Here is a 61259-nt window from a genome sequence, read left to right on the forward strand (position 1 = left end):
ACAAAATAAGACAAAGCTACCTTAACAGTGGGCAGGTCCTATGTGACACATTCTGATGTGGTTTTTTGTTTTTAGTTTTTTGTTTTGGTTTTTCGAGACAGGGTTTCTCTGTGTAGCCCTGGCTGTCCTGGAACTCACTCAGTAGACCAGGCTAGCCTCGAACTCTCAAACTCAGAAATCCGCCTGCCTCTGCCTCCGAAGTGCTGGGATTAAAGGCGTGCGCCACCACTGCCTGGCTCTAAAATAAATTATTAAAGTAATCATTTTGGGGCTGGAGACATGGCTCAGCCATTAAGAATACTGACTGTTCTTCTAGAGGACCCCGGTTCAACCCCCAACACTCATATGGGAGCTCGAAGCTGTCTGTAACTCCAGAGGATCTGACATCCTCATACAGACATACAGACATGTAGGTAACACATCAGTGCACATTTAAATAAAAGTAACCACCTTGAACCAGGCAGTGGTGGCACACACCTGTAATCCCAGGACTTGAAGCTGGAGACTGGTGAATCTCTGAGTTCGGAGCCAGTCTGGTCTACAGAGAAAGTTCCAGGACAGCCAGGGCTACACAGAGAAACCCTGTCTAGGAAAACAAAGAAAACAAAACAAACAAAGTAATCCAACTTAAGCAAAATCATTAAAGTTGGTGCCTGCCTGTCACATGAGCAAATGAAGATACGACATTTAATAAATCCCAAGTAATATTTACAATAGGGGCTGTAAATTATCTTGTTACCTACAAGGCTGAGACAACTTTGCACATTAACCCTTTAATTGCTGGTTACTGTTAGAATTTGAAAACAACTGCTTGAGTCAAACTATGTGATTCAAATAAAAGCCCAGGACATAAGTGTTATATATATATATATCACTAATTTATATTTAGGTGTCTTATCAGTTAGGAGTGGCAGGTCTTATTTAACTTACCTTTTCTTTTTTTTTTAATGTATATGAGTGTTTTGCCTGTATGTATGTCTCTGTACCACCTGACTCTGGTAGAAGTCAGAAGAAGGTGTCAGATGCCCTAGAACTGGAGTCACAGATGGTTGTCAGCTGCCATGTGGGTGCTGGGAACCTAATCCGGGTTCTCTGCATGAGTGCTCAATGCTCTAACTCATTTGAGCCACCTCTCCCGTCCCTTAAACTAACCTTTAAAAACAAAGTTAAACAACAGGTAAGAAGATGGACTACATATCATGCGACAGTTGCTGGCCAGGAAACAAGTTTTCCACATGCTAACAGCATGAAACTGCTTTAAATCCTTGGCATGAATTGTGTGGCTTGGATGAAAGCAGCAGGCACCGGCAGGGGCTTTAGTGTGCGGCCCCTCGAGGTGGAGAACCGGGAGGAGAGGGCACGCTGACCAGAGCCACGATGCCACTGGTGCCTGACCAGAGCCACGATGAACCGATGCCGGGAAGGTGCAGTGGGAGAGTCTAACCCAGAAAGCTGATGAGGGCTGGCCTCGTTGTCGAGGGAGGATAGCGTGACTAGAGCAGAGGAACCCAAGGCAGTCAGAAAGCAAGGCTGTGGTGAGTGGAGGCAAAGCGACAGGAGCTTGCTAATCTGGGCGTGATTTCTGAGCTGCTTTGTACCCTGAAAACAGTTTCAGAGAGGCTCAGGCTGGTCCTTGAGCCTCCTGATAGGCGCCTGCATGGAGAAGGGTGCACTCCAGGGAGTTAGTATCGGTTGGCACAGAGAGAGATGGGGCAGAGGCAACTGGCAATGGCAGAATTTTTTTTTTTAAATGGGAAAAGCAGCCTGAGGCTGGCAAAGGGATGAGCAGCTTAATGAAAGGTTTTGGGAGTGGGGAGTAGGGAGGGGAGGCTGGAAAAGGTAAGGAAATACCATTTGCTGCTACTGTGTATCTGTTTTGAGTACTTACGGATTTACGTGACAGCCTTTGAAGAGCACCAAGACTCTGACTAGACACTGTTTCCCGGGACAAAGCATTCTGAGATTATATAAAAGGCGTGTAAGAGAAGTGGCCTAGGGAGTTGAGACTGAATGACACCCATAAGGTGCACTGATGAACAAATAGAAAAGAGCAAGAGGGACAAGGACCCTCGAGCCCCAAGGCCAAAGATAAAGTTGTGTGCCCTCCAACGTGTAAGATCTAGGTTGGTCCTGAACCAAGCCGTGTGACCCAGTGCTGAGATGGTCCAGAGACCGGGAGGTATCGTGGAAACTTGAACTAAAGAGACAGCTCCTGGAAGAGGGGACGTATCCAAAGTGAAGGGGGAGCCTGATCCCAGTCGCCAGGTTGTTATGTTAGCGGTGGGTATGAGAGGGGACACCGCGACAATAACTGAGGACTAAGGAGTTTCTTGGAAGAGTCATTAACACTATGGACATATAGAGAGAGGGACATCAGCAAGGTGGACGCTCCGAACAGTTTAGGCCCCTAGAGGCAGACGGCATGATGGGGTCTCAAGAGCGTCAGAGCCCGTGTGGCAGAAACGGAAGTCTGGTGTAGCTGGGATGATGAGGGGTTTACAGAGAGCCTGCAGCCAGGCTCTCCGATTCCCAGGTAGGATGCAGGTAAGGATGCGGAGAGCATGATGTGGCACTTCTTTGGTGTAAACTCACTATGCAGGTGAGCGACCCTGGTTAGGTAGGGAGTCACAGTCTCAGTAGGTATTTGTGTCTGTCAAAGGAGCAGAGCTGCTGCAGAGCAGTAGCTAGATTCTCACATAGGACAACAATCTATCTACTTGCGGTATTCCATGAGACCCATTAGCAATAAGGAATTGTCTCTACGTCTTAGCCAGTGTTCTGTTACTGTGCAGAGAAACCATGGCAACAACTTATAAAAGAAAGCATTTATGGGGCTGGAGAGATGGCTCAGCAGTTAAGAGCACTGACTGCTCTTCCAAGAGGTCCTGAGTTGAATTCCCAGCAACCACATCGTGGTTCACAACCATCTGTAATGAGGTCCGATTACAGATGTGTGAATCTGTAATCTTCTGGTGTGTCTGAAGACAGCTACAGTGTACTCGTCATATACATAAAATAAATAAATAGAACATTTTTTTTTAAAAAAGCATTTAATTGAGGCTTACAATTTCTGAGGTTTAGTCTATTAGAAACATGAAGGGCATTATCTTAGTAGCAGTTAAGTTCTGGCTTAGAAACAACATTATGTCTGCATTAGTTCATAAATCTGCCAAAATTTGACATGCTTCAAAATACGTTCAGAATCATCAGAAAATGTACCTAAAATCTGTTTTGAGTTCTGTTTTGTTTTGCATTTATTTATTTATTTATTTATTTATTTATTTATTTATTTATTTATTAGTTTTCATTTTGCCAAGTGAGAGGGCACATGCCTTTAGTCCCAGCATTAGGGAGACGGAAGCAGGCTGATATTCCTGAGTTTGCAGCCAGTCTGGTCTACAATGGGGTTCCAGGCCAGCCAAAGCTACATAATGAGAGCTTTTTCTCAAAAATAAAACATTTTATTCTATCTGTATGAGTATTTTGCCCTGGTGTATATTAAGTGCATCATATGCATGCAGTGCTCACAGAGACCAGAAGAGGGAGCCAAATTCCCCAGGAACTGGAGTTAGCAGTTCCTGATTCACTGTGGGTGCTGAGGACTGACCCTGGCTCTGCTGCAAGAGCAACAAGTACTCTATCTTAGGGTTCTATTGCTGTGAAGAGACACCGTGACCATGGCAACTCTTATAAGGAAAACATTTAACCTGCTTACAGTTTTAGAAGTTTAGTCCATTATCATCATGGAAGGAAGCATGGCAGTGCGCAGGCAGACATGGTGCTGGAGGAGGCAAGAATTCTACCTCTTGAATCACAGGCAGCAGAAGGAGACTGTGTACCACACTGGGAGTAGCTTGAGCATAGGAGACCTCAAAGCCCATAGTGACACACTTCCTCCAACAACCTCCTAATAGTGCCACTCCCTGTAGCCAAGATTTTGTTTGTTTGTTTTGTTTTTTGAGTCGTTGTCAGCCATACCTATTCACACCAACATGTGCTCTTAAGGACAGACTCACAAAAATGTCTTCTTGTTTAGACTTATTTTGGGAGTTGGGGAGATGGCTCAGCAGTAAAAAGTACTTGCTGTTCTTACACACGTCCTGGTTTCAGTTCTCAGGGCCCATGTGGTACTTTATACCAGTCTGTAACTGTTAACTGCCTGTAACTCCAGCCCCAGGGGATTCCACACCCCCTTGTATCCCCTGTGGGTATCAGGCACACATGGTGCCTTACACACGCGAAGGTGAAGCACTCATACACATAAACTCTTTTAAGAATGTTTATTTTTAATTGTGTGTATATGGGTAGAGGTGGTAGGTGAAGTTCAGAGGCACTGAATCTCCCTGGACTGATATTACAGGCAGTTATGAACCACTTGATTTAAGTGCTAAGAACCAAACTCAAGTCTTCTGGAAAAGCAACACACTCCTAACCATTGAGGAATCTCTAGCCCCAACTCTATTTTGTTTGTTTGTTTGTTTTTCAAGACAGCATCTTTCTGTGTAGTGCTGGCTGTCTTGAAACTCACTCTGTAGACTATGCTGGCCTCAAAGTCAAAGATCCACTTGCCTCTGCTTTCCAAATGTTCGGATTAAAGGCCTGTGCTACCCAGTGCCTGAATGTATTTTACTGTGCCTAAGATCCTGCAGTAGAAATGAGACAAGGAGCAAGGGCTGCGGATGATCAATGCTCTCCCACTGTTTCTTGGAGGGCTACACAGGGGTGGGCAAACTCTAGAAATGGACGGGGTGACACACTGCTAAAGCTGAGGGGTGACAGACACACTGCCACAGCTGGGGGGTGACAGACACACTGCTGCAGCTCTGAGAGGTGACAGACACACTGCAACAGCTCTGAGGGGTGACAGACACACTGCCACAGCTGAGGGGTGACAGACACACTGTTGTAGTTCTGAGGGTTGACAGACACACTGCTGTAGCTCTGAGGGGTGATAGACACACTGCCACAGCTATGAAACTCTCTTTTACAGTCCATTCCCTTGGTGATGTTTAAAATAATTTCATTTATTTTATGTTTATGAGTGTTTTGCCTGCTCGTACTATCTGTGTACCATGTGCATTCAGTACCTGAGGAAGCCAGAAGACAGGACCCTATCCCCAGAAACTGGAGTTACAGATGTTGTGAGTGGCCACATGTGCTGGAACCTGAACTGGGAGAGCAGCCAAGGTTGGGAAGTGCTGAACCGTCTCCTCAGTTCCCAGCCATAGGGCTTTTGTCCCTTGAGGGAGATTCTCACACTGCGCAGTCACAACTGCAAGCCAGATGGAGTCCACCTTACATGTTTTAGCAAAAATCTGAATGTTCCTCAATTGCAAAAAGGGCTGTGTAAGGGACTAATGGACTAATACTTCCGTCAGTCGGTAGCATCTCCCCATCTTCTAATTTTAGGCTAAGCACCAGAACAGAGAAAGACTAGTCGCTATTTTCTTAGGCTTCCGGGGGAGGGCGGGTATGATATCAAAGAAGCCACGGGTTTGTGGAGATGCAGTTTCATGTGGTGGCTATTCCTGGTTGTCAACTTGACTACATCTGGAATTAATAAAATGCCAGCAGCTGTGTACAATGATGACCCACTTTTAATCTTTTCAGATGGGAAGAGCCCATCTTAAATCTGGGCCACACCTTCTGCTGGCAGCCTTTATAAAGGACACAGAAGGAGGAGGCTTGGTCTCTTTGCCTTCTTGCCTTCACTCTCACTGGCAAGTCCATTCCTTCACTGGCTTTAGAGCCAACTTCTTCAGAATTCTGGTGTACACTGAAGACCAGCAGAGACAGCCAGCCTCACAAACTGAAAAACTATTGTATTCTTGGACCTTCTGTTGGTAGAACACCATTTTTTGGACTAGCTGAACTACAGCCTGTAAGCCATTCTAATAAATCTCATTCATTTTATGGGTGCAGTTTCTTTCGAGAACCCTGACTACTATTAGACTTTGGTACCACGAGCAGTATTGCAGTGATGGACCTGACGTCCTTGGTTTGGGGAGGATTGGGGAAGGACTTTAGAACTTGGGGCTAGAAGAGCCATTGAGTGTTCAAAGCTTAGTGAGCTTTCCTGTGGGAGCTTGGAAGATAAGAATGTTGAGGGCAGAGCTTGGCATAGTGGCACATGCTTTCAACCCCACACTCAGGAGGCAGACACAGTGTAGAAAATGGAGGCCTGCCTTGTGAAGTTCTAGAGGGAAGTTTGAGAGTCCCTTAAAGACTCCGTCAGAAGGGCCATTTGCTATTTTGAATTGAGAATCTGTGGTTCTAGTCAGCTGAGGCTGAAGAATCAGCTGTGATTAACAAGAGACAAGCACTACTGAAGCAAAACCTCTGCTTTCCAAGAAACAACTGATGCTGGTCAGCTGGGGCTACGAAATTAGCAGTGATTAAGAAGAGACCACAGCGAATGGGCCATGGTGGTCCACACCTTTAATCCCAGCACTTGGGAAGCAGAGGCAGGCTGCTCTGTGTTTGAGACCAGCCTGGTCTACAGAGTGAGTTCCAGGACAGCCAGGGCTACACAGAGAAACCGTCTTTTAAAAAAAAAAAAAAAAAAAAAGATGAATGTTGCCTGTGCCCTAGAGAGCCCTCCACCCGACCCTACCTGCTCTTGGGGGTTGGGGGTGAGTTGGCACAGAGTCAATGACACCGACTCCAGGAGCAGGTGAGAAATGCTGCAGCAAGCTCATCTGAGCACTGCTGCTGGCTCCTTTAATAGCCTCCACCCACACCCCCATTGGTCCCAAGAAAGTATCTATTCTAAACATAGTTCCTAATTGGTTGACACTATTTGCACCAGCAATCCTTGCTCTCTCAGGCAGTCCTCAATCAGGTCCTCCTGCAGGAGATGCTTCTGCAGCTGCACGGCCCCCAACATTTACATAGAGGCAGCCTGCTGTTCCTGCTACAGATGAAGAAGGAGGAGGAGAAAGAGGAAAAGGAAGAGGAGGAAGGAAAGGAGGAAGAAGAGAAGAGGAGGAAGACGAGAAGGAAGAGGAGGAGGACATCAGCATCACTGAGGTGAAATCTTCTGGGAAGTGTTTCCTGAGAGTCAGCACACAGAAGCTGTGTTCCAGAGGTAGCCAAGGTTGTACCCCAAGCTGGCAGCAAAACTTTCTTGGTCATGCGTAAGAGTCATCCAGATGGTACTGGTTTTGAAGGCTTGAAGGGGGCACCTGAGGCTTGGCACTGTGAGAGGACAGGAAAGGCCATTGGTGGAGGGGCTCTTGGTGACAGTTGAAGGTCCAGCATTGAGGGAGTCATGCAGAGAAGTTGAGCTTTGGCACCATGAAGAGAACCCTGAAGAGGCTGTTGGTAAAGGTGCTTCCCAGTTGCAGCAGAGACCCCAGCCTTTTGGAGATCCCAGTGTAGTGGGATGACCACCAAGAACAGCAGTAGTCACTACATGGAGGCAGCTGGAGCATAGAAAACAAGCCATGTGTGTTGCAGAGCTGAGCCAAACAAGTTACCCAAACCCTTTGGAAGAGACCAGAAGACTGAGTAGATTCCAGACAGTAGACATTGAGTTATTTACACAGGTGTGCAGCCCCAGCTGTTACTTTTTCTTGTTTGTTCTTCATGTGGCAGTGGAGGGAGAAAGCGTTGTTGGGATAAGGCTTAGTCTTACTGGCTATTTAGGGTTGCTGTTAATAATTTAAAAACCTACCTGAGTCTGAGTCACTTTGCTTCTATAGCTGACCTGCTTGTCTGGGTTGCTCTGAGGTGAGAAACTGTTAACACCTCATTTAAAAACAGCAGAGGATTAAGTAAACAGTGTAGGGGGAATATTTAAAAAATGGAGCTCAGTCTGGCTTGTTGAGCAGCCGCCATGTTCCTGCTGCTCCTCGGCTCTGACCCATGCTCCAGCTAGCTAGATGGGCAGGCCCTGACACCCAAGAGATGCCAAAGTGGAGGATAGCTCTTCCAATCCCCCACACTGCATCCACAAAGCTCGGCTGAACCCCAGACAATCTCTGCCATCCTCGCAGTACCCGGTAGAAATGAGACTCTTAAAGCTTAGTGATTATCTAAAGGATTTATATATTTAGAACTGCTCAATCAACAAGATGCCCAAACAATTAGAGTTGTTACCCAATATCTAACCTTTTGATAGAAGTTGCTACCCAGGACAGCTTTCAACTCATCCATGGTTCTCCATGGCTGATAGCTTCCTTCTTCTCCCCCCCTTCCTCTATTTCTTCCTTCCCCTTCCTCTATTTCTCCCCTCCCTTTCCTCTTTCTTTCCCAGCTCCACCTCCTCTTCTACTGCCTAATCACTGAGCTCCACTGCGAATACAATGTAACAGAATAAGTATCCTGCTACAAAACAGCCTTTGTTCTGTCTCAGCAGGAACTGCAAGGCTCTAACTTCCAACCGGCTAGTTGAAGTCCCAGGAAGAAAAAGGGACACTTTGAAAGTGATTTTAGCTTTTATTTTTAAGTTCTAAATTCTCCAAAAAGTTTCTATAAAAGTTCTCCTCCAAAAAGTTCTCTCTAAAAAGTTTTCTCACTGTCTTCTAATCTTCTTCTTTTCTCCTGCTTTGATGTCACAATGCCTTACACTCAATACCATTACTCCCAATGCTAACTATGTCTTTACTTCTAAGTTCTTGAGTTCTGTCTAAAAAGTTCTCAGTTCTGTCTCTCTTTGTTCTCAGCACTTATACATCTTTCAGAATACATGATGACATGGTAAAAGTTCACCACAAGTTTACACATAAATCATACATTGAACACAAAGTTTACAACAGAGAATGTTTACATGCATATCCATTGAGAGTAATTAGCTGGCAAAACATTCATCATCTGTCATCGTCCTTACAGGTTCATGGAGAGTTAAGAACCATAACTTTTGTGACTAAGTAATTAGTAAAGTTTTGTATAGATAAACCCAGTCAATATTTTATCTTCTATCCTTGCACCTATAGTAATCCTTAGTTCCCTTCTTATGACCTTTGGTTAATGGTTTTACAACTTCTTGGAATGTTCTCTGAGTAGATGATGCCTGCTTGCTATCTCAGAAGCAATTAACTTATGACACTTGAAGACTTGGTAGAGTTCTCATTGCAGTTTTGACATCAGAAAGGATTTAACAGCAGTCCTATTATAAAAGAACTTAATAATTACTAATATAATTTTAGGAATTCTTATAGGACCATCATTGAGAATAAGTCATCTAGCTGGGCAGTGGTGGCACACGCCTTTAATCCCAGCACTTGGGAGGCAGAGGCAGGCAGATCTCTGAGTTTGAGGCCAGCCTGGTCTACAGAGTGAGTTCCAGGACAGCCAGGACTACACAGAGAAACCCTGTCTTGAAAAACCAAAAAAAAAAAAAGAAAGAAAGAATAAGTCATCTATTTGTCTATATAGCATCACTACAAAACAGTCTATCTTCATTTTTCTGCAGAAATCTGCTCAAAAGGGTGGGCTAATACATAGTGACTATTATATATATTTAATAATAACAGAAAAAGAATATTAATAGCAGAAATCTTCCCTAAAATGAAATTCTCCTCAGTCTTGCCTAAAAGAGCAAATATGTCATTTTAACCCATGGTGGACCCATCTCAGGAAGATCACCTGCTAGTTTTTAGCTTCTCGATGACTCCTGGCATTTCTGTCTGGTTTGGCCTGTGACCCTGATGAGCTGCCTCATACCTCATCACTGTCAATATGATCTTGAACCAACACTATTAATCATTTATGTCTGGCTCCACATAGTAATTAAAACAAGTAAATAGCTTAAAAAATGAAGTAGAGCTGGACATTGGTGTTGCACATCTGTAATCACAGTACTTGAGAAGGCAGGAGGATTGCTGTGGAGAGCCGCGTAGTGCCATGCCCTTAAGATGGCGCCAGTCTCTGTCTTCCACCACCTGTTGACGAGTACTCTTAGGAGTAAACAGGTCCTTATTTGGATGTGGCTAGTGATCTGGCTTGCTTCCTTGTATGTGGGCCTATCTGCTGTTGCCACATGGCAGACGGGGGTAGGCTATTCCTAGAGTACTTAAGCCTGGGAGCCGCTTCCCCCGGGGTCAGAGAGAAGCTTATTCAAGGTCCTGAATAAACTGCTTGGAGAAGAGCTCATGTGTCGTCATCCTTGCTGGACGAGGGTGGGCGTGACAGATTGCCAGTTCTAGGCAAACCTGAGCTACAGAGACCCAAAAAACCTTGTCCTAAAACAAACAAACAAACGAATGAATGAATGTATGAATGAATGTGTGTGTGTGTTGTAGGGCTGGGGATGGAGCTGGAAGATGGCTCGGCAGTAAAATCTGTACTGATCTTACAGAGGACCTGAGTTGGGTTCCTAGTGCCGGGTCTTAGGTAGACTCCCAGGAAGTCAGATGTGCATGCTTACCTTCTGCACCCCAAGCAGGCACACGTTATTGAGCTATACTCCTGTCCCGTGTCTCCAATGTATGCAACTGATTTCTTTTAATCTCACAACTTTGCTAATTTCTTAGCCTCTTAGCCTTATCCTTTTTGGTTTTTCTCTTAAAAAGATTTTTATCAAACTATGTGTAGACGTTCGCATCTGTGCACGTAAGTGTCTGTGAATGTGAGCACCGTCGAGCTGGAGTTACAGACGTGATCTGCCCAACAGTGTGCTAGGAACTGAACTCGGAAGAGCAGCAAGGATTCCTTTAAAAAAAAATTATGTAAGTACATGGTTGCTGTCTCCAGACACAGCAGAAAAGGGCATCAGATTCCATTGCAGATGGTTGCGGGTTGCTGGGGATTGAACTCAGGACCTCTGGAGGAAGTCAGTGCTCTTAACTGCTGAGCCATCTCTCCAGCCCTACAGCAAGGATTCTTAACTGCTGAACTATCTCCCTAGCACCCCTCCTCAGGATTTTTTTTCACACAAACACATGGTAGTTATATATAATCGGATTGAGTCATCTGAAAATTACCCTACTTTGTTTCTTGTTTAGATGTATTTGAATCAGGCTACTAGACACCCTTAGCGTAGAAACTTGGTGTTCCTGGTCTTATTTGGTCAGGGTGTACAGTACTTTTAATAAGCTGACAGGTTTCATTTGCTAGAATTCTGTTGCTGTTGAAAGAACTACCTTCTCTTTCAAGTATGTTTATCTTTATTTCATGGAGTATTGTTCTACAGGTTGCTCTAGGATATTCTGAATTCTCCATGGCTAGATTCTGTTAAAATTGTGTGGTGATACACACATTTAACCCAGCACTTGGGAGGCAAAAAGCAGGTAGATCTCTGAGAGTTCAAGAGCAGGCTAGTCTACATAGTGAGTTCCAGGACAGCCAGGACTCCATCTCAAACAAACAAACATGCGACAAAATAAAAAACAGCGCTCAATTATTCACATCTGTGGACAGCTGACATCTGCCAGAGGGCAGAGTTGTTTGAAAGTTTTTGACACCTCTGCCACAACTACAGTTACAACCGTAAGCTAAACTAGGACAGAAAAGACAAGCAGGCACATTTCTAGTTGCCAGAGCCCGGCTCCCACAGCCTCTCTGACACATACACTTAGAGAAGGGAACGGACTCACCGACCACATTTCCTAACTTGCAGAGTCCTTTGAATTCAAAGGTTAAAACAGCCTCAAAAAAAGAAAAATACCAGGATGTAGTGTGGACTGCTTCAAGTTCTGAGGGTCCGTCTGCTTTTTCATCTGCAAAGTTCACAGTTCTTCCTGTATGTTTTCTCATTTCTACCTATCCTCAGTGAGAAACAAGGTGCAGGCTGGAAGACAGTTCCTCAGTCCCACACAGGTAAATTCTTATTCTGAGATGTTTTCACGGTTGCTGTTGGACTAGACTTGTGCAAACTCAACCTGGAAAGCCACCTTTCACCTACATTTTCTTAGACTTGATTGAGAAACTAATTTTAAGAATTTCACACTGAGGAAAATTCCTCTAAACTTCCATTGCTGGCCTTGCCTCTTCTTTCTATTCATGTATCGAGCCCTCAAACATGGTGACTATTCCTAAGACCTGCTGGAAATTCTGCCAGAAACCAACCCACAAAGTTACACAGTGCAAGGACAAGAATTTTTCCTATGCCCAGGGAAAGCACCATTAGGACAGGAGACAGAGTTGCTATCATGTGCGGACTAAACCTATTTTATGCAGACAGGCTAACATGATGATTGTGCTGAGGCTGCTGTGGGTTGAGCCGAACTGCAACTCTAAGAGAGCACTGGCTATTAGGATGCAAGCATTTTGAACTGTGAGGTACAGAGAAAGGGCCATGTGATCCAGTTCTAAGTGGATTTTGTTATGATGACAATAAAACCATGAGCTTTTACTCACCTCAAAAAAGAAAAATAATTTGCATATCCTTTTTTAAAGACTTATTTTTACTTATGTGTGCATGTGCACAATCGCTTATGCACGTGCCTGCACAGACCAGAGATGTTGGATGTCCCTGGAGCTGTGTTGGGAGTCAACTCTTAGCCAAAAGCGGCTATCATCTTTACAGCCATCTCAGGCCATATACCCTGACAAGAGATTTGTTTTCAACAGCCCACAACAGCTGAGCACACTCTGATAAACATCTTGTTATGCTGTTTAGTGCCCCTAGCTGCAAGGTGCACGTGGTATCCATGGCTACAAGGCACATGACGTAGTGCCTTCAGTTGAGCTTGTCCATGAGGGCGAGTCATGTGGTAAAGGGTATAAGAGAGACTTGACCAGACTCTGTTTTGTATCCATCTTTTGCGTCTCTCGCCTCTCTGTCCCCACTCTCTCTCTCTTGCTAGACCGTGACCTGTGGACTGGAGCAGCAGAACGGGCTGTTACCAAGGAACAGGCCATTACAGAGCTGGAATTAAAGGTAGTTGCAGGTTGTCCGAATGGGTGCTGGGAACTGAACTCTAGAAGAGCAGTAATTGATCACTTCATCTTACAAGTGCTCAAGTTCACATTTGGAAGTTTCTTTTGAAGATAATTTGTGAAGTCATGGTTGTCTTATAAAAACTCATGTGATTTTTTTTCTCCAAATTGATGAATACAAGTGAGCTTTTTATAAAAACTGAAGTCTGCGTTGGAAGGGATCCCCTCCCCCCACCCCACCCCCAAGTGTGTCCCTAAGGCTTAGCAGATGCTATGAAGTAGAATTCCAGGAGTTGGCCAATCACAATCCATGGGCCATATCTGGTCCAGACATTTTGGGTTTCTCTGTGTAGCCCCCAGCTGTTCTTGAACTCAGAGATCTATCTCTTTGCCTCTGCCATCCAAGTGCTAGGATTAAAGGTGTGAGCCATTGCTTAGTTGTTTTGTTCTTTACCATAATTAGCCAAGAATGAATTTTACATTTTGTTTATACAGTTGTTTAAAAAGTAGAGAGTACAAGGAAGTCAGTATGTCGTCCACAAAATGTAAATGTCTACCAACAGGATCAGCTGACCTCCCGTGGCCACTACTCCATCCTTCCCTTCCTATGGCTTAAACAGGGACCTTCCAAGTACCTCATGCAACACCTGTCGCCCAACCTCCAAGTCTCGACCCACCTATGACTCAGTTTCAGTTTGCTAGACACCTCAGAGCTGACCAGTACACAGGCAAACTCATCTCCTACTGCTATACTTCTCCCAAAGATGCTCAAACTCCTGCTCCAATACCTCCTCGGATGTGCCTGAGTAGCAGCCACCCCGACTACTGTAATGGTAACAGCCTTAGTGTCTAACAGGAGCATCTGTCATCCTTGCTTCCTTCTACTCCTGGGTCCAGTGTGTCACACATACCTCCTCAACCTTTCCCCAACTTCTTACCCAGTCACCCTGGCTGCAGCTACTACTGCTTTCTGTGCTGGCTGGTTCTCTGCCTCCAATGTCACAATCTATAATGCTGCATCACTATCTTTTAAGAAAATTGATCCAAGGACTGGTAAGAGCACTCAGCAGGTAAAAGCACTTGCCACTAAGCTGGCTGCTCAGTTCAATCCCTCGGACCTGACCACCACAACCTGCCCCCTGACATCTACTACTGCATGTGTACGTGCACACACAACGAGATAAAGTAGTCAAGGCCAGGTAGTGGTGGTACACACCTTTAACTTCAGCACTCAGAAAAACTACACAGAGAAATGTCTCAAAAACCAACCCAAAAGGTAAGTATCTTAAAAATTGATTCAAGGCTAACCACACTGGCTCACACCCATATTTCCAGCACTTAGAAAGCAAAGCAAAAGGTTTAAAGCTAGGCTTAAAAGTTCAAAAGTAGCTTGAGTTATATAGAAAGTTCCATGACAGCTAAGGCCACACAGTACATTTTTTTTGACCCATTCCCATTATTTTGCCTGTAAAAGTCTAAAGCATTAAAAGCCTTTCCCCAATCCTCCTTTACTTTCTCCATTCCTCTCCCAATAACCATACTTCTCAAACTTGATTAAATACTCATCTGCAGAGAAAGGGATGCAGTTCACTTAGCAGGTACAAGGACCTAGTTTTGATCCCAGCATCATATAAAATAGGCATGGTGGGACACACATGTAATCTGAGCACTGGGGAGGTGAAGGCAAAAGGATCAGAAATCTGGTTTGAGGCCAGCCTGTGATACATGAGACACCATTTCAATAATTATATTGATAACAATCATCTGTAAGAAGAAAAAGGCTTCTAAGCAGGCAAGATGGCACATGCCTATAATCCCAGCACTCGGGAAGTGGAAGCAGAAGGGGTCAGGAGGAGTTCAAGGCTAGCCTGGGGAACATAAGACCCAATCTTAAAAAACAAACAAACAAAACCAATAAAACTTCCTATCTATGGAAACTGAAATTTATAAAATACAACAGGAGTCATACAAATTATTAGAAAAATAGTAACAGGGTCAGATATTTCAGTAATAGTTTCTCAATGCTTACTTGTGGTTATGGTACTTGGTCTACACTAGTTAACAGTGAATCTGATACACAGTGGTTTGGACTAACTCTTCCTGCCTGACAAATCACTACCTACCCAACTCCAGGCCCATTACACCTTCCGTACACTACACCTGCAATCACATTCTGTTCAATATACCTAACGCCTCCTTCATATTTTTGTTGTAACATGTTAGGACATTTTCCTGCTGATGTCAAAGAGTAGCAAGCCTTTGAAGTGAGGGGCGTGTCCAGGTCACCTTGCATCTGTAGTGATGGAGACTGGGACAGCTATGTGGCACAAGCAGACAACAAGCAGCTACATCAACTCAACAGACCTTTAATGACCGGGATGAGTTTAGGAACAAAAAGGTAGACAGTCTGGTCACAGGGACAACAGACGTGGAGAACTTAGTAGGCTGTCTGAGACTGCTGCTGGCGGTAGCCACCACGGCGCATATAGCCTTCATTTTTCCGGTAACCATCCTTTTGGTCTGCAGGTAAAAAAATGGATAGGAAAGAGTGGGAGTGAGCGCCTGGAGACAGACACAGGTGCAAGGATGGTGGGAGAATGGAGCGATGGGACCACTCACTCACCTCGGAAATAGCCACCATAGGTTCCCTGCTTATGGTCAAACACTCGTTCATTATTCTCCACTAGGCTGCCAAGCTTCTCGGCCAGCTGCAGAGCCAGGTTCTGCTGGGCAGTGGGCTCTGTCCGGTGCATCACGACCGTCTGTGTGGGCTGGTCCAGGGAAGCCTGGTGGGAGTGAGAGGGACAGTCAGGTCAGTCTATACTGGCTTCTCTGAAGCTATACCTCCTCAATCTACCAGCTCTGGCCCTCACCATCAACTCTTCATTAATGATCATCTTGCTGATGATGGAGTGAACAGTGGGTAGATCCAGCTCGAACATATCTGATAGTGTCTCCATACTGAGGAAAAAAAGCAGGAAATGGGGCCGTTAGGAACAGTACTCACAAAGCTGGGCCCCTTTGTGCCTCTGAGCCCATCTTACCTGATTGAGTCATAGACACTGCTGTAGGTAAAAAGGTAGGTCCTCAGAGACTCTTCCTGGATCTTCCTGTGAGGAGAGGACAAAAAAATCGTGAGGTCCCAAAGGAAGGAGACTGGCCAATCTTTTCCTCTCCACCCATCCTGGCTCCCTTTAGTGCTCACCGAACCAGCATGGTGCGGACTTTGTCTGCCTCAGGGAAAAGGTCCCACACTTTCCCATTCATCTTCTCATTAATGATGAAACTGTGGCAGGTCTTCCAGTCACCCATCTTCATGGCCTTGGAGGCAGCAACCACATGCTCCCTCATTGACTCAGGAGGACCTGAAAGGGTGAGAATAAGGCAGGATGGAAACAAACTCAAGGCTCTGCCCTCGTGAGTATTGTTTAAGGAGAAGCAGAGGCCAGAAGAGCAAACAACTAGGCTAGAGACTTTCCTAGCTCTCCACTGAGTAGCCACAGGACTATAAGTCACTTAATAGCTGAAGACACTTTGGATTGAACTAAACCAGTCCATAAACACACTTCAAGGGACAGCTGAAATCTGTGAAACTGTTGACAAATGGTTAAGTGTACATCCTCATGTGTATTTTCCTAGAAAAAAGGTCTACAACTTTAATCAGATTATCTTAAAGTTCCTTGACCTTAAAAAAGTCATTGAACAGCAGTGGAACAAGCCTTTAATTCCATCAGAGGCTGGCAGATTTCTGTGAGTTCAAGGCCAGCCTGATCTACAGACTGAATTCCAGGTCAGAGCTACACAGAAAAACCCTCTCTCAAAACCAAACAAAAAAACAAACAAGAAAACAACAGCAAAAAGGCTAGGGACTGGAGAAATGGCACCGTGGTTAAGGGCAATTGGTACTTTTCAAGAGAACCTGGGTTCAATTTCAAGTACCTAACAGGTGGCTCACAACCCTCTGTACTCCAGTTCTAACAGACTTTTTGCTCCTGTGGGCACACAGGGCTGGAGATGGCTCTACAGCAGCTAAAGAGCCCCTACTGCTCTTGACAGGGACCTAGGTTTGGTTGTCAGCATCCACAAGCATTTATAACTGTAGTTCTGGAAAATCTGATGCACTAGTCTGGCCTTGCCAGCACCTACACCATATGCGGTACTAAACACACAGGGCAAGTACACAGATTTTCAAAGTTTGAGCCAGTTATGGTGGCATAAACCTTTAATCCCAGAACTCAGGAGAAGCAGGCTGATCTGAGTTTGAAGCCAGTCTCATTTACATAACAAGTTTCAGGACAGCCAGGGATACTCAAGAGAAACCCTGCTTCCAAAAAAATAAAAAAAAATAAATAAATTTACCAAATTTCACTTGAAAGTGGCTCATTTATTCTCCTTAAAAAGTTTAGTCTTGGACTGAAGAGATGGCTCAGTGTTTAGGCATCCTCTGATTGCTACAGGTATTTATGGTAAACATGTGATCACCAACTCCCAACAGTAAGTAAGTAAGTAAGTAAGTAATAAATAAATAAATGTAAAAAGAACTTCAAGACAAATATATTTAGTCTCAACCTAAAATGATGTCTATGAAACCACAGGGTTTTATGTATTGATTAGGAACTCAGGCTCCCAAATACTATCTTGCGGGACAAGCCAAAATATAACTGGCATTTAGGAAAAAGCACACAAGTTTCAAGTCTGGGAATGGGTAGCTTATACGAATACGGCAAACACTAGGGCAAGCATGCGCTAGGACCAGACCCACTTTACCACTTTAAAAAGACAGTGTTAGCCAGGCATGGTGACAACACGCCTTTCAACACAGCACCAGGGAGGCAGAGGCAGGCAGATTTCTGAGTTCTGTAGGCCAGCCTGGTCTACAGAGTGAGTTCCAGGACAGCCAGGGCTATACAGAGAAACTCTGTCTCGAAAAACCACAAAAAAAAAATAAAATGAAATAAATAAATAAATATAAAAAATCAACCTGTTCTATACATGGCAACCTGTCAGAACTCATTCCTACAAGTTGTCCTATGAATCCCATATGTATGTGCACACAAACAATATATAAACCAGTGTAAAGTATTTAAACAAGATTAGAGACTCAAAGAGTATCTCTATAAGTCAAGCAAGAGTTCAAAGCTAAAAAAGATACTGTTTTGTTTTGTTTTTTCCTGAAGCAGTCTGGTTATGTAGCCAAGGAGAGCCTCAAGAGGTCTTCCTGTCTAAGTTTCCCAAGCACTAAGATTAATAGTGTGTATAATTGGGCTGGTGAGATGGCTCAGCGGTTAAGAGCACTGACTGCTTTTCCAGAGGCCCTGAGTTCAAATCCCAGCAACCACATGGTGGCTCACAACCATCCGTAATGAGACAGGATGCCCTCTTCTGGTGTGTCTGAAGACAGCGACAGTGTACTCATAAATAAAATAAATAAATAAATCTTTAAAAAAAAAAAAAAAAAAGAGCACTGACTGCTCTACTGGAGGTCATAAGTTCAAATCCCAGCAACCACATGGTGGCTCGCAACCATACGTAATGAGATCTGATGCCCTCTTCTGGTGTGTTTGAAGACAGCTACAGTGTACTCATATAAATAAAAATGAATAAATCTTAAAAAAAATAAAAATAAAAAAGATGATTACTAAGTAGCCCTGGCTAGCCTGGAACTTTCTTGGTAGAGTAGGCTGACCTCAAACTCAGCATGACTTGAATAATGAATTATTATTTCCGAGAGACTGTGCCAGGCAGACGCATCAATATAAAATATAAATCAAAAGCAGTGAGGAAAGTTATTCCATTAATTTCTCTTAATGCTTATGGGCAAGCAAAGATCCAAGAAGTGTACAGGACCACAGAGGCCCACACTCACCTAGCAGGGGCTGCCGCTCGCCCACCCGCAGTTGGTGATGGAACTGTTTGCTGATCATGCGTCGGCGGGCGTCACTCTCATGGGCAGCCATGTAGGGGATCTCCAGGAGCATAGCAGACACCAGATAGACACACTCCAGCAGTTCCAGGTTGATGTGTAGGTGAAAGGGCACCTGTCGGCGTCGCTCTACCTTTTCCTGTTCCTGATTGCGCTCCTGCAGGCTGCGCAGCAGCAGACCCTGACCCAGAAGCTCCTTGGCACGACCACTGGACTGAATATCCAGAAGTGCATTGTGTGCATCTTTTGTTAGGCCTTGGCGGAAAGCGCAGATCCCCAGTTGCACCATGGTCCGGTTATACAGGATCTAGGCACAAAGGACAGAAGTGACAGCCTCAGGTAAACTGTTTACTAAGGCCTATCTTCCATTCTAGGCGTGGAGTGTGCAGGACAAAATTACTATGAGAACAGAGAAAAAAATAAACAAAATGAGAGGAAAATTTAGAAAGTATGTATGTATGTATGTATGTATGTATGTATGTATGTCAGTCAGTCAGTCAATGGAGGCTTGGTAAAGGCTTCATTATGAAGAATAGCTACGCATTAAAGAAGCCATACAGATAAATAGGGACAAGGTCCACATAGGAAAAGGGAGTGTGGTAGTTCAGATGAATAACACCTAAGTATACTTGAAAAACGAGAGTGATGTGGCTGAGACTGGTCAAAGAGCTTCCCATAAACCAGGAGTAGGCACACATAAAGCAGGATGGAAAGACGAGAAACCATGGCAAAGTTCTGAGCAAGCAGGTAATAAAACTTGACTTAACAGGGTTACTCTGCCTATCACACTAAGAAATGCACAGAAAGACAAAGGGGACGTGAAGTGAAAACAGAGAGGAAGGGCCGAGCAGTGGTGGGCACGCCTTTAATCCCAGCACCAAGACTAAGAGGCCAGCCTGGTCTACAGAGTGAGTTGCAGGACAGCTATGACTACACAGAGAAACCCTGTATCAAAAAACCACATACACACACACACACACACACACAAAAGGCAAGATCAGGAGGAAGGTGATGGGTTGATGATCTCTTAGGAAAAGGCAAAGGATAGTCTGTTAAGAAGCGATCAGACATAGACTACAAAGAAAAATGGCTTCAGAATCAGATGTAACATGAAAAAAAGAACCAGGCGTGGGCCAGGCAAGGTGGCACACACCTGCAATCTTAGAATTCAGGAAGTACAGGCGGGTGGGTCTGAGTGACCCGGAATAAAAAAGAACCAGCAATGCCAAACATGGCACTGGGATTTCTGGGCTTACTAGATGAAGAACATGCAGATTTGCAAGACACACAAGATTATGAACAGAAGAAATCTGGGAGGCAGAGATTAAGGTTTCTTATTTGAGTGAGGGTTTTGCTATGCAGTGTCATACTGGCAAGTTTTCTATTACCAACCTCTGGGACACACAGCTCAAGACTAAGTTTATTATATACAATATTTAGTGTATATTATAATCTCATATAAATACTACATATAGTAAATTGTATCCAGTAATAAAAATATTAGAGATCAAGAATATAAATTCAGGGGTTGGAGAGATGGCTCAGCAGTTAAAAGCACTGACTGCTGTCGGGCAGTGGTGGCGCACACCTTTAATCCCAGCACTTGGGAGGTAGAGACAGGCAGATCTCTGAGTTCGAGGCCAGCCTGGTCTACAGAGTGAGTTCCAGGACAGCTAGGGCTATACAGAGAAACCCTGTCTAGAAAAGCCAAAAACAAACAAAACAAAAAACAAAAAACAAAAAAAAAAAAAACCTGCCAGTTATCTTAAATATACACAAGAGGGATCTATACCTCAGATACAGCTTTTAGTATTTTTTTTTCTATATAAAAAGGTCCTCAAGATGTTGCTGGCTCCCCTACTGCCATGAATCCTGCTAATTTCTCTCTAGTATATCCTAATACAGCCCAGTTACCTAGGACCCCTTTTCTCCTAATTTAACAACTGCTTCAAAGATTTTTTTTTTTAATCTTTCTAGAAAAGTAAGATGAGCTCCTAATGTTTTGAACCAGATACTAGGTAGTTAGGTAGGAAAATAAACAAATAAGCAAGCAAACAGATTTGGGAAAGACTAAGCCCTATCTGGGTCTACACTAGTTGACCACGTGGTAATTGTTGTTGAGTCTGTCTACCTTCCCTGCATACCTGCACCGGCGGGTCTGCGTGCTGGATGTTGTCCTGCAGGTGGCTCATGAGCATGAGGTCCCGGGCCTGATACCAGCGGGAGTGGAGCGCATGATGGTAGATATGGCAGAGGATGGCACAGGTACGGATCCGGTCTGTACGGTCCTTGGCATAGATGTATTTGCACAGTCGTTCCATTAGCACAGCTGAGTCCTCACCCTCATTTTCTGCCTGGTCTTGCTCAGACTAGAGGAATGGGAAGTTGTTAGCAATGGCTATCCAGCAAAGACCACAGCTTTAAATGGCTTAGGCCCTAGCATCAAAACAAGGCACTCTTTCCAACTGCAGTCCATCTGACACCCAACCCCCACCCCTTCTACTTCAAACGTCCCTTGGGGATAGAAGACTTATCATCAAGGCCTAATAGACAAGGAAGATAAATTTACACTCTCTTGTTCCTCATGATCACCAAATAATCTCACCTTTGAGGACCCTTCAGGAGGAGTAAGCTGACGCTGATGGGCCTTGTAATCAAACTTGTAGTAAGTGTGCAGGATGCGCCTCAAGTAGATCTGGCAGATCTCCTCAGTGGTACCTTTCTCCTCCAGGTAGCGCTGCACACGCTCAATGATGGCACATACTTGTGCCTCATCCTTCAGGTGCTCCACATACTCTGGTAAGGAGGACACCCACCCTCATCTCAGACATGGGTACCGCCTTTCCCAACCATCCATCTCCAGCAATCCAAACATTTTGGTTTCCCCTCTACACTTACACCCCCAAAACAGCATCCTCTTCCATGAGCTTACCATCTCACTGCTTAGCCAAGTATCTGAATTACCAACTTGGTCAACAGGGCCTATAAATCTAGCACTTGTCTCTGACTTTATATAATGCTAACAATTAGTATTATTTCCTATACTTTACTGTCACCAAAGTCCCCGCTTGCTTAGGTTTACCTTGGGAGTGAGGATCAGTATTTTGCATTATTTTGGTAAATTCTTCGTCCATTCGCTCCACCAAAGTTAGGATGCAGCCTCGTACACGCAGTGGCTAAAGAATTATGCAAAGAAGGAACACAGTTAATGCAGGTTTGTATCTTAACCTCAATTCCTGTCTCTACCGCTTTCCCAGGTAGCCTGCCAATCCCTCTCTTTACCTGATCAAAATTGTGTAAGTTCTCACTCTCTTCCAAAATGTTCTCTCCAACAAAGATGTTGGAATGTGCAACCAAGGTATCCATCAGTTCATTGATGCAATCCAGGCACATCTGCCACATCTCTGGCTGTCAAGAGATGAAGTGACAAAGTTAGAGGGATGCAGTAAGTGATGTTTCTAAAGAACCCTTTCACCAAGAATCACAGGGCCTTCAACACACAAGGCTGCTGTAGGCCGCAGGCGTTCAAACAGTAAGTACCTTCTCTTGACCACCCCCAACTCAACCCCAGTACTTTTCTGTTGTCCTCACCTTCATATACGTGGCCAGGTTAGGGTTGTAATCGTAGAGAGAGGCAATGATATTGAACTTGATCTTGACAATGACACCCACCCCCAGGTTGTTTTCAGAAGCAATCTGAACCAGCAGCTGGAGCAATTCAATCTGGGTGGCACTGGAGGGACACAGAACTAGGTAAGGCTTTGGAGATAAATCAGCCAGTCCCATCCTGTTATGCAGGATATCCTCTTTAGATCAGCAAAGCACCTGATTGCACGTCTTCACCATCTGCATATATGTTTCTTTCTTATTTGTGTATTCTCTTGAGACAAGTTTCCATGTAGTTCAGGCAGGCCTTGAGCATGTTATGCAGCTAAGGAGGCCCTATAATTTCTGATTCTCTTACCTTCACCACCCAAGTGCTGGGATTACAGCTGTGTATCACATCTGGTTTTATGTGATGCCAGGACTCTAACCCAGGGTTTCACAAATGCTAGGCAAGCACTCTACAATAGAATTATATCCCCAACCCTTGCTTCTCTTTTAAACTCCCAACAGAAACAATAGTAAAGCTAGCCATCCTTAGGTGCTATTTATAAAAGGTCTTCATTCTGTCCATCCTATCTGATTACCTAATCAACTGCAGACATACATCATTTCCATGTAACAGACTGCACTAGAAATTCTGTAGTTCAAAGTTATAAGAGTATACAAAAGGAAAAAGACAGGTAGGTCCCCAGTGTACAAGCACAGATAATATTCTCTCAAAATGGAGTGATGTCCACTCACATCAATGTTTAACTGTGCTATGAAGAAAGCTTTCAAACTATAACGAAGTAGCCACGCCCAAGCCTGCACATCTTACCGGTCTGTCCCCTTCTTGCCTCTGACCTGCAGAATCTCATTCAGTTTCTTGATGACAACAGCATGAGTGATCTCAGTGCCCTTGGCAAACATTTTTGGTTTCTCCTGGTTAAAAACATATTGTTACATGAATGTCAACAGGAACCTGTTCTTGCTTTAGGCTCCTCCCACTGCAGCCAGGTGGGCACCCTCTATACTGACTCCTTTAAATGCTCACCTTAACAAGTGGCACGCCACCTCGGACCCGCTCCCACTCCCCGCCCTCATTGTCCTCCTCCTCCTCATCCAGGCGCTTAGACTTCCTGTCGTGCTTCTTCTTTGCTTTGTCTTCTCGTTTTTTTTCAGCTGCTTTTTTGTCCTCCTCTGTGGTGGGTGCCCTGACAGAAGATAAGGGAGAAAATGAACAAGTCCTTTCCTCACCTCTGAGGCACCCTCTTCCCAAATGCTGGGGTTACAGGTATATACCACCAATACTTAATTTACACAGAGCTTAGGGATCAAACCCAGGACCTCATGCATTCTAGGCAAGCATTCTATCAACTGAGTTACATCCCTAGGCCCAAACTCACTTCTCAGATTTTACAAATACACCAACTATGCTCAGTAAGTTGAACTCTTTTGGTCTATAGAGAATATCCACCATGCCCGCGGTTCTGAGACTGAAGGAGGAGCTTGAGCTTCTCATCATCAGTGCTTCCAATCAACCTCGTTCTTCTGGTACTGAAGTTTTACTTAGTGCTAAGGATATTGTGATTCATACTTTATATATATTTTTAAATTTATTTATTGTATGTAAATACACTGTAGCTGTCTTCAGACACCCCAGAGGAGGGCATCAGATCTCATTACGGATGGTTGAAAGCCACCATGTGGTTGCTGGGATTTGAACTCATGACCTCTGGAAGACCAGTCAGTGCTCTTAACCACTGAGCCATCTCACCAGCCCGTGATTCATACTTTAAAAAAGTAGAAATAATTCACCCTACAAATTCAAAGTCAAAAGATCTATAATTTGGGTTTGACATTTCTTAAGACACATTGCATCTCAGTATAGTTATATCTTTTCTGTTCTAAAATTATTTTATATATCTAAATGTCTTGCCTCCACACATGTATGTACATCATATGCATGGCTACCTACTACCTGCTGAAGCCAGGATGAAGACATCAGACACTCCTGGGACTGGAGTTACATATGGTTGTGAGCTATTACGTGGGAATTGAACCTATGTCCTCTACAATAGCAACAAGTGTTCTGAACCAGCAAGTGAACTTTCCAGTGCTTTTGGCTTATTTTATGGATAGGCTGGAACTCTTTATGTAGACCTGGCTGATCTTGAACTCAGAGATACAAACACCCCCTCCCCAAACGTGTGTGTGTGTGTATACATACACACACACACACACACACACACACACACACACACACACACACAATTATACCCAATTAAAGCTATTAAAAACTTCAAAGATGTCAAGAGTGGAGAAACATCCTATAATCCAAGTATGGAAGGTGAAAAGAATTTCAAGGGTTCAAGGCCAACCTAGATACAGGTAATCTCGTCCCAACAAGACAAAACAAGGTCAAACAGAAAATACAATTAATAAACAAACAGTAATAAGCCCAAATACATTAATAACTACAATAACTATAAGTAAATCTGCCAAATGAAAAATAGAGACAAAGACCAGGCGGTGGCGGCACACACCAGAGGTGGGCAAATCTCTGAATTCAAGGCCTAGTTTACAAACAAAAACCTTGTCTCGAAAAACCAAAGAGGCTTGGCAGTGGTGGCGCACGACTTTACTCCCAGCACTTGGGAGGCAGAGGCAGGCAGATTTCTGAGTTCGAGGCCAGCCTGGTCTACAGAGTGAGTTCCAGGACAGCCAGGGCTACACAGAGAAACCCTGTCTTGAAAAAACCAAAAAAAAAAAAAAAAAAAAAAATGGGGGGGGAAGAAAGAAAAAGAAAAATAGAAGGGGCTGGTGAGATGGCTCAGGGATTAAGAGCACTGACTGCTCTTCCAGAGGTCCTGAGTTCAATTCCCAGCAACCACAAGGTGGCTCACAACCATCTGTAATGGGATCTGATGCTTCTTCTGGGGTGTGTCTGAAGACAGCAACAGTGTACTCATATAAATAAAATAAGTAAATCTTAAAAAAAAAAAAAAGCCGGGCTGTGGTGGCTCACGCCTTTAATCCCAGCACTTGGGAGGCAAGAGGCAGTGGATTTCTGAGTTCAAGGCCAGCCTGGTCCACAGAATGAGTTCTAGGACAGCCAGGACCACACAGAGAAACCCTGTCTAGAAAAACAAAAAAACAAGAAAGAAAAAATAGAGATTAAGTTCTGGAGACAGGGGTGATGGTTGAACAATCACGAAAATGTAATTAATGGCAAAATAAATACTTAATGTTTAAAGTGGTAAATCTTATGTTAAAAACACAGCCAAAGGAAAAACTCAAAGACATAGTTGCACATGATTTATAGTCAAATCATGTTTATGATGTCCTACACTTAATTTTTCTCTAATTTTAAAGTACTTTTTAAGGATTGGAGAAATACAAATAACTCAGTAACACACTTGTGGTGTAAATGAGATCTGGGTTTGATTCCCGACATAAGCACAGATACACGCACCCCTATACCCATGTATGTAACAATTAATGGGAAAAAAGTAAGACTCTGAAAGAGCATGGATGACACAGGAGGGTTTGGAAGGAAAGGAAGGAGGAAATAATACATCATAAATCCACACCCCTGCCCCATTCACAAAACAGCCAGGTGTCGTAGCACCTGCTTGTGATCTCAGTTGTCAGGGACAGGTGATCCCTGGAGCTCACACCTCAGGCAGTAAGCTACAGGACAACAGAAGAACTCTGTCATAAAAAATAAGGCCAGGTTAGGCATGGTGTCACAGACGTTGTTAGCCTTCAATCACAGTACTTAGGAGGCAGCTACAGACAGATTTCCAAGTTCCAGGCTACCTTGACCTGTACAGTGAGATTCTGTCTCAAAACAAAACAAAAAATTTACCAAGCTGGATGGCTCCTGAGGAATACCACCCAAATGCACCCCGACTTCCACATACACACATGTACCCACTCGAACACACACTACATATACACACAAAAATAAAATTATGAAGGGCTGGAGAGATGGCTCAGTGATTAAGAGCACTGGCTGCTCTTCCAGAGGACCCAAGTTTAATCCCCAGCACTCATGCGGAGGTTCAGAAGAGCCTGTAATTCCAGTCTCAGGGATCCAAAACCACTTTCTGGCTTGTAGAGGCATGCCACAAATGTGGTACACAGCCATATATGAAAACAAAATAATAAGATCAAGTAAACTTGAAAGTTAATTACAGAACATTAAATATGTCTATTTTGGTAAAACTTCAGATTCTAATGCACTAGTAGTGTAAGTCTGTAAACTCTGCAAAGAGACGTAACAACGTGCCCAAACTTTGATCAGTCTTGTCTCTCTGAGGCTCTTGAAAATGCTTCTGAACAAAATGACTACCAACGTTCATTATCTTCTGTCTAGCCCTTTCTAGTATCAAGGAATTTACTGTTCCCTGTAGCAATGCAACTCAAATTTCTAAACCCAGTAGAGCAACCCAATGAGCCAATAGTGCAGTGTTCCTTTGAAGGCACTGCTCTGAGCCCTCTTACTCCTGCTTCCCTAATCCCACAGCTACCAAAGCTGAGACTGGGGACAGAGCCCCATCCGGTCCTTTCAGCGTCTGACCACTGCAGTTAAGTTTATGAAGGCTTGCTGCACTGCACATACCATGTACTGAGAAGCGGATTATCAGGAAGGGCAAACATAACAGCAGCTCTTACTGAGTGCCCACCACATGCTGGTCCTGAACAGAGCTGCTTCCCTATGCTACTGCTCACAGCTCACCTGGGGGTAATGCCCCTGCCCACTTCAGCTGCAAGAAACTGAAGACTGAAAGGTACAGCTTGCTGACTATCACATAACCAACAGACGCCACGGTGAGATTTTTATTGAGAGTATGGTTAAATATTTGAACTCTGGATCCTTCAAATCCTATATTCAAGCCACACTAGCTTGGCAACTTTGTACTTGGTTCTAAAATCCTGAGTAAAAGGAGATCAGTGGGCTTCTACCTACAGACTCTATGAAAGCAAAGGGCAACAGTGTTCTGAATGATTTTAGGCTTTAAAGCCCTTCTATCGTATATCCCAAAGCCATTACTTCCTTACTTTTTAAGGAACTTTGAGGCCAGAACAGTTTGTTTTCCTTCTCCTTCTTCTTCAGAGTCTGAATCAGAAGATGTGGAACTAGTGTCCCATTCTTCATCTTCAGAATCTTCAGAGTCTTCATCATCATCCTTTGAGGGAAGAGAGGATCAGGAGGAAGACAAAGCACTCTCTCCGCTCCTCCCACTGACACACATTCCAGGCATTTCCATAGACAGAACATGGAATCAGGGTATCACATGAAACAGTCCACTAAAACTCTGGAGATTACAAATTACTCAGGGGAATACCCACAACTCCCCAGCACAGTGGGGGCCTGGCAGTTGGATCTCAGTTCACCTAGTGTCCAACACAACAGGAAGCCTGTCCTTAAGTCAAATCCCACTAAGTCACTCTCTGAACCTCAGGATCCCATTAGATTACATTTCTTCTTCCCAAGACCTATATATCCTGAGAGGAAATCACCCCGAGGATATCCCTGGAAAATCTTACTTCCATCTTTTTGTGGAACTTTCGACTCTCCCCAGAAGATTCTGGTTTCTTCTTCAAGAAAGCTGCAGCACTGACTCCATCCTCATCTTCATCCTCATCTGAAGAGCCTGGTAGAAAGTGGGAGGGGAAAAAAGCCAGAACACTGAAGACCAAGATTGAAAACAGAAACCAGATCCAACTCTCTTCCATCAAGGTCTTCTCTCACCTTCTGAGTCTTCCTCATTCTTTTCTGCATCTTCATCCGCAGACTGTTCAGGGTTCTGCATTGAGGAAATCAGAGAACTAAGATGCCTACCATAAGCCAAGCATGGTGGCCCATGCCTTTAATCCTACCACTCAGGAGGCTCAGGCAGGCAGAGTCCAACACCAGCCTAGTCTACACAGTGAGTTCCAGAGGACTCAGAGCTACACAGTGAGACCTCCAACTCAACAACAAAAAAACAAAATGTCTGCCAAATATAAGCCATCCTTCTGAACCCCAGTCGGCTTGTGACGCTCTCTCCTTCGCCGTGTGTCATCCACTCAAGATCTGGAGCTTTGTCACAGGATCAAACTTCTCCTAGTTCAAAATCTTAGCCTCTGGCTGACTCACCTGCTTGTAGTTGGTGATGTGTGACTCAAAATCTCGGTTGTATTTTCGGATCTTCTGGCGCAAGGTACTCAGAGCCTTAGCGTTGTTTTTATTCATCTTCTTTTTTCCTTCTTTATCTTCCCAAAGCTAAAGAAAGGAAGAGTCAAAGGAAGAACACGGACCTGAGACTAAGTGGCATTTTCAAAATGCAGGCTTTAAATCACCTCTCAGGACCTTGCTATCTACACACCTTCTGCACCATTATTAACCAAGACTGTTAACCAAGCAACGCTGGGGACTCAGTGGAGACAAGCAGCCTACAGCTGACCTACATTCCAACCCTAAGTTATTTCCTGAAGACCTTTATAAATTTCTACTACGAATACAAAAGCAAAAGGTGATTTAAAACATAATACTAAGCCAGGTGGTGGGGGTGCATGCCTTCAATCCCAGCAATAGGGAGATCGTGGCAGGGAGGCAGAGGTGGGCAGATCTCTGAGTGTGAGGTCAGCCTGCTCTACAGAGTGAGTTCTAGGATGGCTGAGACTACACAGAAAAACCCTGCCCTGGGGCGGGGGGTTGGGGGGGAGAGGGGAGAGGAGAGAACAAAAATAACAAAAACAAAACAAAGCAAAACCCCAATAAATATAATTAAGCTCTTGTCCAAGAATAGGTTTCTCTCCTTGCTTTATCTCATTTTCTACTTTCTAGGAAGCACTGTACATAAGAAGGCAAAGACCCCCAGGAGACCCCTGGGAGCAGGAAAGCAGCACAGCCAGGCCCACAACCTCCTCTGTATCCTCAGAGTCACACCTCATTAAGATAGTCCTCCAGGTCAGCCAATATTCGGATATAGAACCGGGGGACACCTTCCTTGTCCACAATGCTCTTGGCTTTCCCATACGCTTTTCCCAGGAGCTCAAACTCTTCCAGACACTTGGTGACATCTCGAATCTTCATGGCATTACGGATGGTTCGTATAAGGTTGGTCAACTCCTCAAACCTGGGTAGGGAGTTCAAAGCCAGATTAGCCGTGTCTATCATGGAGAAAGCAACATCATCACTCCCTGTGTCCCCCCCCCCCCCCCGCCTCATATGGCCTCACCTCTTGTCCTTGGCACTTCGGACAACTCTCTTTGTATCCTCCTCATCCTCACTCAGTAACAAAGGCCTGTGTGGAAGGAACAGAGACCATTAACCTCCAGTCTCAGCTAGTATAATTTCTCCTCTAGGATGAGAACTGAAGCATGCACGACATCTTCTTTCCTGACCTTTATTCTTCATGCTCATCTTAAACAGCTGCAACTCTAAATGAGGTCTTTGTCAAACCCTGACAGTATCTACAGAAATGTCCCCAAGAACAAATAACTGAAGAGCTTATTTACTGTACGTGACAACTGTCTAAAGGCACATATGGCTACAGAAGCACCTAAGAAAGCAGCAGACAAAAGGCTCCTTAACAAATGGGAAGAGCTTCAAGGAGCTGGTACCTAGCCAGGTTCTAAAAAAGAAACATTTCCCAAAATAGGAGAGGCCACTAGTGAAGAAAAGTTTCAGTGAATTTTAACACGCTCTTTGCTTATATTTCTTTTCAATGAGATGGGTCAAAGCACTCAGTTTGCCACAGTGTCTCTATTCTTTTCTTTCCATGGTGTTAATTTTTCCTGATAATTTTTATGTGACAAGTGATAGTTTTTCACTTTGGACAGTTATGGAATTGTATTTACATGGATAAGAATGTGTGTATGTATATTTATCTACAATAATTCTCTACAAGATCTGGTGGAAGTAGGTATAAATGTCTTAAAGCACTACAGGCACACAGCAAAAACAATATTGTTTTGAGAACTGTTTCAAAATTCAAAAAATTTTAATTTGTAGAGATGGAGAAAAGACAGTAAAATAAAAGTGAACACAGCAGTGTTTAACATTTGCGCACAAAGCCAAATGACAGGATTTCAGCGCCAAACTAACCAAGCACTGAGGGTTTTTCTTCCATGAATACAAGTCACCAAGGACTAAGCTTCGTGGGAAGAGCTACAATATGGGGCGTTTTCGAAGGCCAGTGCGACACAGCCAGGGGCAAGAAGGGATATGAGAGATGGAATGTGAGCAAGAATTACGAGGATGCCGACTTCGAGCCCTTGAGAGCTGATGCAATAATAAGCAACGGGAAACCTCTGCTCCAGTACCGAGGATGTCGAGGACTCCCAAAGTTTACAGCGGGAGAGCTACCATTCTCAGACGTGTCCCATCCCACTCGCTCCCCCTCGCCCACACGAGCCCCGCAGCCCGCCAAACCCGTCCTCTCCGCGCCCCCAGCTCACTGTTTGCCGTAGTTCCCGGAGACGGGTTTGGTGACGAGCTCCTCCCCGGACAGGGACGACTCCGACTCACTGTCCGAGCCGGTGGTGAAAAATCGCGACATGGCGACGGCGCTGAAGAGCTGAGGCGCTCGCGGCCGGAACCTGAGGAAAACCGCGGCGTAAGGGTTTGGGGACAACCGCGGCTACCATCTCCCGACCTGGAACCCCGTTCCCGGCTGCACGCCCTCCCCCTTACCCTCAATCAAGCACGAGGCCCAAGAGACACAAACCAGCTGAGCTCGGGAGTCCTAGAGAGCAGGCGAGACAGGCGCAACGCCGGAAGAGGAAAAGGTTGGGGGCGTCACTTCCCAGAAGCACCAAAGAATGCGCCAAATAACTACAATTCCCAGCGGCCTTTGCGCTATACACGGCCTGGGACGAATTAGTTGCATAGGTTCTAAATCTTAAAAGTTTAAACTAGGCCGGGCGGTGGTGGCGCACCTTTAATCCCAGCACTTGGGAGGCAGAGGCAGGTGGATTTCTGAGTTCGAGGCCAGCCTGGTCTACAGAGTGAGTTCCAGGACAGCCAGGGCTACACAGAGAAAGTCTAAACTAAGACTAGCTGCTTACTAGGACCGCCGGGACTAGACTGCAAGACTGAAACTAAGACCACCTGATGGTGCACGTCTGTAATCCCTACACTAGGAAGGGTGAAGGAGGAGGATCATGGGTTCAAGGCCAGACTGGACCAAAAAAAAAACAAACCCCAAAAAACCAAAAAACTCTGAAGCCTGCGGAGGTGGCTTACCCCTTTAATCCTAGCACTCAGGTAGAGGCAAGTGGATCTCCAAATTTCCAAATTTGAGGCCAGCCTGGTATCCAGAGCGTGTCCCAGGACTGCCAAGAGAAACCCTATCTCGAAAACAAAAAGTGCTCTGGTCGCGCATCTGAACTTCAGAGTAAGAATCTAAGAGCTGGTGTCAGCGTGATGCTGATGGCCTGCTAGGTTTTAGAGGGGTGTCATTGGTGTTGTTGTTATTTTGTTTTGTTTTTTAGAAAAGGGTTTTAAAAATACGGAACACTTCACAAATTTACATATCATCTTTGCTCAGGGGCCATGCTAATCTTAACTTGTATCTTTCCAATTTTATTACATGGGCTGAAGAAGGGAGCATGATTTTACAGCTTTAAGCAAACTTACTACATCTTCAGTGTTGGAATCCTAGCTTTACCGTTTTCTTAGGCAAACTTTCTAACTTCTAACCTCTATCTGTTCTTCTCCCTGTGCTACAAACAAAGGGGAATAATAGCACTTGTTCATTTGATATTAGAAGAATGAAGTGACAACATATGAAGTGTGTAGGACAGTACCTTGTGCAAAATGAGCACATACTAGCCACAGGACCCACGAGATGGTTCAGATGAAAAAGCACATGTCACCAAACATAAGAACTTGAGTTAGTTCCCTGTGGCCACAGAATAGAAAAAACAACTCCTGATGTTGTCTTCTAACCACCTCCCCTCACACACACACATACACACACACACACACACACACACACACACACACGCAATTCCCAGTGGCCTTTGCACCATACAAGGCCTGGGACCAATTAGTTGTGGAGGCTCTAAGTCTTAGAGTCTAAGACTGACTGGCTGCTTCCCAGGACTGTGTGTACACTCGCGCGCACACACACACTCTCTCTCTCTAAATGTAATTTTAAAAATAATAAAAACACTCTGTCATTCAGTCATTTTAGGAGTATTTACTAATTTGTGTGTGTGTGTGTGTGTGTGTGTATGAACAATGGCACAGGCACAGGATACAGCTGTGAGTAAAAGTGGGCAAAATGTAAAGGAATTCACATCCATATTTGTTTGTTTGTTTGTTTGTTTCTGAGACTAGATCTCAAGTAGCCCAGGCTGGCCTCAGACAGCAGAAGATGAATATGACATTCTAATGTTCCGGCTCCCACCTTCTAAGTGCTGAAGTTAAAGGGTACATCTCCATACCAAGGTTTCTGCAGTGCTTGGGATGAACCCATGGTCTAGATCCATACTAGACAAGCACTTCACCAACTGATGTCTGGGGTGCCCAAAAATAAACAGTGAAGTATAATTCTAGCAAGATGCCAGTGTTGGGTGGGTTTTATAGAAAGATGGCCTTAAGGTCAGAGGCCTAAAGGTTCTACTTTGCCTGCTGGCAGTGTATGTATGTCTACATCTACCTCAATGTGGTCTGAGTTAAGTCATTTTTTTGTTGATATGAAGAAACCATGCAAAAGCAAAGCAACTAATAGAAGAAAGAGTTAGTTCACTAGGGCTTATAGTTTTAGAGGGTGAGTCCATGATCAAGTGGACAGGGGGCATAGCAACAGGAATGGTGCTGGAGCAGGAGCTGAGGGATGACACCACAAAGAGGCTGAGGGGAAGACAGAGATAGAGAGAGAACTGGGAAGAATGTGAGCCTTTGAAACTTCAAAGCCCATATCCAGAGATACACCTCCTTCAAGGCCACACCTATTTTTTTCTTTTTTTTTTTTCAAACAAGGTTTCTCTTTATAACCTCAGCTGTCCTGGTGGAACTTGCCCTATAACTAGGTTAGCTTTGAACTCTGAAATCCTCCAACTTCTCCCTCTGGGGTGCTGGGGTTAAAGGCATGCACCATCAAGCCTGACAAGGCCATACCTCTAAATCCTTCAGATGTGTGATTATGTTGTGAACTACACACAACAACAACAACAACAACAGTTTTAAATGTCAGACATCTTTACTAATAGAGGAAATGCAAATCAAAACCAGAGGGAGATGCCACACTCATTAGAATGGCTTACTAAGACAAAACCAAACACACACATACACACACACACACACACACACACACACACACACACGCCACCATCACCACCACCACACACACACCACCACCACCACCACCACCACCACCACCACCACCACCACCACTGCCACACACAGGGAATAGACAGTACTGTGAGCTGCTATGAGCCCTACTTAGTTGATTCTGTGGGCTGTTTTCTTATGGTATCCTTAACCCTTTGGCTCCTACAATCCTTCCACCCTGTCTTTTGTAGGATTCCTTGAGCGTCTTCCAATGTTTGTCTGTAGGACTCTGCATCTGCTTCTATCAGTTGGATAAAGCCTCTCAGATGATGGTTATGCTGGGATCCTGTCTACAAGTATAGCAGAATATCATTAGGAATAATTTCGTTGACATTTTTTTCTTCCAATCATGTTTGGTTCTATCCTAGGTCTCTGGCTTTCCAGCCCCTGGTTCCTGGCCTTCTGGGCAGTATCAGGTGTGGGCTTCCTCTCATGGCATGGGTCTCAAGTTGGACCAGTCATTGGTTGGTCACTTCCATGAGTTCTGTGTCCCCTTTACCCCAGCACATATTGCTGGCAGGACTGTCTGGTGCTGCTATGTATGCAAATGCTAAATTTTGGCCCTCAGGTGGCAGGATGAGCACATTCTCACATACACCAAATGATGCTGTATGAACTTTGCTGACCAATCTTCTCTGACTGGTTAAATAAAAGTGGCTACAGCCAGTTCCTAGGAAGACTAGAGATAGGCAGGATTTCTGTTTCCATGCTGGGAGTCCCAGGTAGGGGCCACCAGGGGAGGAAGAAGGAAGGAGAAAGAAGACACAGAGAGCGGGAGGTCTCCATTAGACTGGATGGACCAGGAGCAGCACACAGCTGAGAGAAGTGCACCGTCAGACAGACTGAAGGAGCAAAAATGAATGACACCTGGAGAGACCCAAACAGCGAGTCCTTGTCGAGCGCAGCTGGGAAATAGCTAGTGAAGAAAAATAGTTTAGGGATAATCACCCAGTAATTGTGGTAAAGCTGATTAAATAAACCGATAGGACTCTATCTTGATTATTGGGAGACTGGCTGAGTCATATTAAGAACTAAAAGAGCTAATTAATAGCATTTACAACAACACAGGACAAGTTGTAGGTTGAAGGTTTTGTGGCTGGGTTGGTGTTCCATTTCCTTGACCAGAGGTCTTGCCTGCTTACAGAAGATGGCTGGTTAAAGCTCCGTATCCCCAGTTACTAGGAATCTTCACTAGAGTCACCATCATAGATTTCTGGGAGTTTCCATTGCACTAAGGTTCTACTTCATCCCTGAAGTGCCCCCACCCCGTTCGTTATCTCTCCCAGTACTCTCTCCCTCCATCCTGTCCCCACCTGATCCCTCTCGTTCCCATCCCTACCTGCCCCCAGTCCACCCTCTTCTATTTCCTCTTCCCAGAGAGATCCATGAGTCTCCCTTGAGCCCTCCTTGTTACTTGGCTTCTCTGAGTTTGTGGATTATAGCATGATTATTCTTTACAGCTAATAGCCACTTATGAGTACACACCATATTTGTCTTTCCGGGCCTGGGTTACTTGACTCAGGATGATTTTTTTTTTTCTAAAAAAATTTGCCCGCAAATTTCATGATATTATTTTTTAACAGTTGAGTAAAACTCCATATGTAAATGTACATTTTTTTATCCATTCTTTAGTTGAGCAACATCTGGGTTGTTTCCAGTTTCTGGCTATTATGAATAAAGCTGCCATGGACATAGTTGAGCAAGTGTCCCTGTGGTAGGATGGAACATCCTTTGGATATATGCTCAGGAGGCATAGTTGGGTCTTGAGGTAGATCGAGTCCCAATTTTCTGAGAATTCGCCATATTTATTTCCATAGTAGCTGTACAAGTTTGCATTCCCACTAGCAATGCAAGAGTGCTTCCCTTGCTCCACATCCTCGCCAGCATGAGCTGTCACTTGTGGTTTTGATCCTAGCCATTCTGACAGGTGTAAGATGGAATCGCAAAGTTGTTTTGATTTGCATTTCCCTGATGGCTAAGGAAGTTGAACATTTAAGTGGTTTTTGGCCATTTAAGATTCCTCTGTTGAAGCCGAGCAATGGTGGCGCACAACTTTAATCCTAGCACTTGGGAGGCAGAGGCAGGTGGATTTCTGAGTTCGAGGCCAGCCTGGTCTACAGAGTGAGTTCCAGGACAGCCAGGGCTACACAGAGAAACCCTGTCTCGAAACAAAACAAAACAAGATTCCTCTGTTGAGAATTCTGTTTAGCTCTGTACCCCATTTTTTATTTGCGTTATTTGGCTTATTGATGTCTAGCTTCTTGAGTTCTTTATATGTTTTGGATACTAGCCTTCTATTAGATATGGAGTTGGTGAAAATCTTTTCCGATTCTGTAGGCTGTCATTTTGTCCTATTGACAATATCATTTGCCTTACAGAAGCTTTTCAGTTTCTTGAGGTCCTGTTTATTGTCAGTCTTAGTGCCTGAGCTATTGGTGTTCTGTTCAGGAAACTGTCTCCTGTGACATGTCTCAGGGCTACTTATTACTCACTTTCTCTTCTATGAATATCTTAGTCAATCTAACCAAGCAAGTGAAAGACTTATATAATAAAAACTTTAAAGACACTGAAGAAAGAAATTGAAGAAGATATCAGAAGATGGAAAGATCTCCCATGCTCATGGATAGGTAAGATTAACATAGTAAAAATATTAAACAAACAAACCGGCCATCTTAGGAAAAGCAATCTACAGATTCAACACAATCTCCATCAAAATTCCAACATAATTCTTTACAGATCTTGAAAGAATAATACTCAATTTCATATGGAAAAACAAGAAACTCAGAATAGCTAAAACAACTCTGTACAATAATAGAACTTCTGGAGGTATTGCCATCCTTATTTCAAGCTACTACAGAGTTATACTAATAAAACCTACATGGTACTGGCATAAAAACAGACAAGTTGATGAATGGAATTGAAGACCCAGATATAAATCTACACACCTATGGATACTTGATTTTTGATAAAGAAGCCAGAAATATACAATGGAATTATTATTTTATTATTATTTTTTTTGGTTTGGTTTTTCGAGACAGGGTTTCTCCGTGTAGCCCTAGCTGTCCTGGAACTCACTCTGTAGACCAGGCTAGCCTCGAACTCTTGGACTCAGAAATCTGCCTGCCTCTGCCTCCCAAGTGCTGGGATTAAAGGTGTGCGCCACCACCGCCCGGCGGAATGGAATTATTTTTAAACAAGATCTCACGTAGGCTAGGCTGACTTTGGCTTTCTATGTAGCTGAGGACTATGAACTCCTGATCCTTCTGTCTCTACCTCCCCAATACTGGGAGTAGAGGCTTTATCAGTATAAACTGCTTTTGAATTAATTGTTTTCCAGGGATAAAAAATGAGAGTCTAGAATATCATAGGCAAGTATTCTACTGGACTATATCCCTAGTCCTCGGGGTCTCACTATATATCCCAGGTCAGACATGAACTTGTATTCTCCAGCCTGCTGAGTGCTGGAATTACTGGTGTGATGTACACCTTGTCTGAAATACTTATACATTCATAAGTACATATATTTCACAATGGACTTATTTAAGCGTTCAGTTTCAGAGACTACACAGAAAGTAAACATAAAATAAGCATTTATTAGAAGGGCAGAGGATGGGAGAAAACTCCCTGAGGCCAGCTCGGGAGTGGGAAACAATGGGAGCTCCTTGCTGAAGTAGGGCAGGACTGTGGCTCTTCCCACTCAGGAGTCTCACAGGGAAGGCCTGTGGCAGAGCCGCAGAAGTGTGATCTGTTCATGTGCCTGCAGTCAGTGTGTGTCCAGCAACTCATGTCAGGGCAGGTGGCAGAGGAAGTCATGTAGCGGCAAGGCCAGGATCCCTGACAGGGAGATTCCCAAGGTGTCAGAGATACAGGCAGCTTCCATGGCAAACTCTCGGTGCTTGTCACTGGTCTGGGAGAGCAAAGAACAAGGGTTAGGCTTCCATCCACAAGGCTCCTAAGGCCAGCCACAGCCCTCGTCCAACTGACACAGACCTCCAGAGCAATGTTGTGGAAGGTATTCACATAAGCGGCCCCACCCAGAAGCCCTTCGTACAGAATGATGACGAAGATGAGGTAGATGCTGGGCAGGAAGCTCAAGCATACGTCTGCCAGCAGGAAGGCCAGGTTGAGACACTGTGGGCAGAGGGAAGGGAGGCTTGAGATGGGGCATCAGCACAGCAGGGAGGCAGCAGGGCTCAGAGCTGCCAGGTCACAGGAGATGCTGGTGAAGCAGAGGGCTGTGTAGGATCCCAGTGCTCGGCTGGGACCCTGACATCTTGGTGGGCCTTTGCTGGCCCCATCCTCATCCTCACATGCCTTGTCGGTTCCTCCCCTTCCTTTGTTCCCGTCACTCTTAGTCTAGAATGTTCCTCAGCTTCCCATCACTGGTGATCACTCAGTCGGACCACGGTCATTCATTCCCACTGTGGTCATCAGTCACCTCTCCTTCTTGTCTTTTTGTTTCATTTTAATGGCATAAATCATCACACCTAGACACTCCTACTGTGCATATGTGCGCACACGTGCACACACACACAGCAGATTTAACACAGTCATCTGTGCTTCACAGGCAAATACTCTACCAGAGTCCTATCCTCAGCACCCAAGGGACCCCACCCCCGAAAAGCACCTATTCTCCCCTAATTACTGCGCTGAGATCAATGGGTCATCTGACAATGTCTCACCAGCATCTAGCTAGGAACACTGCTAAACGCCCACAACACACAAGACAGCAAGTTACATATTAGAATTATTTAGCTGCAAATGTCAAGAGTACAAAATTTTGGACTGGAAAGACGGCTCGGTAGTTAACGGCGCTTGTTGTTCTCCCACAGCACCCACATGGCGGTTCACAGCGATCTGGAGCTCCAGTCCCAGGGGCTCTGACACCTTTTCCGGCCTCCATGGGTACCAGGCACACAGGTGGTTCACATATATACATGTAGACAAAGGTTCGTGTATATGTAAATTAAAAAACGTTCAAGGCTTATGTGGGCTTCAGACGTAGGTTCACGGCCAGCTTTAGTATGGTGACTTGGGCTGATAAGATGGCTCAGCTACGGACACTCACGTCCACACCTGGTGACCTGAGTTTCATCCCTAGAATCCACATGTGGAAGAAGAGAACCAATCCTGCAAGCTGTCCTCTGACTTCCATACACACGACTTGGCAAGTACCTCCCTCCCACCAATAAATAAATATAAATCTAATTATAATTATTTAAATCGTAAAAAAAAATAAATAAGTCTGAGGGCTTAAGACGTTCAGGAACAAACAGCACTGACCTAGCATGAACAGGGCCTAGGTTCAGTCAGGATGACTACAAGAACAAAGAACAAAGGCCAGACAGGACAGCACAGGCCTTCAATGGCAGCATTCATGAAGCGGATCTGTGAGCTCCAGGCCAGCCTGGTCTATATATCGGATTCCAGGCCAGCCATGGCTACACAGTGAGACCCTGTCTCAAAAACAAACAAACAAACAAAGGAAAAAAAATAAAGCAGAAAAGAACAAAACCAAAATAAATCAAAACAATATTTTGTTCTTCCTTTTTTTCTCAATATTGTTATACAAACACTGAGAAATAGGCATTGTCCGTGGCTATTAAATATTTTAAATTCTGCAATACTAGGGATGGCACCCACAGCCTCAGACAGGCTAGGCAAATATTCTACCACTGAGGTACACATCCTGCTCCACCACATCTCATTTCTTGATAGGAAAACTGAGGCTCATTAGAGGTTCCGAGACCTACTCCAAGTCACACAGCTAGTGAGTACAGAAACTGGTATTTACCCACAAGTATGACTGGCTCCTCCTGATGCCATGACACATTTTATATGGAGCCCTACTGGCGTTTAGTGCTGTACTTAGGAACACTGGAGTACACTAATGTCTTCTGCTGAGTAAGGTACTCGGGGAGCCGAGGTGGGCGTGAACAAACAGAGCAGGGACTCAGTACCTGGAGCAGGGCTAGGACCCAGGTGAACCGGATTCGGCAACATTGGAGAGAAGAGCGGGAGGCGAACACACCAGCCTGGTATAGCATCTGGTACCTAAGGTGGGGGCAGGGAGGAGGAAGAAGCTCTCAGGGCACCTTTGGGGTCAACCCCAGGACCCCAACAAAAGGGACCCTCCCAGCCCACTGCCCACTTCTCTCACCATCGGTACTGCTGGGCATGACTTAGGGATGTATTCCGGAAAAACAGGAGCTCAAACTGCAGCAATGACCAGACAAATGGAGACAGTGGAACCTCAGTCCTATTTCTCCTCCCACTCTCCCTCCCCAGCACTCCTGACTCACAAGTCCCTGGTTGATAAAGTATTCTGCAAAGTAGACCAGCACCAGAGGGATGATGTACCGCAAGAGGCCCTGGAAGAGTCAGGAGATGTAAGTGAAAGGCAGGAGGCAGAGGATCCTCACAGGGCACCCGCAGCCACCATCCAGACCTTGAACACTGTCCACCTTTCCTGGAGGGAGAGGTCCCAGCTGGCACCTACAGAGCAGGGAGGAGGGGAAGAAGTTGCACACTCAACGCTTAGCTAGACGCCAGCATGCAGCAAGCAACCAGCTAGCACAGCATGTGTGGATTTAAATGCCACAGGTTGCACATTTAGTAGTTGCTAAAATGGCAAACTTCATGCTATGTACATATGTATATGCGCACAAATACATATATAACCGATTTAAAAAAAAATCAAGACTGTAGATCAATGTACACCTTTTATCTGCTCACTCCATCCCAGACTCTCTGGCTGTGCTTTCTGTTTCTAGAATAGCTAGGCTCTTTTTTTTTTCCGCCATAAGGCCTCACCCTGAGCTGTTTCCTGTGCCTGGAACATGTTCACCTAGACATTCACAAGACTGACACCTTGACAGCCAAGTTTCCACCCAAAGATGTCCTCTAAAGGCTGTCTTAGGCTGACCAGATGGCTCAGTGGTGAGGGCACTTGCTGCCGAGTCTGAATGAACAGAGCTCAATCCTCAGAACGTCTGATTTGTGTACACGCTGCCCTTCACCAAGCAACTCCATCCTCAGAAATAAATGGTTTGTTGTTGGGGTTCTCTTGGGGGCTCAAGAGATGGCTCAGTGGTTAAGAGGAGCGGCTGCTCTTCCAGAGGACCTCAGTTCCCAGCACCCACATGGCAGCTCACAACTGTCTGTAACTCCAGTTCCAGGGGATCCAACATTCCCACATAGACATGCACACAGGCAAAACACCATTGCACATAAAATAAAAATAAACAAATCACAGGGCAGTGGTGGCTCACGTCTTTAAATCCTAGCACTTGGGAGACAGAGACAGGTGGATCTCTGAAAGTTTGAGGGCAGCCTGTACTACAGAGCAAGTTCCAAGACAGCCAGGGAAACACAGAGAAACTCTGACTGGAAAAGCAAACGAACAATTACAAAAGTAAATAACTAAGTAAAGCCTTTCCCAGAGCTGGAGGGATGGCTTGAGGTTAAGCCCTGAATCCCAGCCCTTGGAAAGCAGACGCAGTAGAATTTTTGAATTCTGGTCTATAGAGTAAGTTCCAGGACAGCCAACACTATACAGAGAAACCCTGCCTCAAACAAACAGACAATTAAAAAAAAAAAAAAGAAAAAGAAAAAAAAAGGAACACTGGCTGCTCAACCATTGGGGTCAGAATTTGAATCCTGGCAACATCAGCCAGCTCCCAATTGCCTGTAACTGCAACTCCAAGGCATCTGATGCCCTCTGCTGGCCATCTACTGTACAGGTGTATACACACATACACACACACACACATACACACACACACACACAAATAAATATAAAAATAAATCTTAGCTAGGTGTATGGTGGCATATGGGTTTACTCCCAGCACTTGAGAGGCAGAGGCAGGTGCATTTGTGAGGCTATTTTTGTGAATATAGTGAGTTCCAGGCCAGCCAGGGGTACACAGAGAGACTGTTTAAAAACAAATAAGCAAAAACTTGAGGAAAAAAAACAAAACAAAACAAAACAACAACAACAAAAATCACACTTAGAACCTTCTGTAAAGCAGATCTCTTAATCAACCCAGAAAACCTGTTGTTTTCTACTTTTGTGCAAGGTCTTACTATGTAGCCTGACTGGCCTTGAAATCATAGAGATCTGCTTGTGGCTGCCTCTCGAGTGTTGAGATTAAAGGCATGCACCACCCTTCTGGGCCCCATCAGAGTTTTACATCCTGTGAAAATGCCCTCATTTGTTCATCTTGAGCACCACTGTTCCCAGCAATTGGAATGTCTGGCATGTAGTCACTAGTCAGTAAGTACACATGACTGCTTTGACCCAAACCTGTACACCCAGCAGCCTGTTTCCCTCAACTGTATCCACTGCCACTGTTGAGATCAAAACCCCAAGGGGAAAGTAGCCCTGGGAGGGCCTTTGCATCCTACCTGGCTTTGACTCTGGGGTCTCAGTGCCTATGAGAGGTTGCCGGGCAGCAGTCTCTGCCTCGTCTTCCCCTCCTCGGTCCAGAGGTTCAGGAGATGTGAGCAACAAGAAATAGCTGGGGTGGAACGGAAAAGCGAGTCAGGGAGCTCTTGTTGGGAAAGGCCCCAGAGGTCCTGCAGGCCCTCCCCTCCCAGGACCTTCACATTTGCATGGGGGTACTCCCAGCTCTACGGTACCCTGTGCTGGGAGAGCTTCAAATGTTCACAAGTGCATCCTTTGGAAGCCAACTTTGGCTCTTTTTAACCCAAACTTCATTTCCTCAGTCACAGCAGCTCTGTTTTTCTGTTCTCAGTATCCAGTACCACTTTTCATATAGTCAGCACTTTACAGCAATTTTTATTAAATGTGCTCCTTGACATTTTTATACATGTATACACTGCACTCTGTGACTCTCACCCGCCCTCAAGTGTTCCCATACCCTGTGACCTCTCCCACTTCACAGGGCCCTTTCTCATACTCAGTGTCTTTTTGTTTCATTTTCTGACTGAGTTTACCCAGGGGATTTCTTTATTTTGTTTTTCTGAGACAGGGTCTAACTATGTGGCTTTGGCTGGCCTGGAGCTCCAGATGTAGACCAGGCTGACCTCAAACTCACAGAGATCCATCTGCCTCCTGAATGCTTGTATTAAAGGCATTTGCCATATATTCAATTATCTAATTTATTTTTGAGCCTGGGTCTCTACACGTATCCTAGGTAGGCTTCAAACATGTGATCCCTCTGCATCACCTCCCAAGTGCAAGGACTATGGGTGTTCGGCATTACATACATACTGTTCTTTTTTTTCTGAGATAGTCTTGTCCTTGTTTTTTTTTTTTTTTTGTTTTTTGTTTGTTTTTTTTTTTTTGTTTTTTCGAGACAGGGTTTCTCTGTGTAGTTCTGGCTGTCCTGGAACTCACTCTGTAGACCAGGCTGGCCTCGAACTCAGAAATCCACCTGCCTCTGCTTCCCAAGTGCTGGGATTAAAGGCGAGCGCCACCACCGCCCGGCAGTCTTGTCCTTCTAATAGGCCCTTGGCCTTAGGACGACTCACTTTAATGGAAGTGCCACTCAAACTATAAAATTCAGCATATAGATAGCACCACCTGCCAAAACTAAAACAAAGGCCTAATCTATCAAAGTCAATAGTTCAGGGATAGTCTCTGAATGTACTAATCTTGTTTCCTTGGCTTTGGTAGTTCCATTTCTGGCTAACTGTTCTTGTTAATTGAAGCATGTCAACCCAGGACATGGTTTTGTACTCAAAAGTTCACCCTGAGAAAGGCTCTGGCTACACTGGGATAATGAACACCCAGTGTAGTCACCAGGTGGCTAATTGTATTTCCACTTACTTAAACCCATGTCTGAGCAGTTTTCTCTAGTGGATACCCACCAACAGCCCTAAGCTATAACATGATCCACTAATCTCTCCCTCCCGAGTGCTGGGATGAAAGGCATGCACCACTACATGTGGCTTCTAATGTTTTCTAAAACACACAAATACACACAGAACAAATAAACCGAGGTGCATTCAGTCTCAGCCCCAGTCTCAGGGGCCTACCTGTGTGGATGAGACAGAACCACCATGAGACAGAGACAACTGAGGGTCAGGAATGAAGTTGTCCAGAGTCATACAGCTAACACCCCCCCACACACACACTCTCTGGGACTCAAATTGAGGGGTGTTGAGAGTCCAGAATCCATATCCCTTCACAATAAAGAGATCTGAAGATTGGATTAGCATCAAGTTCCTCCTCCCATCTTTCATCCTTTGGGTCTAAGGACACTCACCTGGCTAGCAGCAGAACAGGGATCCCCAACATAGAAAGCAGGGTGTGCTGCGGGGAGAGGCCAGCCTGGGTGAGCCCCAGGTAAGACAGTGATCCAAGAAGCCCTGCACCTCCAGTACCCGAAGACCACCATGAGATCACTGCACTGAAAAGAACACAGGAGCATTCAAGAAGATGGAAGCCAGCAGGAGGCACACTTGTCCCAGTCTTCCAGGTCCAGGCCACTTACCTGGGGTAGAAGGCGGTCAGTGAGAGGAAGGTGACCTCCCCTAGCCCTGATGAGATGCTGGCCAAAACCACTCCTGGGAGGACAAACAGTATACGGTGACCTTTAACTGAAAGCCACGGCTCTTGTGTGGATGCATGCCCCCTCTACCCCCATGCACACACATACCAACACCACTAGCAGTCTCCTGGGGTTACAGACATAGCCTTTTACTCTGGGAAGCTGGGGAGACTACCCCCACATCACTCCATTGAGGCTTCTCTGGGCCCATCACACAGCTTTGTACTCACCACACAGGCTTAACCCCACTGACTGAGAAAAGGCAACCAGCACAAAGCTTCCAGCAGAACAAACTCCACTGACAAGCACCCGGGGGCTGCGAAGAGATGGGGAGGAACTCAGAAGGACACCTCCATGCAAGACTCTCCAGACTCCTGCTTCCTCCCACTCTGCCTTCCTCCTGCCAACCCGACCCACACCTGTAAGGCAGCAAATGAAGGCCAAGAGGAGCCAGGAGTTTGATGAGAAGGGTCGGGAGGATGTCTGCCAGGAGCACCGCCTAAGACAGGAGAAGACAGTAAGAGCCTAGACCCTCCTGAGACAACCTTCTCAAACAAGCCAGCCAGTGGGAGCTGCTGCAAGTCCACGCTCTGGAGTTAGATAGATCTCGGTTCATTCTCAGCTCTGGGGCTCCTCCAATGGGTGTCAGGGTGTATTTACATGCTCTGAGCTTCAGTTTCCTCATCCCAAACAGGGAAGCTTACAGTGTCTCTCATTCACAAAGCTGGGGGGGGGGGAGGGGAGGACAGTGACGACGGCTACCAGAGCTAATAATTACCATTCACAGAAAGTACTGATCATTGCAATTCCCGACAGTCCCAGCTGGATGCAGGGGAATGAGGATGCAAAGGCATGGACCACGGGGCCTCACACGAGTACTCACAGCTGTGGAGATCGAGTTACAGTCAAATCGAGATGAGCTGTTGTGGGGCGTGGGCGTTGGGCCTGGTTCCACCTATGGAAGAGAAGAGAGTCTTTCCTACAAAGAGACAGGGGGCTAAGCAAGGCCCAGTCCCAGCTCTGCCCAGACTTCACAAATAGCTGTGGGTAGGCATGGCTTCTTGGGGCCTCAGTTTTTCTATGGCCACAATGAAGGAGAGTGTTTATAAACATCTCAAACCAATGGCCCAGAGGCCAAAGATAGCCCCCCAAGATGGATGTACCATATTTAAGAGCATTCATATAGAAATCTGGGTTTCTGGAAAAATCTCAGCTTGGGTCAAATTCCCTATTGAACCTGCAATGTGGAGGCCCCGCCTCTTAGGTACTGCATGCTCTAGCTTACTGACTCAAAAAGCTCTCCACCAGGTGATTTTACCTGCCAGGAGCACTTGTAACATCTGGAGACATTCTTGGCTGTCACTTTTGGTTGTTAGAGGCATGGGATGCTACTAAACATCTACACCATGCAGGACAGACTGACAACAGTCACCTGACCTCAAATGTCAACAGGACACAGTGACAAACCACACCACAAAATAAGGTCTTACCCAGCCAGTTATTTGAGTTCACCAACCTGGTACCTGTTGCTCTCTTTAGGATCCCTCCGACAGGAGGATGTGGGAGACTAAGACCTTAGCTCCCTGATCCCACCCATAGCTACCTTTTTAAGGGGACCTCTGGCCCTGGGTGAGTGTGTCCCTAGTATTCCCATGGGGACAAACGTATGGTGATGGTGAAAGGGGTTCACTTACATGACTCTGGTTTCCAGATGCCTGCTCCTGCTTCAGGATGTCATGGGCAGCGCTCAGCATCACCACGTATGAGAAATTGTTGCAAAGACCCAAGATCCTAGAATGAGGACAGATCTTCATTCTCTGTCCACCTACAGTCCTCAAAGATCTCTCCCTTACCTGTATCCTTCAGACACTTTTTTTTTTTTTTTTGGGCCGGGCAGTGGTGGTGTTCGACTTTAATCCCAGCACTTGGGAGGCAGAGGCAGGCGGATTTCTGAGTTCGAGGCCAGCCTGGTCTACAGAGTGAGTTCCAGAACAGCCAGGGCTGCATAGAGAAACCCTGTCTCAAAAACAAACAAACAAAAAACAAAACCAAACCAAAACAAAAAAAAACCCACTTTTTTTTCCTTCTCCACTATCAAAACAGAACTTGAGATTAGACTGGCTCATGGCCAAGTGCCAAGATTCTTCATAAACACTATCACTTCTATGCTTACACTAAAATTCTGTTCCTCCCGCATTTGTCATCCACGGATACACTATGGTACAACAGAAATACCAAGTGCATTCCTGTGCATAATGGGGACAAGTTTTCACCTGCTGACCTCAAGGGAATCAAAATAATAGCAGAGCATATTGTTCTTATTATCATCTCCCAGAGCTGTCCTCAGTGCTTGGAAAAAGCAAATTGGCTGAGGACAGAGCTCACTTGTACAGCACTTTATGAGCCCTGGAAGGACCTGCTTTTAATACCTTGCACTGCAAACAAACACAAAGGGTGAGCTGGGCATGGTGCTCACAAGGCCTGTAACTGCAGCACCTGGAAGGCGAAGCAGGATTAGAAGTTCAAAGCAAGCCTCTACTGCTTGTAGAGTTTGAAGAAGACCTTATCCCCGCGCCAAAGAAGAAGAAGAAAAAGAGGAGGAGGAGGAGGAGGAGGAGGAGGAGGAGGAGGAGGAGGAGGAAAGAAAGAAAGAAAGAAAGAAAGAAAGAAAGAAAGAAAGAAAGAAAACAAAAAAAAAACAAAGTTGCTGCAACTGAGTTGGTTGGAAGAAAACATTTAATAAATAACGCTACAGATACTAAGAGGACCCGGTCAACAGGTGAAGGTGGCAATTTAATGGAACTTGGAAAGTTAACGGTTCATTCAGTATCTGTGTATTCAACTGCCTTTCACAACTCGGCTCTCACCATCTTCGCTCCAATTGCACTTTACTTTTGCACAACTCTCAGACCACTTACCAGAAGCCCACCGCATTCTTCCAAAGGACACTCAGACTATCCAACCGAGGGGCCTGGGGCTCTGAGTCGGTCTCCTCCCCTGGGAGGTAGGAGAAAGCAAAACCCACCACTCACTCGGGTACACGAAGGGCCCGCCTATCCCGTATCGTGTGGAAGAGACAGGGCGAGCATCCCAACTCCTCGGGAAAGCCGCGGGGCAGAGGTGGTCATTCCCAAGGTAACTGACGAGAGTACTCACTCTCGGAATCCTCAAGGCGCCTCCACGTGCCCGCAGAGCTTCCCATAACATTGAGTTCGGGTCCCCCAAAGGGCTCAAAGTCAGCCTGTGTTCGGAGTTAGCTTCAAGAAAACAGATGAAAGTCAGGGACAGGTGGGTGCGAAGGATCAACGCCCAGTGATCCGTCCTAGGTTCCACTGTCTGCTATTCACTGCTGTCCATCAAAAGACGCCCAGATCTCCAGCTCGTGTTCAGCCACGTCCCACCTGTCTGACCCCGCCCCTCTAAAGCAAAGCCCCCGGCCAAGCCTGTACCTTTAAGAGCAGCTGAACTCTCCGCAAGGTAGAAGAGCAGGTTGAGGGTCACGTGATATTATCCGTGCGTCTTCCATCACGTGCTTGGAGGTTGCTCGGTACTTCCGGGTTCTTTATTCTCCTTTTCGTCTTTGGACTTCTCAAACTTCCGGGAGTGAAAGAAGGAGAGTTCGGGAGAATCCCTGGAAGCACTGATTTTGAACTGGAGCCGAAGGGAGCCACAAATAGAGCCATGAAAAGCGGCACGCTAGACGCCGACCAAATCTGCCAGTACTAGTCATGGCGCGGGAGGCTTCAGCTTCTTTCCTGCTGCTCTTACTTGCCTGAAACAAATATGGCTACTTTGCTATGGTTGTCCCACTACCCCACCCAACGTCCCAAGGACAAGTTCCGCTTGGGAGCAAAGGCGACCGGCCTCAAGTCTTCTTATCTGTAGTCCTTGCAGACCTATTGTAAAGACCTATAATAAGAATCTGGGAAGTAGCTGAGAGTAGATTGTCTAGAAAGCTAAAAGATAAGCACCCACCGAACAGGTTTCTATGAATTATCTATGGCAATATTCACGAAGTTGTGAAATTCCCTTTGCCATATTATCTCAGAACTAACAAATACCACGAAAGTAGTCCAACCCCTGGTTTCACATATGAGAAAACCAAGGTCCCCTCCCACCTGTGCTAACGGAGGCTAGAGGCTAGACCTTTAGCTGACTTCAGAGACTCAGCAGTAAGAAATAGAGCAGAGGTGCTAAGTTCACTGAGCAAGTTGCTATGAGCATTTTTCCTGTTCTGTGGTGTCAGCCGTTTGTCCTAATTGGAAGTTAGGAGAATGAGGCTGAGAAGACAGTTGGAATACGTTACCTCACATAGTCCCAAATAAGGAGTCCTTCCCTTACCTTCCGTTTGATGGTACAACAGCATCTTGACCATTCTTTATCAAGCCTATTCCTCTGCTATGGCTTCCAGCAGCCTCTGCCCAATTCTACCAGGTCTTCTCGACCACCTGTCATTAAGATTGCTGTTTGAAATATGCCCTCTTGTGGTGCTCTTCCTAGATCACTCAACCAGTGAATAAAAGGAACTTAGCACCCATGCAGGGCTTTAGAAATTCTGCAGCCTCTGTCCTTAAGGAACTCACAGTAAATCGTGAGTGACAAATGATCACAGTACAAGAATAACTGTGGTGAGGATGTGGGAATTGGAGCACCAATCCAGACCTTTCATCCCAGAAATATCTTAACGGCATTGGAAATGGGAAGCCAGAACTTCCACTGGTCTCACCCGCACTTCTACTGTTTCCCCTCAGATAAATCAGGAACCACAAACCCTAGCTTCCTCTCACTGAAGGCTGTGGCTTGGAAGAGCCGGAAATGGCTGAGGTGTGAATACAAGACCTGAGTCACTCAGGCTGCACTTGCCACATGCCCCCTCCCCCATACCCGATTCTAAGGTCTCCTGTTTCCACTTTTTTCCCCCCTTTCTGGCCAGATCCTCTGCCCTTTACTTCCAGATGTGCACCTGAGTCTGAGTCACCTGGACATTGCTAAGCCATTCCCCTGTCTGTCATGAAGTCGCCCAAGAGCATGGGGGAGGTGCACAGGGCCTGGGGTGGAGATACGTCAGGGAGAGGCAGGGGAAGAGGAAGTGTCTTGGGTGCTAGGGAGGACTGGCTTGCTTTCGTGGGTGGGGACAGATGGTCATTGTGAGCTTTCTGGACACACAGAGACCGGCAGGATGGACTTTCTCCGGCTTCGTCTCCCTGGGCTACATCAGGCTTTGAGGGGAGCACTGGTGAGAGGGGCAGAGAGATACCAGAAACTTCCACCCATTCCTTGTAGTCTCACCTTTCCTCCTCCCTGAGAGCCTCTCCTCAGGCTCGAGCCCCCTTTCCTACAGTCAGCCAGATTCCTAGCCCAGTCTTTCCTGGGTTTCAATCTCCCACCTCCACAAGCGCATCCATGTACTCAAGCGAGGCCTTGTCTCGGTCCCTTAGCAGACTTCCAGATCCCTGATTTCTTACCCGGGCTTTGTTGATGAAGTACTCCTGGGGAAGTGGGTAGACTGCCCCTGAGTGCCTTCATTCTTCTTTCTTCTCTTCTAGGACTCCTTCAGTGCGTTTGTGTCCTACCTCATAGGAGACACAGTCCCCACAGTAGAGAGGAGGCAGACACAGGCAGCTGAGGAACTGGGGGAGGTGACTGCGGGGAAGGTGGTAGAGGAGGAAGCCCAGGAGGTACTGGAGGGACTTAGAAGTGGCCAGAGTGAGAGGGTAGGAGCACCTGAAGAGACCATAAGATGCCAAGAAGGAAATTTAGCTGGTGAACAGACCTGGGGGTGGAGAGCAGATAGCTCCACAAGGCCCCAAGCAGAAAGGCAGGACACTGGGTCCAGGAAGGCAGCTGAGGGGGCCAGGGGCCAGGAGCCAAGTGTCCCACTGAAGCCTGAGGCAGGGCCTGGGACTCACAGAGACAGGAACAGTAATACATCCCAGGAGATCTGGGAGCACAGCGAGGAGGAATTGAGCACTGGGGAGCCACTGAGAACCTGTGAACAGAAGGGAGAAGAGGAGGAGGTGGTCAGAGCTGCAGAGCCAGGGATGGCCAGGGGGGTGGAGTCATGGCCAACCTGGCACAGAGAGCCTGAGGGGAATGCTGGAACTGAGGGGCAGAATGTGACAGAGGACAGCAAAGAGATAGACTGGGTGGCCAAAGACATAGTTGCTGAAGTTGAGCAGTTTGGTGCCAAAGGGGCTGACAAGGAAGAGGAGAGGATGGTCCCAACTAGGGATGGCCAAAGTGCAAGGGCACAGGGGACACAATGCCCAGGGGCAGAGTCTGAGGACTGGGCCATGTTGAGTAGAGAAGTCTGGACAGTCTTAGGCAGGGAGGGGGCTGATAGCCCAGGAATTCAGGAAGCAGAATGTGGGTTGGACCCAGGAGACAGCACCCCAGAAGCTACTGGGAGAGTCTGGGTCCTAGAAGAGGCTGTCAAGGGAGGCCAGCAGGATGCAATCAATGAGAAGAGAGAGGCTGAAGTTAGGCTTCCGATCCAGACCCTGGAGGCCGAGAGAACCAGAGAGATGACTGAAAGCCAGATAGCCAGAAGCGGGGTTGTGGCAGACCAGGAGACAGGGTACAGCTTTGAGGAAGAGGAGAGGCAAGACTTGGCCATCAGGGATAATGAAATGAGTCTGGAAGAGGAGGTGCAGGCAGAAGAATCCTCCAGGGAGAAAAGGAGCTCCTGGACCACAGAGGCTATACCAGTCTTAGATACGGAGGCTAAAGATGAGCCTGACTGGGAAGACTCTCTAGAAGCCAGGACTGAGAAGCTGTTTGTGCAAGAGAAGAGTGAAGCAGCTCAGATGACACCAGAGATATTGAGAGTAAAGGTTGCTGAAGGACTGGACCCTGAGCTGATGAGAGGTTCCCAGACCTTGACTAAACAACTTGAGGAAGGACAGAAGGGTCAGGAAGAGACAAGTGGAGCTCCAGACCTGAGCCCAGAGGGGATACTAAGCTTGAAGGAATATCCTAGGCCTGTGGGGTTTGCAGGTCCTGAGCTAGAAGCCTGGGGACACTGGAGTAGGGGTGTAGACAGCAGTAATAGCCAGGAGGTAAATGCAGATGCTGAAGCAGGCAAGGAACAGACTGCAACTGAGCAGGCTGTGGAGGTCCAGGCGGAAGGAGGCCAGGAGGCTCAACAGCCAGAGGTCTTCGGATCAGGAGGAGAGGAGGAACTGACCTCCATAGCACTTAACCCAGAGCTGGAGGGAAGCCAAGGATCAGAGGCAGGAACAGGACAGTCAGTGGAGGAATCCAAGCCCACAGAAAACGGGGCTGCTGTGGAGGCTGTAATGCTTTGGGAGGCCAATGGGACTTGCAGGAAGAGGAGGCTGGAGGAGGTGGCTCTGAGTCTGCAAGGCAGTGAGGACACACAGACCAGTTATCTGGCTGATGAGATTACTGTGGGTATCAGGACTGCAGATGCCGAGGAAGGGTCAAAATGGGAAGCTGTGGCTCCAGAAACGGAGTTTGGGAAAGCCTGGTATTTCGAGGGCAGAGGGGAGGCTGGGAAAGACATGGAGCTGGAGGAGGCCACGGAGAAACAAAGTGGGCAGGAAGTTGGCTTGGAGGGCTCAGCAGAGGAGAAGTTGTCTGGCTATGATATCCAAAAAATTGATGGGCCTGAAGAGGGGGAGCAGGCAGAGATGGAGACATCTGTAATGGCAGAAGAAACAAGAGGGATGGATGGTGTGACTTTAGGCTCCCAGACAGAGAGAGCAGAGGGGTCCATAGCCACTGTGGAGACTGAAGGGCTCCTAAGAGATCAGATGCTGTCGAAAGAAGAGGTTGGGGGAGGGCAGTCACGAGAGCAGAATGTCCACAACTCAGAGGGCGAGATCCGAAAGCTACGGGAGGAAGAGGATGCCACATGCGAAGCACAGAAGACAGAGATCCAGGAGACCCATCCTGGTCTGGATGAGTCTTCAGGCCAGGAGGGGCAGCAGATACACCAAATCCCCACAGTAGCTGTGCCTGGGCCCTTGGAATCGGATGAGGCCACAGCAGGTGCCCCAGGGGATATTCACAGCAACTGGAATGAGGTGAGCGCTTCAGTAGGGCCCCAAGAGGGATAAGCAGAATCTGGAAGTCAGTTCTCCACAGACCTCTGTGTCCCTTGCCTTGCAGGCCCTACTCCCTGGGTCCCGCCTGGATGTCTCTGTCCCTCGGAGTCGTGTGCTCCTCTCTCGAAGCTCCTCACGGCGGCGCTCAAGGCCCTCTTTCCGTCGAATCTCTGTTCTTGAGCAGCAGTGTGACCCTCCCAGTCCCCAACCCCAGGAGGAGCTGCAGGTCCCTGAGCAGTCCCCTCTTCAGCTAGAGGAAACTCCGGAGCTAAGTGCCACAAGGCCTGAAGGGACTCCAGTGCCAGCCAGAAGAAAAGTGCTGGGGCATGGGTAGGCACAGGGGCACCTGCTTGGGATGGTGAGGAGGCTGTGGGAACCTGGGGGTCCAGCTCCCACGGCTCCCATGGGTCCTGTTCCTTCTACAGGTTTGGCTTCGCTCATCCTGGCATGATGCAGGAGCTGCAAGCCCGACTGAGCCAGCCAAAGCCACAGTGACAGCTTAGAGCTCTCGTGAGAGAGGTCTCCTAAGGGAGGGTCTGAAGGCTCTTCTGGACCCTGGTTCCCCTTGACTCCTTCAGCCACTGGAGCACACCTTTTTCACCCTCTGGATCTCATCGAAACTAGATATTTTTGAAGACCTTGAATCTAAGGAGTCTGATTGTTAGTGGGGGACTTGCTCCACTGGCATCGATCGTGGATTCCTTTCCTGGTCGCCTTTCCCATCTGTCTCAGCTACTCGGAAGACTTCAAGGAAGACAGGGTTGGGGAGACTATTTCTCCCTAAATTTCCACTGTATGATCACCTGCCTCCCAATTACCCATCATGATGGATCCCCACAGAGAGCTGTGTAAGATAGCACACCTCTGGGGTGGAAGCCACCTCAAAGGAAAGAGGGTCAAGGGCCAAGGGACACCACTTGGAGTCGGTGGCGACGTGCAACAGACCAGTTGCTTTGAGTTTCCAAAATCACAGCTCAGTATCACAACTCTGCAGGCTACTATGCTAACCTCCATGACAGAGCTGGGGAATGTTGCCCAGGAGCTCAAAGAATATAGGAGTAGAGAGAGGTTCTGGGTGGCTGAAAGCTTCCCCCCTCCCCAACTCTTTCCCAAACTGTTCTGTTCTTTAGGTGTCAGACCTTCCTGTGAAAAGACATGGAAACACAAACTGGGTTGGACGACTTTATTAGGCACCCAGCATGGTGGTGGCCTAACTCAAGAATCAAACAATAAATAAACCATTTCCTAAAAATAAATAAATATCCAAGAAATAAATATCTGGTAAGGACTGGAGGGCTTTTAAATTATTGAGTTAGGGTTGGGAACTAGTGAAGCCCTGCCTGGTCTAAGGCAAATGAGCTAGAGACTGTCCTGCACAGTTGGCCAGACTCCAGCCTTAGAGTCTTAATGGGTGAGGGGAGGGAGCTGGAAGGCCACTCCACAGGGCTTGAAGCTAGGTGTTAGGAATCCCAAGCTGAGTCTGGGAGCCTGGGCAAGGACAGCAGCAGCAAGTCCCGAACAGCCCGAGACAGGACAAGCTCCAGGGCGTGTAGGAGCTGGTAGGTATGGAGCAGCTGGGGCCAGGACACTTGGGACGATACGTGGTTGGAGCCACCCAGAGCCCATAGGAGCAGCTTCTTCCCTTCCTCCTCCTCTTCCTCCTCCTTGTCCTCTTCCTCCTCCTCCGAACAGTTGAATCCTGCAGCCAGCACCTGTGAGGAAAGACCCATGGGTCGCACAGAGCCACATCAAGAACCTAAGAGAGTCTCCATTCCTTTTGTTGTCCATCACCTCCGATGGCATCGGTGACCACTGGCCGCGGTTGCTCTGGGGAGCCTCCACCTCAGACTTACGGGCTCAAAGTCTTTATCTAATCTAGCCATGTCCTTATTTGAGTCTTGCATTCTATTTCTTTTCCCTTTAACATTTCTATTATTTATTTAATTTTATGTGTACAGATGTGTACCACATATGTGCAGTGCTTAAGGAGGTGAGACGAAACATCAGGTCCTCTGGAACTGGAGTTAAGGACAGTTGTGAGTCACTGTGTGGATGCTGGGACTCAAACTCGGGTCGTTTGCAAGACAAACCATGCTCTTGACTGCTGAGCTATCTTTCCAGTGTGTGTGTGTATGTGTGTGTGTGTTTGTGTGTGTATGCATTTATTTTTATTTTGTATATATGAGCATTTGCCTATGTGTGTGTATGTGCACTGCCTGCATGACGGGTGTTCTTGGAGCCCAGAGAGGGTGCTGGGTGTTTGTTAGCATTTATCCTCTGCAAGAACAACAAGTGTTCTTAACTGCTGTTGCCATCTCTCCAGCTCTAGGTTTTTTGTGTTTGTTTATTTTATAGCATCTTCCTACATAGACACAGCATGGCCTTGAATTCACAATTCTCCTGCCTCAGCCTGCCAAGTGTTTGAGACTACAGGGATGCATCACCACACTTGGGATACTAGATTTAAAAAAAACTTTAAATTTATTTTATGTGTATTGGTGTTTTGCCTGCATGTATGTGCACCACTTACCAAGTACCAAGGAGGTGAGAAAAGGCATCAGAGCCCCTAGAATTGGAGTTATAGACAGTTGTGAACTGTCACATAGATGCTGGGAACTGGACCCAAGTCCTTGGGAAGAACAACCAGTGCCATTAACTACCAGGCTTTCTCTCCAGTCCCCTTACCTTTTATCTATCTATCTATCTATCTATCTATCTATCTATCTATCTTAAAAAAATGGTCCTGGTAGAGCAAGATACTGCAAACTGGGTGGGATTGCCTTCCCCTGGGGATCATTGGTCAGGAAATTTTCTGCTGTTAAGGATTTTTCAGGATCAAAGGAAGTGACACAGGTACTTCCTGTCTTGCATTTTCAATTTTCTTTTTACTAAAGTAAAATTTTTATTGACCTTTGAACTATCTTGGAGAATCTGAGTGAAGTCGGAACTGGAGGGAGGAGAGAACGAATATGGGGCCTGAAGATGACAGGGGCTGTCCCACGGCTCTTTCACTGGAGTCCAGCCCTCAAGAGCAGGCAGTGACTTTTGAGCAGAATAGGGATCTAGGATCTCACTCACAGAAGCTGAAGTGTCTCACTAAGCTTCTGATTCCCAGAGGTGTTTCAAAAGAGAGCCAGTGAGCCCGTTTTGCTTGTAGATCCCTGGGGTCAAGAGAACAGTGCGCATTCTACCTGGAAGCGGAGGTGCCTGTGTAGGTCCCGGAGATCCAGTCTCATGGCCCACAGCTGCTCCCTCTCTGAGCTGGTCCAGGTCCCTTGGGTCCCCAACCCTCCCAATAGTCCAGGGAAGGGCCGAAGTGTGGTAGCGAGGAAGCAGAGTCTCTCAGAGTCCTATTGAAGAGAAGGGGGAATGGTCAAGAGACAGCTGTAGAACACCAACTTGAGCTCTATCTTTAGGTGGGTCTCTTTTTGATTCTAGCTTCCATTTCATCCACAAGTTTATGCTTTAAAATTTGTATTATCTCATGCATGGCAGCACACACATCTAATCCCAGCACTCCGAAGGCAGATATAGATGGACCTCTGTGAGTCAGAGGTCAACCTGGTCTACTTAGTGAGTTCCAGGACAGTCAGGGTAAATAGTGATACCCTGGCTCAAAGAACCAAAATAACAACAAAAAGTATTATATCATTTTTATTTATACCATGTGTATATGTGTACCTGTGCACATGCTTGTGGATGTCAGAGGACAACTTGGTGAAATTAGTTCCCTGCTCCTACCATGTGGGTCCCAGGGACTGAACTCAGGTTGTTAGCCTTGGCAGCAAGAGCCTTCCTCTACTGAGCCATATCACTAGTGTCCTTGGATTTGTTCTTGCTTTCTCCTATCATTGTTTATGAGGTCAGTCCCATCGCCTTCTTAGCCTATACTCTTCTCCTCAACCCACTCCCTCCATCCACAGCTTCATTCATTCCTTTGCCATCCATAAAATCTGTCAGTCATATCCTGTTCTGGCATCTCTACCTGCTTTCCCACCTCATTCCCACATTCCCATTCGTATGTATGTGTGTATGTATGTATGTATGTATGTATGTACGTACGTACACACACACACACACACACACACACACACACACACACACACACACATAATGCTGTAGTTTTATGTAGTTCTCTTCAGACACACCAGAAGAGGGCATTGGATCCCATTACACATAGTTGTGAGCTACCATGTAGTTGCTAGGAATTGAACTCAGGACCTCTGGCAGGGTGGTCAGTGCTCTTAACCGCCTAGCCATCTCTCCAGCCCTCTTTCTTAACCCAAATACACCTCCCTCCATAGGCTCAGATTCACTGTTTTTGTCCATTGCACTTCCTTCTTCCATCTCCAACCCAATTTTCACCCATAGCCACAACTGTCTTCTCTCTGACTTAACCCCACTCCCATCTTAGTTACGAGCCCATCTCTTTCCCACAGCTACCTCCATTCCCAACCCTGCCTCCCCCCCCACCCAGTGTCTTGCTCACCATCTTCTGGTTCCCATTTTCAAATCCCAGAATGCTCCCTCTCCCTCTTTGTTCCTCTATATTTCTCAAATTCTAGTCTCTGCCTCCCAAATATTGGGATTACAGATGTGTACCACTGCCCTCAGCTTCCAATTTCACCTTCATATAGAGACATATTAACCACACAAATCTGCAGACCCACATCTGCTCAAACACTTGTCCACGTACCATGCTTTACTGCCAGTATCCCCACCCCCTACCCTTTACTCACAGAGAGGTGACGCCATGCCTGGAAGGTCAGGGAAACATTGGGGAGATGGTGTCCCAGGGGCAAGAGGTCCAGGTTCACTCCTGGCAAGCGAGATTCAGCCTGAGGGGTAAGTTCTGTTAGTGAGGGCCAGTGGGACTTAGGGGTGTCCTCACCTCCAGACCCAATTGCACTAAGAAGACTCACAAAGCTGTGGACATAGCCCTGAACCTCAGAAAGCAGCTTCCTGGCAAGGTACAGGCTGACTGTGAATTCCCTGCGCAGCTCTTGAAGACTCAGGGGGTCTGTTGGGAACTCCCAGGAACCAGCTTGTACCAGAAGCAAGGGTAGCAGCAACAGGCTGAGCCCTGGAGAGAGGGGAAAAGGGGACAAGATAAAGGCTGGAGAACCCTGGAGAAGGAAGAAACCAGTCTATACAAGCACTGAGTCTCTTTGACTGGCATCTTCAAGCTTCCCCCTTAGAATCACCATTTGGACCTCAGAGGCTACCCCCATGTCATCTCTGCTCACCATTGTAAGAACACCAAAGGCAGGATCTTAATACACACACTCCAGCTAGTTCCCTTGGTCAATTGCCTTTTCAAGTGTCCAGCCTACATAACTGCATGTATGTGTCCTAGATCTTGAGACTGGGTAAACTGACTAGCCACAGTCAGTGAGAGGTCAGGAAGGCAGGGTTAGATTCCAGATCCATCCAAACACAGACCAGTACACTTTCCCCAGGGAACTCAGAGGAAGAACCCACCTGCCCCAGAAGTGAAGATACTGTGTTTGTTCTGCCAAGAGTTCCTTGGGTTCATCCAGGCAGCTTTGAGGCTTTGAATAGACCTGGGTCCCTAGGAGAGACCTGGCAAAGCCAGTGGTTCTATTCTAGGGACTCATATGGAAGACAGGCCACTGTGCACTGAGCCCCTCTGGGGTAAATCAGCAGTATGGTCCTGGAAGGGATATGTGGTGGAGGTCGCAATGATGGAGGGGGGTGTCTAGTTTCCTGGTCACACAAGGCAGGTCACCTCTTATCTTTGTGTCTCAGGCTCCCACCATGGAGTGAGAATCAGACTATCTGATTTTTCAGAGGCCTTCAAGCCCTGCATTTTGTGGTAAGAGGGGAGCAGGGCTGTGAAGTGGGGGCTCTTGGAAGAGGGCAATCTTCAGTAGTTTCTTTCTCAAGCGGGAGTTACACAATTCTCCCCGAAACCCAAACCAAAACCATCCCCAAGTCTCTCCCACCCTTTCTCCTCTCCAGGTCTCTTCCCTATCCATTCATAATCTATAGCCCTCCCCAGAGTACCTTCAGCAGCAGCTAATGGAAGCTTCAAGGGCCATCTATTTTCCCCATGGACTTTCAGAAGTGGGCAGTGATTGAGATCTCTGGTATTCAGTTGGCTTGAGAGCCATCCCGACTCCTTGGTATCCTAGAGACTAAATAGATTCTTCCTAGCTCTAAGATGGCGACAGGGCATGTACCCTTGGGCCTTGGTAAATATTACACCTCAGACTAAGGTGTCTCAGCTGATACCCACTTACCACTTTTCTAAGTTCTGAACACTCCAAGAGCCCTTTGTAGAGATTCCTCCCCCACCCTCCAGCTCTTGAGCCTACCCAGCCCTACCACTTGCCCCTCTTCCTACAACTCTATTCCTAGTCCTTCAGCTACCAGGTGCAGACTGGGCAACCTTCTAGTTTCAGGTTAGAGACCTTTACCCAGAGGGTTGTCCCCTTAGTCCCAGTCACCACTCATCCTGGCTCCCCTGTATCATTCCTCCGACTGTCCTCGGTTCTCAGCCTCTTCCCTCTACACTCATTTGTCTGCTTAGTCCTGCTCCTGGCCAGGTTGTCTGTCCAGTCCTCCTTACACATCCCAGACAAGTTGTGCTATCACTTGCCCAGCCTGGGCAAAACCATAATTCCACTGCTCTAACCCTTGCCCAGTTACACCAGTCTCATTCCCGTGGTCAGCTAGTCATGCCTGTCTGCTTGGCCAAAGTGTTGCCCCTCAGCTTTCTGCCCCAACCCTACCTGTTAAACTTTCTCAACCTCTCCCAGGTTCCACCAAACCTCCCAACCCTCTGCCCAGTGCCCACTTCCAACTCACGCCAGCCAGGGCCTCCTGTCACCTGGCCCATGTCAGGGCCCAGCCTCTGTGTGCAGCCATCTCCTGGGTAGGGGGGTCTTATACTAGGGGCTGTGCCCAGTTTCACTTTCTGTCCTGCTTGTACTTTCAGCTTTGTGTTCACTAAGTCTTCCCTGGTTAAAATGGGGAAATGTAATTTCCCTTCCCAGAGGGGGAAGCATGGGGGTGGCAGGAAGCTGGGGTTTCAGCCCATCTGAGCTCCAGACCCAGATCCAGCCCTTCCTTCACCTCCCCACCCCTGGGACTCTGGTCACTCACACAGCACTGTCCACTGGTGGGACCCAAAAGACCTGACCTCCTTGTTCTTCTCTACTGTCAGGAACATCCAAAGACCGTTGGCAGTCCATTGTCCTGTGAATGACAGATGGCCAGGTAAGGGAATTACCCATAAGAGGGGACTCAGTGGAGGTGACTCATCCACACCCTCATTTGGTTTACCAGATGGCTGAAGAGTGTGCGGGAAGTCGTAGTTCCATGGTGCTGGATGAGTCTATGTGGGGCTGGCAGAAACTGGTTTGATGCACTGAGAGCTGCCATTCAGGTGTCTGTAGGCAAGTGTCTTGGATGAAGGAGACCCATCTCGAGGCCATAGTCTCAAGATCAGCCTCATTCAGACAATGGCTCAGTCTATGGACAGGGTCACATAGGAGATTAGGGGTTAGTCCATATGAAGTGTCAGAACTTGGTCTAAGGTCAAACTCAGCACCTAGCCTGGGGCCAGTGTATGTGGTCTCTCTGTGTTTGGGGCCAGAGCTATCAATGAACCTTCTGCTGTGGCTGGTCAAGGTTAGGCTTAGAGCTTCATCAGGGACAGAGCCGTGCAGTCTCTAACTGAAGCTGTGATTCAGGTAAGGAGAAGGCTTACACTAGGGTAAGCACTCAACCAAAAACTAGAATTGAGGTTCAGCCTGTGGCCAGCTTGGGGTTGCCTGAGGTCAGGTCAAGGCTCAGCCACGACCCACAGTAATCCCAGTGCTTCAGCTCCATGAAGATCATAGAAATCTATGATTTTCACAAGGCTGGGGCCTGACCACAGCGTTCCTTCTAGCATAACCTGCTCTAAACCACACCCATGGTTTCCCATCTTCGGAGAGAGCATGGGGGTTTCTTGCTCTTCCCCAAAGTCCTGCTTTCCTTTTGGGACTTGTGGGGTTTCCCTACTGGGCTCCTGCCGTGAGATAGAAACTAAGGGGGTTTCCCTTTCGGGTATTGCACCTCCTCATCCCTGCCTAGGAACTGCCCATCTAAGGATTCTTGGGCCACAGTGCCAGGGAGATATCAAGTCCTGGAAGCTATTAGAGAGCTTCAGGGAAGGAAAGGGAAACAGGAGAACACTGTGGTCCAGGCAGCTGTTCACTGCTTCAGTCCCAGTGGCAGCATCTCCTCCACCCACTGCCAATGCATGCGTGTGTGTGTGTGTATGTGTGTTGGGGATAAGCACACTGGTCAGCCTACTCTTCTGCACGACATCCCTCTCCTCACCACAAAGCACCCAATCCTCGGTACTCCCTTAGTCTGCTCACTGCCCTCCCACTGTCTGTCCCTCTGCAAATGAACCGCCTCTCTAATGACAACCTTCTGGGCCCCTGGGCTTCCTTCCCAGTCCCTCTGGCCTTCACCACTTCTCCCAACCTTTAGTTGGAGGCACCCTCACATGTCCGCTCTCAGAAACTGCAGTACTGTCTGAAGTGTTGTGCGAGTGGCTCTCCCTATGAGTAGCCGAGCCCTGGACCAATTCCCTCTGCCGTTGGTTTCTCTGTGGGATGGCTGATCCCCTCCTCACACAAGTCTTGTCTCAAATGATCCTATACAGTTCTTATAGCTCACTCTTCTCCCATGCACACGCTTCTGACATACTGGTCTTCTGTTGCTTTTAGAACATCAGGTCCTTAGGGCCTTTACACTTGCTGTTCCTTCTTCCTTTCCTCAGACACTGAAGAGTTTACTCTTCAAAAGATCCCTGCCTCCTGCCTCACCTCAGATGACCCACCCAATACAATGCTTCCTCAGGTGGGAGCTACACCACGCCACTTGAAACCCAATCAAAAGCATCCACTTGTCTCTGCAGATCCTATCCTTTTCCTGATTAAATTTTATTTGTGTGTGTGCATGTGTGTGTGTGTGTGTGTGTGTGTGTG

General features: G+C 46.5%; 4 protein-coding genes and 1 non-coding gene across 8 annotated transcripts; 1 reads left to right on the forward strand and 4 right to left on the reverse strand.

Moving 5' to 3' along the window:
• Positions 1–15168: 15168 nt before the first annotated feature.
• LOC114618422 (eukaryotic translation initiation factor 3 subunit C) lies at positions 15169–31108 on the reverse strand. Of its 2 annotated transcripts, none has more exons than XM_028764137.1 (21): positions 31020–31108; positions 30785–30925; positions 29563–29628; positions 29271–29460; positions 28479–28604; positions 28092–28146; positions 27887–27993; positions 27398–27525; positions 23385–23544; positions 23169–23272; positions 22337–22478; positions 22028–22153; positions 21828–21921; positions 21351–21541; positions 20890–21114; positions 18689–19052; positions 16028–16187; positions 15867–15932; positions 15696–15783; positions 15446–15608; positions 15169–15342 (listed from the first exon to the last, which is right to left on the reverse strand). In XM_028764137.1, exons 2-21 carry the CDS (start codon positions 30883–30885, stop codon positions 15260–15262), a joined length of 2739 nt encoding a protein of 912 aa, XP_028619970.1. In that variant the 5' UTR covers positions 30886–30925; positions 31020–31108; the 3' UTR covers positions 15169–15259. The 2 variants fall into 2 exon arrangements, with proteins under 2 accessions (XP_028619970.1, XP_028619971.1); XM_028764138.1 differs by having other exon boundaries at positions 31054–31093.
• Positions 31109–31830: 722 nt separating this feature from the next.
• LOC114618540 lies at positions 31831–31938 on the reverse strand. The gene has a single exon (XR_003710969.1). It is a non-coding gene; the product is annotated as a U6 spliceosomal RNA (small nuclear RNA).
• Positions 31939–37238: 5300 nt separating this feature from the next.
• On the reverse strand, positions 37239–49807 carry Cln3 (CLN3 lysosomal/endosomal transmembrane protein, battenin). Of its 3 annotated transcripts, none has more exons than XM_028764170.1 (18): positions 49648–49807; positions 48524–48630; positions 47632–47954; positions 47339–47439; positions 47101–47179; positions 45877–45973; positions 45066–45137; positions 44602–44681; positions 44413–44498; positions 44126–44198; positions 43898–44041; positions 42072–42184; positions 40114–40160; positions 39968–40036; positions 39826–39881; positions 39626–39719; positions 37656–37796; positions 37239–37572 (listed from the first exon to the last, which is right to left on the reverse strand). In XM_028764170.1, the coding sequence occupies exons 4-18, from the start codon at positions 47382–47384 to the stop codon at positions 37453–37455; spliced, it is 1317 nt and encodes a 438-aa protein (XP_028620003.1). In that variant the 5' UTR covers positions 47385–47439; positions 47632–47954; positions 48524–48630; positions 49648–49807; the 3' UTR covers positions 37239–37452. The 3 variants fall into 3 exon arrangements, with proteins under 3 accessions (XP_028620003.1, XP_028620002.1, XP_028620001.1); XM_028764169.1 differs by lacking the exon at positions 49648–49807 and adding an exon at positions 49146–49639; XM_028764168.1 differs by lacking the exon at positions 49648–49807 and having other exon boundaries at positions 48524–49053.
• On the forward strand, positions 49287–53539 carry Apobr (apolipoprotein B receptor). The gene is made up of 4 exons (XM_028764167.1): positions 49287–49418; positions 49729–52230; positions 52316–52581; positions 52677–53539. Exons 1-4 carry the CDS (start codon positions 49362–49364, stop codon positions 52744–52746), a joined length of 2895 nt encoding a protein of 964 aa, XP_028620000.1. The 5' UTR covers positions 49287–49361; the 3' UTR covers positions 52747–53539.
• Il27 (interleukin 27) lies at positions 53421–59468 on the reverse strand. Its single transcript, XM_028764210.1, has 5 exons — positions 59417–59468; positions 57174–57334; positions 56991–57089; positions 55443–55601; positions 53421–53963 (listed from the first exon to the last, which is right to left on the reverse strand). The coding sequence occupies exons 1-5, from the start codon at positions 59466–59468 to the stop codon at positions 53712–53714; spliced, it is 723 nt and encodes a 240-aa protein (XP_028620043.1). The 3' UTR covers positions 53421–53711.
• Between the last annotated feature and the right edge of the window lie 1791 nt (positions 59469–61259).

This window comes from Grammomys surdaster, unplaced genomic scaffold (genome assembly GCF_004785775.1).
Source record: "Grammomys surdaster isolate TR1022 unplaced genomic scaffold, NIH_TR_1.0 142, whole genome shotgun sequence".
Classification (NCBI taxonomy): domain Eukaryota; kingdom Metazoa; phylum Chordata; class Mammalia; order Rodentia; family Muridae; genus Grammomys; species Grammomys surdaster.

Excerpts from the sequence above, each read along its gene's own strand:
- LOC114618422 (XM_028764137.1), bottom strand. The coding sequence starts at position 30,885 with ATGTCGCGATTTTTCACCACCGGCTCGGACAGTGAGTCGGAGTCGTCC. Across the intron at positions 21,922-22,027 it reads ACTTACACAATTTTGATCAG|CCACTGCGTGTACGAGGCTG; the intron begins GTAAAGAGAGGG and ends ATAATTCTTTAG. Across the intron at positions 21,115-21,350 it reads CTCCTGAAGGGTCCTCAAAG|TCTGAGCAAGACCAGGCAGA; the intron begins GTGAGATTATTT and ends CCATTCCTCTAG.
- Cln3 (XM_028764170.1), bottom strand. The coding sequence starts at position 47,384 with ATGGGAAGCTCTGCGGGCACGTGGAGGCGCCTTGAGGATTCCGAGA. Across the intron at positions 44,499-44,601 it reads CTTCATTTGCTGCCTTACAG|CCCCCGGGTGCTTGTCAGTG; the intron begins GTGTGGGTCGGG and ends ATCTCTTCGCAG. Across the intron at positions 37,573-37,655 it reads TCCACAACATTGCTCTGGAG|ACCAGTGACAAGCACCGAGA; the intron begins GTCTGTGTCAGT and ends TTGCTCTCCCAG.
- Apobr (XM_028764167.1), top strand. The coding sequence starts at position 49,362 with ATGGACTTTCTCCGGCTTCGTCTCCCTGGGCTACATCAGGCTTTGAGG. Across the intron at positions 49,419-49,728 it reads AGGCTTTGAGGGGAGCACTG|GACTCCTTCAGTGCGTTTGT; the intron begins GTGAGAGGGGCA and ends CTTCTCTTCTAG. Across the intron at positions 52,582-52,676 it reads AGAAAAGTGCTGGGGCATGG|GTTTGGCTTCGCTCATCCTG; the intron begins GTAGGCACAGGG and ends TTCCTTCTACAG.
- Il27 (XM_028764210.1), bottom strand. The coding sequence starts at position 59,468 with ATGGACTGCCAACGGTCTTTGGATGTTCCTGACAGTAGAGAAGAACAA. Across the intron at positions 57,335-59,416 it reads CAGTAGAGAAGAACAAGGAG|GGCTCAGCCTGTTGCTGCTA; the intron begins GTCAGGTCTTTT and ends CCCTCTCTCCAG. Across the intron at positions 57,090-57,173 it reads AGGGCTATGTCCACAGCTTT|GCTGAATCTCGCTTGCCAGG; the intron begins GTGAGTCTTCTT and ends CTTACCCCTCAG.